The sequence below is a fragment of the Schistocerca cancellata genome, chromosome 4 (assembly GCF_023864275.1).
Source record: "Schistocerca cancellata isolate TAMUIC-IGC-003103 chromosome 4, iqSchCanc2.1, whole genome shotgun sequence".
In the NCBI taxonomy this organism is placed as follows: domain Eukaryota; kingdom Metazoa; phylum Arthropoda; class Insecta; order Orthoptera; family Acrididae; genus Schistocerca; species Schistocerca cancellata.
Genome location: NC_064629.1, coordinates 379,949,835 through 380,021,923, shown reverse-complemented (window position 1 = coordinate 380,021,923; position 72,089 = coordinate 379,949,835).

The following is a 72,089-nucleotide window of genomic DNA, read 5'->3' as shown; positions in this document are numbered from 1 at the left end:
CGGAAGACCGAATTCAGTATTTCGGCCTTCTCTCTGTTATTTTCCGTTTCGGTGCCTGTCTAGTCGCTGAGAATATGAATAGGTGATTTACACCCACTAACTTATTTTACATACGACCAAAATCTCTTGGGCTTTTTACTCAGGTCAGTTGATAACGTCTTACTTTCGAAATCATTGAACACTTCTCATTGCTCTCCTTACGCTTATTTTCACTTTGTTCAGCTTTCGTTTGTCAGTTAGATTTTACTTCTCTTGAATCTGAGATGAAGTGCTCCTTGTTTACGTAGCGCTTTTTTGGCACGGATATTAAATCGTGGTGGATCTTTTCCATCCCTTAAAACCTTACACGGAACATACTTGTCTAGGGCATATTGAACGATACTTTTGAATTTTTTCCATTTGTTCTCCACATCTTCGGCCTCATCACTGAATATTTGATGCTGACTGCGGGGATATTCCGAAATTTGTATCCTGTCACCCTTGCTGAGCAAATATATCTTCCTACTTTTCTTAACTTTCCTTGTTGGACCCGTCGACATAGATGCTGTCACAGCCTTATGATCACTGATACCTTCATCTACGTTAACTGTTTCGATACGTTGAGGTCTGTTTGTTGCCAGGAGGTCTAAGACGTTACCCTCAAGAGTTGGTTCTCTAACTATCTGCTCAAGGTAATTTTCGGACAAGACATGCAGAACAATGCCACACGATTCTCTGTCTCTGGCACCAGTTTTGATGGCATAACACTCCCAATCTATACCAGGCAAGTTGAAGTCACCCCTATTACAATGGCATGATCAGGAAAATTACTAATGATATTCTGCAAACTCTGTCTGAAGTGCTCTACATCTACAGATCCCGACCCAGGTGATCCGATTGAAAAGATCCGATGACCATTTTTGACCGTTCGAATGGTTCAAATGTCTCTGAGCACTATGGGACTTAACATCTATGGTCATCAGTCCCCTAGAACTTAGAACTACTTAAACCTAACTAACCTAAGGACATCACACACATCCATATCCGAGGCAGGATTCGAACCTGCGACCGTAGCAGTCGCGCGGCTCCGGACTGAGCGCCTAGAACCGCTAGACCACCGCGGCCGGCTTTTGACCGTTCTTTGATACTCAGTTTCACCCAGATTAATTCACATTCGGAATCCGTGATAACCTCACTAGATTTTATCGAATTTTTTACTGAAATAAACACGCCGCCACCATTGGCGAGTAACCTATTCTTACGATAAACATTCCAGCCTGAACTTAGGATTTCGTTGTCATTGACGTCTGGCTTCAACTAGCTTTTTGTTCCCAATACTATCTGTGCACTATAACCTTCAATAAGCGATACTGATTCAACAATCTGATTACGTGCTGGGTTAGAGTAACCAACACAAAACTTTACATTATGGCACTTCGTTTTGAACACGTGCAAACTTTGTTACTTGAAATTATATTAAACGTTTTTCGTGGTTAATTAACTGGGAGAGAAGGGTCTTGACATGATTCCAGGCAGAGTACAAAAATTTTGAAGGTCAGATTTGCTAAGTGATACTGGGGAAAGCTTCCATATTTCACGACTCGTTATGCCTAATCGCCAATGACGAACGTTGCTGTGATCGAGTTTCTGTCAAGCACGAAAACTTTGCTTAAGTAGAGTGGCTGCAGGTGCTTGGTTTCAATCCAGATCCAGAACAAAAAAGCTCGTCGTGTCGTTTAAAGTTCAAGCACGTGGACAAATAATTACTCAATCATAAGTACAGAGAAATTACCGGTGGTACGACGTTAGTTTTCCATAGGGCGCCTGTCGCTCTTAATCACGTTGCCTTTAACTGGTTAGTTCAGCATCTAGTTTGTGACAAACCACTCGAATCAGGAACGTCGTTTCACAGGTGTGGGAAAACATTTTAAAGAGCAAAAATGCTCTGAATTGTCAGAGTACTTTAGGGAGTCCAGATACGGTCCCAAAGTATTTTATTCATAAAAATATTTAATTTTGACTAAAGATTGCTGGAATGACTAATGTGATTAAGTTAGTTAACTCAAATCCCAAAGAGTATGGTAGTGATTTTGAAATGTCACTTACTGTAATAAAACTGAGTTTAAAAGTGTCGGTTAGACCGTCAGTAACAGAGCTGCTCGAGTTCCTGCTGCTAATAAGGCGAGTACATTGCTTCGATTATTACATATTTTTACGAGCTTCCAACAGGAGCGACTTGTTTTCGGTTATCTGTGTAGTTACTAGTATATTTTTGTAATAATCCTGGACAAGGAAGTTGCTGCTAGGCTGAATACCGTAACACCCACAACCATCAAAAATAAACGCAAAGTACATCTATTTAAAAAAGCTCATAAAATGCTCTTAACGCCTTTTTAAGAAACAGTCTCTACTCCTTCCGATCGGACCACGTAAGGGTAGAAAAGATGTGGAAGGATTTCAAAGAGATAGTATGGACGGCAGTTGAGAGATATATACCACATAAATTAATAAGTGATGGTACTGATCCCCCACGCTACACAAAACGAGTCAGATCACTGTCGCAGAAGCAACGAAAAAAGTATGCCAAATTTAAATGAACGGAAAATCCCCAAGATTGGCAGAGTTTTGCAGAAGTTCGAAATATAGCACGCGCTTCAATGGGAGATGCTTTTAATAATTACCACTGTGAGACTGTCTCAGAATCTGGCAGAAAACCCAAAGAGATTCTGGTCATGTATAAAGCACACCAGTGGCAAAACGCAATCAATACCTTCACTGCGCGATAATAACGGCGAAGTCACTGATGACAGTGCCATTAAAGCAGAGTCATTAAACACGGTTTTCCGAAACTCCTTCACCAGAGAAGACGAAGTAAATATTCCTGAATTCCAATCAAGAACAACTGCCAAGATGAGAAACATTGAAGTAGATATCCTCGGTGTAGCAAAGCAGCTTAAATCACTTAATAAAGGCAAGGCCTCCGGTCCGGATTGTATACCAGTCAGGTTCCACTCAGAGCAGGCTGATACAACAGCTCCATATTTAGCAATTATATACAACCGCACCCTCACAGAAAGATCCGTACCTACAGACTGGTCAATTGCTCTAGTCACAGCAATACAGGGAAGTAGAAGTAATCCGCTGAATTACAGGCCCATATCATTAACGTCGATTTGCAGTAGGGTTTTGAAACATATACTGTATTTGACATTATGAAGTACCTCGAAGAGAACGATTTTATTGACATATAGTGGTCATGGATTCAGAAAATATAGTTTTTGCGAAACTAGCTCGTTATACTCATGCAGTAATGAGTGCTATCGACAGTGGACGTCAAATTTATTCTATATTTTTTGATTTCCAGAAGGCTTTCGACACCGTTCCTTACAAGAGTCTTCTATCCAAACTGTGTGCATATGGAATATCACCTCAGTTGTGCTACTGGATTCGCCATTTCCTGTCAGAAAGGTCACGGAAAGTCATCGAGTAAAACAGAAGTAATATCCGGCGTTCCCCAAGGAAGTGTTATAGGCCTCTATTGTTCAAATGGTTCAAATGGCTCTGAGCACTATGGGACTTAACATCTGAGGTCATCAGTCCCCTAGAACTTAGAACTACTTAAACCTAACTAACCTAAGGACATCACATACATCAATGCCCGAGGCAGGATTCGAACCTGCGACCGTAGCGGTCGCGCGGTTCCAGACTGTAGAGCCTAGAACCGCTCGGCCACACCGGCCGGCCCTCTATTGTTCCTGATCTATATTAACGACATAGGAGACAATATGAGCAGCCCTCTTAAATTATTTGTACACGATGCTGTCATTTACCGTCTTGATTTAGATAAGATATCTGTATGATGCCAAAAGTGGCAATTGAACCTGAATGAAGAAAAGTGTGAAGTTATTCATATGAGTACTAAAAGAAATCCGCAAAATTTTTATTACGCGATAAGTCACACAAATCTGAAGGCTGTAAATTCAACTAAACACCTAGGGATTACAGATACAAATAACCTAAATTGGAACGATCACATAGATACTGTTGTGGGTAGAGCAAACCAAAGACTGCGATTCATTGACAAAACACTTAGAAAGTGCAACAGATCTACTAAAGAGACTGCTTACACTACACCTGTCCGCCCTATTCTGTAATATTGCTGTGCGGTGTGGAATCTACATCAGGCGGAATTGACTCATGACATCGAAAAAGTTAAAAAAAGGGCGGCTCGTTTTGTATTATCTCGAAATAGGGGAGATAGTGCCACACACATGGTACGTGAATTGGAGTGGCAATCATTAAAACAAAGGCGTTTTTCGTTGTGACGGGATCTTCTCATGAAATTTCAATCACCAGTTTTCTCCTCCGATTCCGAAAACATTCTGTTGGTACCCACCTACATAGGGAGAAATGATCATCACGATAAAATAAGAGAAATCAGGGCTCGCACAGAAAAATTTAAATGCTCGTTTTTTCCGCGCGCCGTTCGAGAGTGGAACGGTAGAGAGACAGCTTGAAGGTGGTTCATTGAACCCTCTACCAGGCATATAACTGTGAATAACAGAGTAATCACGTAGATGTAGATGAATTACTGTCTCATCTCTAACGACGTGTTTCCTAGTATTTGCAAACACCGTAGTTTCAATTTGCATCTGGACTGATTACCTTAAAGAGCAGTGCTCTCTAGTGTCCTATTGTGGTATCCATTTTGTGTAGTAAAACGACTATACTGCAAAGAGATTAGATGACCTGCAGCACAACTACGCTATATGGACTGCATGAATATCAGGCGAAATGCAATTCAGGTCGTTCGGATACTTTGGAGTATAACACATTGGATGCACAAAAATTTTTCTTAGTTTTAAAGCGTGGGCTTTCGTAATTTTGAACCAAGGCTCTCTCTTGTATGGCTTCCAAAGACAGTCTCTGAAGACCTCTCGTTGCTACCAAAGCGCCGAGTCATTCTCTCCGTAGGGGGTCATTTGGATGCGGTACGGAGGGGAATGTACTCAGCGCACAGCCTCCCAAGCCATTAGCAGCTTTCTGGTCTTTGGAGCCGCTACTAGCTCCTGTTAATGCTAGGCGGTAGGTCCAGAAAGTGCTGAACCCACGTAGGGATCAACTCACAATAGGTAAACGACTGTAAGGATGTTTTCACCAAGACGAAGCAGCAGCACACACCTCCTTGACAGTCTTGTCACGAGTGCATGAGGTCTTCAGCAAGGAGAGGGAAATCAGCAGAGGCAGGGCAATCTCCTAGGTACCTCGATTGCCTGTGATTTTCACCTCATGCGTCAGAAGAGCTACAGCAGAACAATGAAAACGCTATTGCTGGCATCTCTCAGGCAGAGCTATTACACGTGTCTCACAGACTGATAAATCGAGCACAGCGTTGTATCGAAGTTCATGGTGAGCATTCCCAGCATCTTCCGTAATGTTAATGAACGAAGGTTAACGACACGTCAGTAAATATTTTTGGGCTACTTTTATTTTGACCGCATTGTACGAAGTTTGACGGCTGCTGATGGAGCTACAGTGGTTCGCTGAAGTCTTCTCTCTTCACTTCTGAACTTGGACTAAGCGATATGACACAGTGGTTAAAGCAATAGACTCGCTTTCCACAGCTGAAGTCACCATCTGGCCATCTCGGTTAAGATATATCGTGGTTTCACCAGATCGATTGAGGCAAAAGCCATAATGATTCTGTTGAAAATGACACGATCGATTTCCTCCCTCATCCTGATGTAAGTTTCTTTACTTTGTGGAATGTAGCAGCTGACGATTAACGGAAAAAATTTAACCATATACAGGGTTATTACAAATGATTGAAGCGATTTCACAGCTCTACAATAACTTTATTATTTGAGATATTTTCACAATGCTTTGCACACACATAGAAAAACTCAAAAAGTTTTTTGAGGCATTCACAAATGTTCGATATGTGCCCCTTTAGTGATTCGGCAGACATCAAGCTGATAATCAAGTTCCTGCCACAGTCGGCGCAGCATGTCCCCATTAATGAGTTCGAAAGCATCGTTGATGCGACTTCGCAGTTCTGGCACGTTTCTTGGTAGAGGTGGTTTAAACACTGAATCTTTCACATAACCCCACAGAAAGAAATCGCATGGGGTTAAGTCGGGAGAGCGTGGAGGCCATGACATGAATTGCTGATCATGATCTCCACCACGACCGATCCATCGGTTTTCCAATCTCCTGTTTAAGAAATGCCGAACATCATGATGTAAGTGCAGTGGAGCACCATCCTGTTGAAAGATGAAGTCGGCACTGTCGGTCTCCAGTTGTGGCATGAGCCAATTTTCCGCGGGCTACGCGTGAAACTTGCCCGCACGCGTTCAACCGTTCTTCGCTCACTGCAGGCCGACCCGTTGATTTCCCCTTGCAGAGGCATCCAGAAGCTTTAAACTGCGCATACCATCGCCGAATGGAGTTAGCAGTTGGTGGATCTTTGTTGAACTTCGTCCTGAAGTGTCTTTGCACTGTTATGACTGACTGATGTGAGTGCATTTCAAGCACGACATACGCTTTATCGGCTCCTGTCGCCATTTTGTCTCACTGCGCTCTCGAGCGCTCTGACGGCAGAAACCTGAAGTGCGGCTTCAGCCGAACAAAACTTTATGAGTTTTTCTACGTATCTGTAGTGTGTCGTGACCATATGTCAACGAATGGAGCTACAGTGAATTTATGAAATCGCTTCAATCATTTGTAATAGCCCTGTATGTTGTAAGGAAGAAAAAAAATGTTACGAAATTGATTCGTATTTTGCGGATCGACGTAAGCCGTTTGTGAGAGATGAAAATTTGTACCCGACGTGGACTCGAACCCCGATTGACCGCTAATCGTGAGCTGTTGTCTTAACAGCTTCGGCCATCCGAGGACGCCTAAGGCACCGACCTAAACTTCTATCTATCATGGAGTCCACAACCCTTACGCTCGCACATTTTGTGATTCCCGCACAGGGAGAGACAAATTTTTTATCGTTATTTTAGACTGTCGAGGCATGGATACGTCAGTGGTGGTTACACTGTCTGAAGGACACTGTAATATGAATACAGAGACACTGTATAAACACATACTAGTACATTGTATCTATCAATGAAGGAAGATAAGGTTGTAACGTCCCGTCAATGACTATGTCGTAAGAGACGGAGACAAGTTCGGACAGGGCAACGATAGGGAAGATAATCCTGGCATTCGCCTTGAGCCTATGGTTTTCAACCTTTTTGAATTTCTGGCTCCCCTGACGCACTATGTTGTTTGTGCGATTCCCCTGTAGGATGCCTTGAAAAAGTGAAATAACTAATTTAAAAAGCTAATAAAATATTCATCATATCAGTGCGACACTTGAGCTTGCTTTTTGCTACACAACTTGTCAAATTTGGTACCAAATGTGGTACAGGTAGGCTCATTTTCTTCTCCACACAAAGTCTTGATCTGTACTTGGGTTTAATGAGAGCCACTGCCGAGAACCCACTCTCACAAAGATAGGCGGTCGCAAAAGGATTTAATACCTTCAGTGATTTCTTGCTCAAGCTCGGAAACTCTTTCTTACTGAATACCAAAATGTTGCCAATGCCGTTGAAGAAAACTTCACTCTTAGTGAAGAATCTGATAAAAGTTCTCTTCTGCAGTACTGAACTCAGAAGGAGAATCACTACTGAAGGAATTTTGAGCCCTCTGAAACCTACCATATTTTTTAGGAAAGTATTTTCCAGAACTAACATGAAGTTCAGAAAAATGCCCTTAATTATGGAAAAAAATAGCTGCAGTAAGGCTCATCTCATTGTCCTTCAAAAAATGCTGCAATCGTGTAGGGTAGTCCATTTCTCCTCCGTCGTGAATTTTTCTCTTCCAAAGAAGAAGCTTCTTTTTGAAGGCCGAAACTTTGTCAATAAGCTGAATGAAATGAGCTTCACTACTTTGCAGAGACTTATTCAGTGGGTTTAACTTCTCAGATATATCAAAGTAAGTATGCGACCTTTAATAGAAACTCAGTGTTTAGAAAGCACGTAGCACTGATATAGTAAGAACAGATTTGTCGCTTAAGTTCAAAAATGAGCGATAATAAGTTCCCCCACCCCCCACGAAAGCCAACAAATGATGCTGTAAAATAAGCGAGCTGTATGTTCAGCCCACAAATCGTGACACATTTGGCTAAAAAATCTAACTTCTTGAGAAGGAGTTTTAATAAAGTTCGTCACATTTAGGAAGTTTTCAGTACTTGATTCAGATCAACACTCAAGTGCTGCGAAACAATTGCTTCCCTATGGGTAATGCAGTGGTTCCATATGATATCAGGAGCTTTGTGCTTGTAGACCACTTTAACGTCCGACATCTATCACGCACCCTTAGTACATAAAGCAACACAGTGACTCCAGTTAATTTGGTTTTCTGTCAGGACATTGTCCACTATTTCGAACAAATCTTTGTCTGACGCACCTGCAGTTATTTCCTTACAAAAAAGAAGATTATCCATCATTTCGTTACTTTTTCATCAACAAATCGCAAACGAAATGAGTAGCTCTATTGCTATCGATGGTCTCAAGCTGCAAGCCAAAATCCCTCTCTCTAATTTTTCTATAATTAGTTCATCAGGATCGTCTCCAAAGTCTTGAATTCGACGACTAATTGTAGTATCAGACAAAGCAATAGGCAAAAGCTGTTTTCCCATGGACTCCCCAAACATAATAGTCACCATGTCAACAATCCACAGTAGAGGGTCCGCCGCTCGTGGTCTCGCGGTAGCGTTCTCGCTTCCCGAGCACGGGGTCCCGGGTTCGATTCCCGGCGGGGTCAGGGTTTTTCACCTGCCTCGAGATGACTGGGTGTTTGTGTTGTCCTCATCATTTCATCATCATCCAGGAAAGTGGCGAAATTGGACTGAGCAAAGATTGGGTAATTGTACGGGCGCTGATAACCACGCAGTTGAGCGCCCCACAAACCAAACATCATCAATCCACAGTAGAATTACTTCTTCTGTAGTCGTACTAGCTTTCTTACATTTTGCTACTCCGTTAAGCTACATTGTAGGTCACCAATAGTGATTTAGTAAAGATTTTCGCCTGATTAGATAATGATGATTATTGTCCTTTTATTTGATTCAAGTCTGACCACGTCATTCTATGAGCACTTTCTAAATGACGCTTTAATTTTCTAGGTAGCGTACATTCAACAGAAAGTACTTTCAAACACAAAACATAATATGGATGATTTTCATTGTTCACAGCAGTGCATGAAAATCAAAGTCAAAGTAGCTATCATCGTATACGCTGTGTTTGCGTTTCCTAGCTGCCGCACGGGGTAGCCGAGCGGTCTTGGGCGCCTTGTCGCGGTCCTTGCGGCTGTCCCCGTCGGAGGTTCGAGTCCTCCCTCGGTCATGGGCGTGTGTGTTGTCCATAGTGTAAGTTAGTTTAAGTTAGATTAAGTAGTGTGTAGGCCATTGACCGATGACCTCTGCAGTTTGATCTAATAAGACCTTTACACATATTTCCAATTTCTTTCCTAACTTCATTACCATTTTCCTTGTTGTCCTCAGCAAGTTCTTTCTTTTTCCATCCACTTGACAAATTAAAAAAAAAACTTTTCCATAGTTGACTGTCTTTATCAACTAAATGAAAATGTCACAATAGAGGGTGAACATTAATGAAACAGACAAACTGCAATGACGGATTCCTGACTGCAAAAGGAGATCCTATGAACATGTGTTCGGAAATGGACAGTGTGCGTGCAATGGCAACAAATCGTCCCGGAGCACAGTACAGAGATGCATCGCAACCACGTCACAACAGATGTTCAAAGTGGCCTCCATGGGATGCAATGCATGCGGTTGTCATGCAGGGCACATATAATCTATAATCTACTTTGGCCTACTTGGCTGGAGCTTGTGCTAGGGTTCGTCTCAATATCCTGTAGAACACAGCCGTCCAAGTCAGGTGTACACATAGTAGGCTGCCTCCCTGCACGTTCGTCAACCTGTAAGGACCCATGATCACACAAACGCCCAAAAAGGACTTGAAATGTTGTGTGATGTGATTGGTGTCTGCGAGGATACTTGTTTTGGTATAGCAGTGTTGCCTCTCGACTGTTTCCATCTGCTTGGCTGTACACAAACACCATCTCAGCTTATTCCTGATATGAATACCAGACCATTCTGCTGCTTACAGTATGCTGCCTCAGTCACATAGCCTGCAATACACAAGGAACACACAGTACGTGGCCAGCGGTACTTTCATTCGTCAGCGCCATCTACTGTGGCAATGACACATTTCAGGAAGTAGTGGGACAAAGTTTGTGTCACTCCACATTGCAGGTTACCTACAAGTATGCATTCAGGGGCAAACCTATTGTTCTCTTTTGATTGACAGGTCATTAACCTATTGTTCTACTAAGAGGATTATGACTACCTGGGGATAATCTGCCCTTTTGATTGACAGTTCCTTAACCTATTGTTCCCCCATCCATCCTCTCCTCCTCCCCCTCCACCTCCTCCTCCCCCATCTCTCTGGGAACTACCCTCGCCGATACAAGGGCACTTTTGACATCGGTTTGATTGACTAATTAATTAAATCAATCAATTAATTAAATCTATGCTCTTTGCTGTGGAAACGCTCCAGCTCTCCCCCTCCCCTCCCCCTCCCGGAAACTGACAGGGAAAAGACTCAGTTCATCGGCCATTTGGATGGAAATCGTTGCAGTGTATGGAATATTGTTTAAACAATTTAGACAATATGTGAAATATTGTTTATTTAAACAGTTTATGGGATGGAAGGTGATATATGGAATATTTAAACAATTGCGATGCTTTTTCAATCTGATCGCGCAAGGAATAACGTACTTACACTGTTCAAAATCTTTCGACTGCGAAGCATGCATCGTCCACCATCCTGCACCAAGTGCCAGCTCTCACAGCTGTACACAGGTTCTCTCAAAGCGATGCGTTCGTTAATGGGCGCTCCAATCGCTAGTGTCCAAGAGTGCCCAAACGCGTCCCATAACTGACAGACTGGATATTACGCTAATCCCCGAACAACAGCATCAGGAGGCGGCAAGCCTTTGGTACTTGACACTCGAGAAATTCCTCTCTCTCTCTCTCTTCCTGTAGCGCCCCTCTGCCGAGCCTACACGCACCGTCGGTTGTGGTTGCACTGAAAAAATGGCTCAGAGCACTATGGGACTTAACATCTCAGGTCATCAGTCCCCTAGAACTTAGAACTACTTAAACCTAACTAACCTAAGGACATCACACACATCCATGCCCGAGGCAGGATTCGAACCTGCGACCGTAGCGGTCGCGCGGTTCCAGACTGAAGCGCCTAGAACCGCTCGGCCACCGGAGGCCGGCTGGTTGCACTGAACCGCAACAAAGCGGCGTTTACCCAGTAAACCCGTGCGGAATATCGACACATGCGAGATGCCTTCCTTCCAAGGAAAATGCTTGACTGAGAATAGGTTCTGCCATGGGCTCTAAGCTGCCGTCTGTGCTAGAGAGAAAGGAACTCACGACAGGAAATTCAATTATATAGCATTGGATACAATGTTTATTTACAAAATTCAGTTTGCAAGGGCTGGATCTCACTTCTATTTGGTGGGAAAAGCTCACATCCAGCAATTACATAATTACACTGCTGCAGATTGGAGGTGTCGTCTTACCGGAAAATTTTCATGTGTGCACTAATCTTGACATGCAGGGACCGACTGCGGTAGTTACAGAGCCAACACCAGAGGACGTCCGCCCATACCCATTGCTGCATCCCTCCCCAACCACCCAACAAACAATTGGTAGGAAAAAGACTCAATCTGTGCTGGAGAGGAAGGATTTCAAATCAAAGTCAATATATATTGATACATATTCTTCATTCAATCAGTCTGCAGGAGACAGACGGGGTTCTCCTCCCCCCCCCCCCCCCCTTCCTGGGTAGACATCATGATGGAATGAACTGTGTTATGGCAGCCACCGTTTGGGGTCTGTTTCGTGTGTGTCTATCGTCAGGGCACCGCCACGAAGGTCAAAACAGCCCAATGTCCTAATTATAGATCACGTTACTAAATACCACTGACCTCAGACTGGATATCGGCCTCCTGTGATATTCCAGCCCCCAAACAAAGCATCAAGTGACCTCATTCTGCTGATCAGCAAATTCCAGACTCGCTGCCTGTCTCTGTCGCTTTCAAGAGGCAACTCCCTGCTTGTCTGTGTGAATCAACGTCTCCAAACATGAAGATGGAGGTTTTCATCTCTTATCAGAATACTGTATTCCTGTTGGCTAATGCAGGAGGAAAAGGGAAACCTGACGCAATTTCGATATCAAAAATAGAGTGAAATAATCCATTTGCGCTACCGTGTCACATTAACTGTTTAACAATTTACAGGATCCAAATAGATCGCTTAAAACACTCACTTCCGCCTTACGATGACCCTTTTTCATAATAAAACATATTTTTAACGCTTAAGTATCACATACAAACGTTATGCAAATAAAATAATGAAATTTCCGTCACAAATAGATTGTAGCACTAAATATATTCGAGGTCTTGTACGCACCTAAGTTTGAGAGCATAAACACCCTCCTCCACCACAACGCTTCCACTAAATATATTAGGTGAAAAAAAATTCTTAGAATCACACAAACTCGCGATCATGAAGTGCGCCACAGGCGGACTGCAGGGTAGCCCCATCCACTCCAGCTGGGAGAGAGAGAGAGACCCACATCCACGCCGGCCACGCTCTCCCATACCACCGAGCGGGGTGGCGCAGTGGTTAGACACTGGACTCGCATTCGGGAGGACGACGGTTCAATCCCGCGTCCGGCCATCCTGATTTAGGTTTTCCGTGATTTCCCTAAAATCACTCCAGGCAAATGCTGAGATGGGTCCTCTGAAAGGGCACGGCCGACTTCCTTCCCAATCCTTCCCTAATCCGATGAGACCGATGACCACGCTGTCTGGTCTCCTTCCCCAAATCAACCAACCAATCTCCCATACCGAATACATGCGTGCACTCGATACAACTATCGGAAACAATAAATTGATCAATCGGGAATTTCACGTCGCGATTGGGTTTTAAATGTACTATAGAATTCGTAAATTTGTTCTCTCTGCTACTTACGGAAGAAGAAGAACGAGGAGGGTTCCACTGCGTGATAGGATAGAGATGACAGCAAACACCACTGCAAGACAGAGTCCACTGTGATGTATTGAGGAGCAGTAAATACGACACACTCACTCGCGATCCAGTATGTAGTAGTAGTTGTTGTTGTCGTGGCTAGATGTCAGAGATCAGTATCAGTCAGGTATTTGACATCGCGACTAGGTTTTTAAAGCGCTATAGAATTCCAAATTGGTGTTCTCCACTACATTCAGAAGGACGAAATCTCTGCTGCATGATAGGATAGAGACAACAGAAAATACCATTGCAAAACAGAGTCCACTGCGATGTATTGAGAAGCGCTAAACACGACACACTTAAGCCACGACCCAGTCCATAGCAGTAGCTGCCGTGGGCAGATGTCGAAGATCGCTGGAATACTCGCACATCCCGTGCACACACCTCCCCGACGTCCACATGTGGCGTGCTCGTCCACCAGTACACCGCCAGCTCCGACGTTCAGTGACCTGAGGAAACTGTAGCCGCAGCCGCAGTCGTGGGAGCGCGTGTATGCCAGTGTGCACCACCTGCGGCCATGGAGGGTATCCGGGGATGATTGGAGTCCTAGAAATTCGGATGTTATCTATACGTCCAGCGCAAACAAGCACCGTTTTGAATCTTGGTTCAAATGGCTCTGAGCACTTTGGGACTTAACTTCTGAGGTCATCAGTCCCCTAGAACTTAGAACTACTTAAACCTAACTAACCTAAGGTCGTCACACACATCCATGCCCGAGGCAGGATTCGAACCTGCGACCGTAGCGGTCGCGCGTTTTGAATCTTCTCTCATGCAATACACAATGATCCGCCTCTGTTGCGCACACCCAGCGCACTGGTCATTCCGCCAGCATTGCCGCAGTGGGCAAGATGAGACAGGTCGGCACAGTCTTTGTATCCGGTCCAGGCTGAGCTAATCGATTACTTCTGGTTCCCGACTCCTCGAGACAGCCAGCCGTGGTGCACTGCGAAACAAGCAGCTGCAGCTTTGACGTATACAGTAGTTCTAAACAATTCCACCCTGACATAGACCCACCAGTTTAAAAAATCTACTTTATCCAATGCGAGGCAGCAATGTTGTTGACCGTACACCTCGAATTTCTCACGCAAAATATAGATTTCTCCCTTTTATACGAGTTACTTTCGAAGATAGAAGAAATCGGACCGTACACGCCTTTTCACATCGCTAACGTATCGTTACTTGTTGTGAAAATCATGTACAGGGTATTTTCCATCTAACTTTTCACTTATCAGGTAGAAAAATATCTTTTCTCATTTGTCATGTCCTGCATCACAGGACTAGAATATTAAACTTAGTTTTGGCTCATGATGGAGTGCTAAGATTTACCACTGTCACAGATCAGCTCCCCACTTTAAGACTCTCTCTTAAGGTAACAGCACAGAGAAGTTGCAAATATAAAGCCGGCCGCGGTGGCCGTGCTGTTCTAGGCGCTTCAGTCTGGAACCGCGAGACTGCTACGGTCGCAGGTTCGAATCATCCCTCGGGCGTGGATGTGTGTGATGTCCTTAGGTTAGTTAGGTTTAAGTAGTTCTAAGTTCTAGGATACTGGTGACCTCAGATGTTAAATCCCATAGTGCTCAGAGCCATTTGAACCATTTTTTTGCAAATATAAGGTTCAAAATGGTTGAAATGGCTCTGAGCGCTATGGGACTTAACATCTGAGGTCATCAGTCCCCTAGAACTTAGAACTACTTAAACCTAACTAACCTGAGGAAATCACAGACATCCACGCCCGAGGCAGGATTCGAACCTGCGACCGTAGCAGTCTCGCGGTTCCAGACTGTAGCGCCTAGAACCGCTTGGCCACTCCGGCCGGCTAAGGTTTATACTACGTATCACTTTATAAATTCTGTAATACATCTGAGTTTATTACGATGGTCGTCTCTCACTGTGTAGGCGAGAGATTCAAATATCTTGAGGGACAGCGCCCTAACGGAAAAAACGCCAAGTCAAGAACCATATCCATGGTGCCCTAGCCATCACCTCCTCCCACCAGGTGGCATGCCACTGATATCAAATTTATAGGCTAATTAATTAAATTGATCATGAGAGTCACTTTGCATGATGAGAAATTTTTCTTTTTCAGTAGTCGAACTACACTCATCAGGTAATTCAAATGGGAATCCCTGGAGGGAAGACGATGTTCTTTTTGACGAACACTACTGAGAACCGAGATTTGAAGCTGACCACAGAAGGATTCTACCGCTGGCAACATACATTTTGCATAAGGGCCGTGCTATTAAAAACATGATCTTGGCGTTTTTTCGTTGTGGGGATATCTTTTAACGATATTTGAATCTCTCACCTTCACAGGGAGAGACGAGCATCGTAATAAAACCAGATGTATTACAGAATTTATGAAGTGATAAACCTTTTATTTACAACTTCTCTGTACTATTACCTTAAGAGAGAGTCCGAAAGTGAGGAGGCGTCCTGTGACAGTGGTAGATCTTAGCACTCCATCAGGAGCCAAAAATGAATTTAATATTCTAGTCCTGTGATTCAGGACATGACAGTTAAGAAAAGATATTTTTCTACCTGATGAGAGAATACTTAGATGGAATATAGCCTATGCTATAGTCTTGTACATGATTTTCACTACAAGTAACGATACCTTAGCGATGCGAAAACGCGTGTACGGTCTGATTTCTTCTATCTTCGAAAATAACTCGTTTAAAAGGGAGAAATCTACATTTCGCTTGAGAAATTCGAAGTGTATGGTCAACAACATCGCTGCCTCGGATTGGGTAAAGTAGTAACGGCTTAGCTCAGCCTGGACTGAGTACAAAGAATGCGCCGACCTGTCTCATCTTGCCCATGGCAGCAAGGCTGGCCAAATGACCAGTGTGCTGGGTGAGTGCAACAGAGGCGGACGTGTGTGTGTTGCGTAAGGGAAGATTCAAAATGATGCATGTTTGCACTGGACGTATGGATAACATCCGAATTAATACCACTCCAATCATCCCTACGTGCACTCCATGGCCGAGGGTGGTGCATCCTGGCTTACATGCGCGTCTGTGACTGCGACTGCTGCCGTGGCTGCAGTTTCTTCCAGTCCCTGAGCATCGGCGTTGGTGCTGTATGAGTGGATGAGCGCGCTGTGTATGGACATCTGGGAGGTGAGTGCGTGAGATGTGCGAGTGTTTCAGCGATCCCCAACATCTGCCCACGGCAGCTACCACTGTGGACAGGGTCGTGGCTTAAGAGTGTCGTGTTTAGTGCTTTTCAGTACATCTCAGTGGACCCTATCTTGCAGTGTTATTTGCTGGTGTGTCTATCCTGTCACGCAGTAGAACCTTCATCCTTCTTCACAATGTAGTGGAGAGGACCAGTTTAGGAATTCTGTAGTGCTTGAGAAACCCATTCGTGACATCAGATTTCCAAATGATGGTGATCTTTGACATCTAGACATGAGAGATTAATACACTCCTGGAAATTGAAATAAGAACACCGTGAATTCATTGTCCCAGGAAGGGGAAACTTTATTGACACATTCCTGGGGTCAGATACATCACATGATCACACTGACAGAACCACAGGCACATAGACACAGGCAACAGAGCATGCACAATGTCGGCACTAGTACAGTGTATATCCACCTTTCGCAGCAATGCAGGCTGCTATTCTCCCATGGAGACGATCGTAGAGATGCTGGATGTAGTCCTGTGGAACGGCTTGCCATGCCATTTCCACCTGGCGCCTCAGTTGGACCAGCGTTCGTGCTGGACGTGCAGACCGCGTGAGACGACGCTTCATCCAGTCCCAAACATGCTCAATGGGAGACAGATCCGGAGATCTTGCTGGCCAGGGTAGTTGACTTACACCTTCTAGAGCACGTTGGGTGGCACGGGATACATGCGGACGTGCATTGTCCTGTTGGAACAGCAAGTTCCCTTGCCGGTCTAGGAATGGTAGAACGATGGGTTCGATGACGGTTTGGATGTACCGTGCACTATTCAGTGTCCCCTCGACGATCACCAGTGGTGTACGGCCAGTGTAGGAGATCGCTCCCCACACCATGATGCCGGGTGTTGGCCCTGTGTGCCTCGGTCGTATGCAGTCCTGATTGTGGCGCTCACCTGCACGGCGCCAAACACGCATACGACCATCATTGGCACCAAGGCAGAAGCGACTCTCATCGCTGAAGACGACACGTCTCCATTCGTCCCTCCATTCACGCCTGTCGCGACACCACTGGAGGCGGGCTGCACGATGTTGGGGCGTGAGCGGAAGACGGCCTAACGGTGTGCGGGACCGTAGCCCAGCTTCATGGAGACGGTTGCGAATGGTCCTCGCCGATACCCCAGGAGCAACAGTGTCCCTAATTTGCTGGGAAGTGGCGGTGCGGTCCCCTACGGCACTGCGTAGGATCCTACGGTCTTGGCGTGCATCCGTGTGTCGCTGCGGTCCGGTCCCAGGTCGACGGGCACGTGCACCTTCCGCCGACCACTGGCGACAACATCGATGTACTGTGGAGACCTCACGCCCCACGTGTTGAGCAATTCGGCGGTACGTCCACCCGGCCTCCCGCATGCACACTATACGCCCTCGCTCAAAGTCCGTCAACTGCACATACGGTTCACGTCCACGCTGTCGCGGCATGCTACCAGTGTTAAAGACTGCGATGGAGCTCCGTATGCCACGGCAAACTGGCTGACACTGACGGCGGCGGTGCACAAATGCTGCGCAGCTAGCGCCATTCGACGGCCAACACCGCGGTTCCTGGTGTGTCTGCTGTGCCGTGCGTGTGATCATTGCTTGTACAGCCCTCTCGCAGTGTCCGGAGCAAGTATGGTGGGTCTGACACACCGGTGTCAATGTGTTCTTTTTTCCATTTCCAGGAGTGTACTATGGACACGACCATCATTTAAGTGTGTTATGTCTACTGCTTCTCAATACATGGCAGTGGACTCTGTCTTGCAGTGGTATTTGCTGTTGTCTCTATTTTATCATGCAGCAGACGCTTCCTCCCTCCTTCTGAATGTAGCAGAGAGAACCAATTTAGGAAGTCTATAGTATTTTTAAAAACTCAACCGCGACGTCGAATCCCCGATTGATCAATTTATTGTTTCCTATAGGTGTGCTGCGTACACACAGGCGAGCATGGCCAGTGTGGGTGTGGTTCTCTTTCTTGCAGCCGGTGCCGACGGGGCTACCCTGCAGTCCGCGGGCGGCGCACTACGTGATCGCGAGCTCGTGTGATAATCACGATTTTTTTTTCACCAGATATGTTCAGTGGAAACGTTCGGGTGGAGGAGGGTGTTTATTCTCACGTAGGTGCTTACAAGGACTCAGATATATTTATATATTTAGTGCTACGATCTATTTGCGATGGGAATTTCATTACCTGATTTGTGTAATGTTTGCATGTGATAGTCTTATGTTTAAAATATGTTTTATTATAAAGAAGGAACATCGTAAGGTGGATATGAGTGTTTTAAGTGATCTATTTGAATCCTGTAAATTGTTAAACAGTTAATGTAACAGGTAGCGCAAATGGATTATTCCACTCTATTTTTGGTATCGAAATTGCGTCAGCTTTTCCTTTGTCTCCAGAATTAGTCAATAAGAATACAGTATTTTGAGGAGAGATGAAATTCTCCATCCTCATGTTGGAGACGGTGGTTTACACAGAAAAGCGATAGACACAGGAAGCGAATCTGAAATTTACCGATCATCAGAATCCTGCCACTAGATATTTTGTTTGAGGGTCGCGAGATCAAAGGAGGCTAGTATCCGGCACGTGCTCAGTGGTATTTAGTAATGTGATCCGTAATTAGGTCATTGGGCTGTTCGACCTTCAAAAAATGGTTCAAATGGCTCTGAGCACTATGGGACTTAACAGCTGTGGTCATCAGTCCACTAGAACTTAGAACTACTTAAACCTAACTAACCTACGGACATCACACACATCCATGCCCGAGGCAGGATTCGAACCTGCGACCGTAGCGTTTGACCTTCGTGGCGGCGCCCTGACTATAGACGCACACATGCGGGAGACCCCAAATTGTGGCTACTATACCGCACTTCATTCCATTCCCTGATGATAACAGTTATTAATTATGTCATGGGGAGCAAGGGTGGGGGGGGGGGTGCAGTCATGATGTCTACCGAAGTGGGAAAACCCCGTCTCCCGCACACTGAGTAAATACAGAATATCTATTAATTTATTATTGACTTTGATTGAATTTCGTGACCTGAGAGTCTTCCTCTGCAGCACAAGGTGAGTCTTTTTCCTACCAATGTTTTATGCGATAGGTGGGGTGGGATGGGGGTGAGGGGTAGGGGAGGGAGGAAATCCTCTGGTGATGGCCCTGTGCTCTAGCTTAGTCGATCTCTGCATGTTAAGGTGAGCAAACACATGAAAATTTTCCAATAAGACGACACCTCCATCCTGAGCAGTGTAATTATGTAATTAGGACATGTAGTTGCTGGATGTGAGCTTTTCCTACCAAGTAAAAGTGAGATCCAGAATTGAATTTTACAAATAAACATTATATCCAATGCTATAATAATTGAATTTCCTGTCATGAGATCCTTTCTCCCCAGCACAGACGGCAGCTTAGGGCCCACGGCAGAATCCATTCTCAGTCAGTCATTTGTCTTAGAAGGAAGACTTCTCTCGCCTGTCGGTTTTCCACAGGGGCTTACCAAGTAAACGCTGCGTTGTTTGCAATTCAGTCTGACCACGACTGATGGTGCGTGCAGGCCAGACAGTGGGATGCTACGGAAGAGAGAGACATCTTGTGTTTCGACAGGAATTTCTCGGGTGTCAAGTATCAAGGGGATGCCCCTGCCTGATGCTTTTGTTCGAGGATTAGAGTGACATCCAATCTGTCAGTCGTGGGGTCCGAGTGGGCACTCCTGGACACTTGCGAGACCCCAAGCGACCTGCTCATATGGCTGTGATAGTCGGCACTTGGTACAGGATAGTCGTCTGTGCGTGCTTTGCGATCGAAAGATTTTGAATTGTGTAATCACTTGTGATGGGTGTTTCGAGATGGTATTCCTTGTGCGATCAGAATGAAAAAGCATTGCAATTGTTTAAATAATTGCTATCACCTTCTATCCTGCAAATTGTTTAAATAAACACTATTCCACACATTGTCTAAATTGTTTAAACAATATTCCATACACTGCAATCTATTTCCCACCAAATTCTATAAAATAAATATATAAACTACATTGCCTAATTTGTTTAAACAATATTCCATACACTACAATCGATTTCGCTACAAATGACCAATCAACTGAGTCTTTTTCCCGTCAATTCCCGAGCTGGGGAGGGGATTGGGAGCACTGGGGGTTTCCCAGAGGGTGGGTTTAATTAACTTTTTTCGCTTTGTGATAGATGGCACTGTAATAGTCACAAACATACGGCTCACAATTTTAGACGAACAGTTGGTAACATGTAGGTTTTTTAAATTAAAATACAGAACGTAGGTACGTATGAACATTTTACTTCGGTTGATCCAATGTGATACATGTACCTTAGTGAACTTATCATTTCTGAGAACGCATGCTGTTACAGCGTGATTACCTGTAAATACCACATTAATGCAATAAATGCTCAAAATGATGTCCGTTAACCTCAACGTATTTGGCAATACGTGTAACGACATTCCTCCCAACAGCGAGTAGTTCGCCGTCCGTAATGTTCGCACATGTATTGACAATGCGCTGACGCATGTTGTCAGGCGTTGTCGGTGGATCACGATAGCAAATATCCTTTAACTTTCCCCACAGAAAGAAATCCGGGGACGTCAGATCCGGTGAACGTTCGGGCCATCCACCTGTCATGAAATATGCTATTCAGTACCGCATCAACCGCACGCGAGCTATGTGCCGGACATCCACCATGTTGGAAGTACATCGCCATTCTGTCATGCAGTGAAACATCTTGTAGTAACATCGGTAGAACATTACGTAGGAAATGAGCATACATTGAACCATTTAGATTGTCGTCGATAAAATGGGGGCCAATTATCCTTCCTCCCATAATGCTGCACCATACATTAACCCGTCAAGGTCGCTGATGTTTCACTTGTCGCAGCCATCGTGGATTTTCCGTTGCCCAATAGTGCATATTATGCCGGTTTACGCTACCGCTGTTGGTGAATGACGCTTCGTCGCTAAATAGAACGCGTGCAAAAAATCTGTTATCGTCCCGTAATTTCTCTTGTGCCCAATGGCAGAACTGTACACGACGTTCAAAGTCGTCGCCATGCAATTCCTGGTGCATAGAAATATGGTACCGGTGCAATCGATGTCGATGTAGCATTCTCAACACCGACGTTTTTGAGATTCCCGATTCTCGCGCAGTTTGTCTGCTACTGATGTGCGGATTAGCCAGTAAAACACCTACTTGAGCATCATCATTTGTTGCAGGTCGTGGTTGACGTTTCACATGTGGCTGAACACTTCCTGTTTCCTTAAATAACGTAACTATCCGGCGAACGGTCGGGACACTTGGATGATGCAAGATACCGAGCAGCATACAAAGCACACACGACCGCTGGGCATTTTGATCACAATGGGAAACGGTCCATTTTAACACGGGTAATGTATCACGAAGCAAATACCGTCCACACTGGCGGAATGTTACGTGATACCACGTACTTATACGTTTGTGACTATTACAGCGCCATCTATCACAAAGCGAAAAAAGTGGTGCAACTAAAACATTCATATTTCTTTACGAACTACACAAATATGTAATAAAAATGGGGTTCCTGTTTAAAAAAACACAGTTGATATCCGTTTGACCTATGGCAGCGCCATCTAGCGGGCCAGCCATAGCGCCATCTGGTTTCCCCTTCAAGCTAGACGAGTTTCTGAGTTTCGTTCTTTGTAGTTTTTTCGTTTGATGCTTATTTCTTGAGATATTTGACCCGGTCACTATCAATGGACCACCCTGTATATTTACTGGCTTGTATCACGAACACGTAGCGGCAGTTCAGGTGCTCCTAGAGAAACAAATGTGAAAGGAGTCCTTCAATTGGAGGTCGTAGTAACTAGACATCATTAAAACCACTTCCTGCTGTCAAATGTTGTACCGACTGCGAGCAGTACCCCTTAGTCAATACTCAAGAATTAATCGAACAAGAGCGTTGTGAGCGATCTCTTTCGTAGGTAACTTACCCTTCCTTCAAATTATTCCAGTGAATGAGAGTCTGGCATCTGATTTCTTCAGAGTCAGATTTATATAATCAGTCCATCTTCAATCGCTGCCGAGAAATACATCTACGTACTTGAAGGTGTGACTGATTCCAGCGATTAATTGCCATGGCATAGTACGATGATATCGGATTTTTTCGTCCATCTACCCGCATTCCATTTACTAATGTAAAGAATCATCATTCTGCCAATCTTTGCATCAGTGGTTGGTCATCTTCAAGCCTATCTCGTTTTGTAACAAGTTTCTAACAATGTCAGCTCCATGTACATAACTTCGTCGTCTGCGAACAGCTTCATACGATTAAGACGTTATCTGTCATGTCAGTTATGCACCATGTATCATAATTAATAGTGAAAACTGACACGATTGAAAGTATGCGATAATATAAGCAAAAACGTTCCAGTAAACATGAGACTGTAAACGAGTCGTTTGTGAAATAACAGCGAATGTTTTGTTACGAGCTGCCGCTGACTTGGGTATGAAATATTGCCGCAGTTACTACAGCTGTACACATATCACCCCGATACGTCGTGCAGGTGTGTTGCTATCATCACAGTTCGTGAACCAATCGGTAGGTCATCCGCAACGTTGTTTGTAAACATAGACACAGTTACCATGAGCGCTACCTATGGATAGAACGCTTGACTCTAATTCACTGCAGCATTTCAGTTCAAAGTAAAGCAGCGGTACTGGCGCATTAGAGACATCTGTGTAACAGAAGAGTGAGCAGCCACCATGCCACGGAGGACAATCACGACCAATGATCGGGTCCGCATCATCACATTACGCTGAGAAGGCTTGTCAATCAGAGGAATTGTTCGATATGTGGAGTCAAAGTGGTGTGCGTATATGGAATCGATTCCAATTGACAGGTAGTTTTGAGGACTTACAATGCACAGGCCGCCCTCTTTTGACAGGTGCACAGGATGATCGATATTTTCGACTCGTGAGTCAAAGGAACCGTGGGCTGAGTGCTCCAGAAATGAAGTCGGCATTCGAAGAGGGTACGGACGTCACGTATCGCATCAGTGTGTTAGGAGAGGATTGTATGATGTGAATCTCCGTTCCTGAGGAACATGGCGAGCACCACGTCGTACGCAACGATACCATGGACTTCGTTACAGATGTGCAAGGAATCATGCGAAATAGGTGCCCCAGGATTGCCGTCAGGTGTTGTTTACGGACGAAACTCTAATCAGTTTGTACCCTTATAATCGCAGGCAGCGTATTTGGAGACAATCAAATAATATCCAACACTTCCAAAACTGTGTCTCACATTTGCAACAAGGTGGTGTGGAGTGATGTTCTGGGGCAGTGTCACTGCTCTATGTGCCGCGCGGGATTAGCCGAACGGTGTGGGACGCTGCAGTCATGGACTGTGTGACTGCTCCCGGCGGAGGTTCGAATCCTCCCTCGGGCATGGGTGTGTGTGTTTGTCCTTAGGTTAATTTAGATTAAGTAGTGTGTAAGCTTACGGACTGATGGCCTTAGCAGTTAAGTCCCATAAGATTTCACACACATACTGCTCTAAGCACAGGGACGAGATTATGGACTCTATAATAAAACTGTATTGCCAACATTTTGATGGATGAAAACTCGTGTACTCGTCGTGCTGTTCTCGTGAATACGTTCCTTCAGCACTCTGGGATTACCAGAATGGAGTGGCCTGCCTGTTCCCCTAACGTGAACTCAATCGAACATGTTTGAGATCGATTGAAACGAACTGTTTTTGGATGTCGACAACGACCACGTGCTCTGGAGAATTACGCAGAATCGCCATTGAAGAGTGGGCTAGTTTGGGACAGGGCTCTGGCTTGATGATCTCACGGTATGCCGCGATGGATTCAAGACTGCATCCGAGCAAGGGGACGTTCCACAACGCATTGACGTTGCTCAGGAGTACTGTGAAAAACCCTGAATGGGAAAAAGACGATTTTGTCGATAAACAAACCTTTCCAACATATTCCGGAAACCAGATACATCTGACTGCATAATTCGCAGCAGTTCTTGCCACCCAGGATCCCATAAAGAGGCATATTTCCGCTCAGTGACTGACAGGTTAATCAAATACCCCTCAAATGAGGCGAATATTAATGCTAAATTGCATACTCTGGAGAAGGTAGCATTTAACAGTATTATAACCCAAAACTAGTTATGGAATTATACTCAAGCACGACAGAAACGACGTACTAAGGACAGAAATCAGATCACATTAGAAAAGAGCGAGCAAACAGAAAAAGATAAGTTTATAACCTTACCATGCCGGTGTCATATTTCCGGCAAAATAAGTCGTTTATTTCAAGAAAATAGGTTGTAAATTAGCTTCAGGAGAGAGAATAATGTAAGACCACGTCTTATACACAGTTATAGATAAGAGCGAAAAAGATAATATGCCATGAGGAGGAGGAGGAAATTAGTGTTTAACGTCCCGTCGACAACGAGGTCATGAGAGACGGAGCACAAGCTCGGATTAGGGAAGGAAGGGGAAGGAAATCGACCGTGCCCTTCCAAAGGAACCATCCCAGCTTTTGCCTCAAGCGATTTAAGGATGTTATGCGAAACCTAAACCAGGATGGCCGGGTGAGGGTTTGAACCGTCGTACCATCCACAATTACCCCCCCCCCCCCCCGGACTTAAGTCCTTGTGACTTTGATTTGATTCCGAAGATGAAGGAACCGCTTCGTGGCATACGCTGCAGAACTGTTCCAGAGATTCGACAGGCAGTAGACCTCTCCATTCGCACCATCAACAGAACGGGCTCTGCTAACGGTATACTACGCCTTCCACATCGCTGGCAACGGGTTCTACACAACGCTGGTGACTACTTTGAAGGACAGTAACAGGTGCAAACATGTAACTCTTTTGTATCGCTTGTGATTAAATAGTGGCCACTATTCAAGTTCCAACCCTCGTATATTCTTTATTTCCTGTAAGGAAACAAGGAAGACGAGCCCGATTACTAGGAAGTCATGATGCGGGTACTCTACGAACAGCAATTACACCCATATCACCCACAACGAGTCCAGGCAATGGTTGTGACTGGTTTTGCACAAGGGTCGCATTGTGTCATCGGTTGCTCCAACAATGGATTGATCTACCAGATTTCCTGCAAATCGTGCTGTTTACTGATGAGGCCTCATATGACCATGATGGTATTTCGAACAGCAAGGATAGCCATGAGTGGGATGACGAAAACCCTCACGCTGTAGTAGGATCACACCATCAAAAGTACGTTTTGTTGTGAATATCTGGGCCGGCACTGTAGGCGACAATTTCATTGGGACATATCTTCTACCTGGCGGTCCGAATGGCCACCTGTACCTGAGTTTCGTGCAAAGAGATCTACCTGAGTTGTTGGAGAATGTACCCTTGGCTATTCAAGAGAGGGTATGGATGCAACATGACAGTGTACCGCCTCACTTCAGTGTGGAAGTCCGCAATCATCTCAATGGTGTATTATTTGGCCGTTGGAAGGCCATGTCCTGCGAGGTCACTTGACCTGAATCTCCTTAATTATTTCCAATGGAGATATCTAATGTCGCTTGTGTAGGAGACCCCAGTGGATACAGAGATGGGATTAGTTGCCAGAATTGTAGCTGCCTGTGATGTGATTCGAAACGCGCCAAGGATATTTGTCAGCGTGCGTCAGAATCTTGTTCACCGATGTCACGCTTGCTTTGAGGTCGATAGCCATCAGTTTCAACACATTTTGCAAGATAGAGTACAAATGGTAAGTTCACTGAACCAATGATGGTGTTTGCAGTTAATTATAACTAATGTAAATAAAAAAAGTACACAGTAATGTGATTTTATTCCTATAACCTCTTTAAGCTGGCTTCTCCGACCCCAGATTCCCTTCCTCAATTGTTCAGTGGAGCATCTTCTATGTCCTGTTAAATTTTTGCAGGCTCTTACGGAAGCATCCTATATGTGAACAATGGTTGTGGGATCTAGTCCTCACATTCTACCTGTTAGTACTTTTAGTCCATTGTGTGTGTTCTTTCGAGAGATTGGCAGGTGTGGAATCCAAGTTAGTATTTGGCGATGTGTTAGTCCTAGCTATTTTCTTGTTTCGGGTAGGTGAGTGAGATAGTTGGATACTGCTAGATAAAGATAGCTCGGGTTGGTTTTCCCACCATTTTTTCAGGATTGATGAAGAACGACCACAGACACCTTTTCAATGCAAATGGAAAGGAGGAGGAAGGTCGGCACTTTTTGTGTTGGCGTCACAGGACATGAGCTAGTCGTAGGAGTTGGTCGCCTGCGAAGAAGCTGGAATGTTAGCCAAATGGTGTGGTTCAACAAATGCAAACATTCTACAGGACGGTATCAACATACTGGAGTCTCATTGGGAAAAAATGTGTTCGTCGTCAGTGTGACTACGTTGATAAATAACAATGTAGACTTGAAGAATAGAGATGTAGAATGTTAATAATGTTTGTTTTATTTATAAAGCTTTAAGATTTTCGAAATAAAGAGTTGAAGACAATAATTTTCAGAACACCCTCGTATATGAAATTACCTGACATCCTCTAACTATATGTTCGGCTATCAGTCACGACAGTCAGATAGTTAGAAGTATCTGTCCAGAGCGATTTGAGATATAGTGACCTCATAAATCTGACTGTGGGAAGTTAGATCCCGAACTCTGATTTTTTGAAAGAATCCCAAGCAAGTATAATTCATACGCGAACGTGACCAATTACAAAACCGTCCAGCAACCAGCCGTTGAGTTGATTATAGTCTGGGATACATAGGAAGTTGGATTAACAGAGAGGAGAAACAATATTCTAAGAAAAACTACACGTTTCGCCACTGATTTGTTTTATTCGTCATGAAAGTGTGACACAAAGTTTCGACAATTTTCATTGCGAGACACTATATGCCTCTCCATACAATATCCAAATGACACCATAGGCAGAGGATGGCACGACAATAGGTCTTACTTCGACGCAGAGGAGCGGCCCTCACCTCCAGGTACTGCTACCGTGATCGGTGACAACAGTCGTCAGTGTTAATGTGAGAGAAATCGAGAGACGAAATGAGGAGCATGAGAAGGTGAACAAAGAATAGAAATGCAAACGCACTTTCCGTTGATCACACCGAGTACGATTTCATCCCTGGAACTGCTCAGTAGGTTCTCCCTCCCGGAACCGCTGAAGACAACTGTTACTCCCTACGATGAGTCTCTGTTGATTACGTCGAGGTTTCCAGTGACGCAGTTGTATCAGGACTCCTATAAACACGTGGTTCTACCTTTCACTCATGTGAACTCATAACCCAGCAGTCTTCCGGACTTGAAAATGCTGAGCGAAGGAGTTCAAGCAGGGGCTACCTACTCTGGCAAAGAAAAAGTAGCAACAGTAAATATGGTCACGTAACACACAAATAAATGGTGTTGAGATTTCGTCGGAGTTTATTCTAGGCTTTTCTGGTGTTCAAACTCTGTTTTATGATAGCTCAGGCTTTTATTTGCTACATAGCCCGTTTCGCACCATTTTGACAATACGTTCTGCGTTGCAGACTTCGCTGGAGGTTTTACCAAAACGCTTCAAAGCTTAAAATCATACGCAAACAGTTCTTTGTACGAAATGTGCTTCACATGAAACTCGACTATGAACATGCACTTCTTTTATTTTGGACACCATTTTGTGTTGCCTTCAACTGGCCATTAAACACGTCTGCTCCTCTCAATCACTCAAACGTTATGACACGACAAATTACATGGGACAATGAATGTGGGAGATGAGAATGCACAGAAATGTGGCAGCAACCGACTGGTGCATCTAAATCACTATTTACAGTATTTTCTGTGAAGGACAGCTCTCTTGTTCAGAAACAAGGGTCAGTTCCACATCAATATTATAATCTTCCGGGCCAGTTTTATTTTTCCTACCCAGTAATACCCTATCATCTATATTCCAGAAGGTATTACGAGCAGAGTTCACCTGTGGTGGAAGTTCCACGAACCGTGACACGTCTATTGAACCTAATCAGCGAATCCGTCCGCTGATAATTTGTCAATGATAGCAGTTCATAATTTCCCACTGTGCTGTCTGCCTTCTGTAATTTTTTATCCACTTGTGCGCATTACAATTAGCAATATTGTTATTTCTGTAGAAATTGTGTAGCCTTCTCTAGATTGACGCAGCTTGCAGGTCATCTGTGCACGTCTATAACAATACCAGAGAGGTAAGTGTATTCTAACGCAATGTGCAGTATGAACAATGAAGAATTTATGATCACTTTTATGTTACTTTCGGATCTCTCGAGGAATGTTTTAATCACTCACTTCATCCTCTTTTACTGCAGTCTTTTATCCCATAAATTTCCATAACTTCAAGTTCACCCAAATGTACAGTACAGTTATACCCCTTGATCCACCGTACAAGGCATGGGAGAGGGCACTTAGTACCAATATTAGTAATTTTCTATCCTATTTCATTTACATACTGGGTGAGGAAGTAATACTGTCCACAAGGTGTTCCAAATCATTAGGGACAAAGGTAAACAATACGCTAAACTAAGTGCATTGAGACACCTAAATTATAGTCTTAAATGAAAATTTAGTTTCTTATTGATGTCAGAAACTTAAGTGTTATAGTCAAAACTCATACTGATAGCAACTGTTCAGTGTGACAACCGCCCTGTTTTTGGAATTTTGCGAGTACGGTTCTCTTATAGTTGCTCCAAGCGTAATTTGTGGAGAATCTCTATCACACTCTCATGCAGAATAATCAAACCAGAGATGAATTTCAGTTCTCCTCTGGTTATTTTCTGTACCTTTCGTTAATCCAGGTTGGTAACAGTCCCAAATCGGCGAATGGTGGTCGAATTAGGATTCTGAAAGCGATCCATTTGATGGATGAGATAATTGTACGTCCTCACAATTCTTCCAACAACTCTGAGTGTGGCAGGGCAAGTTATATGCCACTTCACAAAGAAGTTCCGAAATACTGAAGGTAATGACTGATTCCAGACAATCACATAATCAGACGATATCGGGTAATTTCGCCTACATATGGGCATTATATTACACGTATTCACGTACAGATCATTGTACCACCTTCTGATCACCTTGAGTCTGTCTGCAGTTCTAAACACCTTTTTAACGATGTCATCTGACTCTGCAAAATTTCATCGTCTGCGAACAGCCCGACTGGACTACCAACGTTGTACACTGAAGCGCCAAAGGAACTGGTATAGGGGTGCATATTCAAATACGGAGATACGTAAACAGGCAGAATATGGCACTGCAGTCGGCAACGCCTATACAGGGTGTTACAAAAAGGTACGGCCAAACTTATAGGAAACATTCCTCAGACACAAATAAAGAAAACATGTTATGTGGACATGTGTCCGGAAACGCTTAGTTTCCATGTTAGAGCTCATTTTAGTTTCGTCAGTATGTACTGTACTTCCTCGATTCACCGCCAGTTGGCCCAATTGAAGGAAGGTAATGTTGACTTCGGTGCTTGTGTTGACATGCGACTCATTGCTCTACAGTACTAGCATCAAGCACATCAGAACGTAGCATCAACAGGTTAGTGTTCATCACGAACGTGGTTTTGCAGTCAGTGCAATGTTTACAAATGCGGAGTTGGCAGATGCCCATTTGATGTATGGATTAGCACGGGGCAATAGCCGTGACGCGGTACATTTGTATCGAGACAGATTTCCAGAACGAAGGTGTCCCGAAAGGAAGACGTTCGAAGCAATTGATCGGCGTCTTAGGGAGCACGGAACATTCCAGCCTATGACTCGCGACTAGGGAAGACCTAGAACGACGAGGACACCTGCAATGGACGAGGCAATTCTTCGTGCAGTTGACGATAACCCTAATGTCAGCGTCAGAGAAGTTGCTGCTGTTCAAGGTAACGTTAACCACGTCACTGTATGGAGAGTGCTACGGGAGAACCAGTTGTTGCCGTACCATGTACAGAGTGTGCAGGCATTATCAGCAGCTGATTGGCCTCCACGGGTACACTTCTGCGAATGGCTCAACCAACAATGTGTCAATCCTCATTTCATTGCAAATGTTCTCTTTACGGATGAGGTTTCATTCCAACGTGATCAAATTGTAAATTTTCACAACCAAAATGTATGGGCTGACGAGAATCCGTACGCAATTGTGCAATCACGTCATCAACACAGATTTTCTGTGAACGTTTGGGCAAGCATTGTTGGTGATGTCTGATTGGGCCCCATGTTCTTCCACCTACGCTCAATGGAGCACGTTATCATGATTTCATACGGGATACTCTACCTGTGCTGCTAGAACATGTGCCTTTACAAGTACGACACAACATGTGGTTCATGCACGATAGAGCTCCTGCACATTTCAGTCGAAATGTTCGTACTCTTCTCAACAACAGATTCGGTGACCGATGGATTGGTAGGGGCGGACCAATTCCATGGCCTCCACGCTCTCCTGAACTCAACCCTCTTGACTTTCATTTATGGGGACATTTGAAAGCTCTTGTCTACGCAACCCCGGTACCTAATGTAGAGACTCTTCGTGCTCGTATTGTGGACGGCTGTGATACAATACGCCATTCTCCAGGGCTGCATCAGCGCATCAGGGATTCCATGCGACGGAGGGTGGATGCATGTATCCTCGCTAACGGAGGACATTTTGAACATTTCCTGTAACAAAGTGTTTGAAGTCACTCTGGTACGTTCTGTTGCTGTGTGTTTCCATTCCATGATTAATGTGATTTGAAGAGAAGTAATAAAATGAGCTCTAACATGGAAAGTAAGCGTTTCCGGACACATGTCCACATAACATATTTTCTTTCTTTGTGTGCGAGGAATGTTTCCTGAAAGTGTGGCCGTACCTTTTAGTAACACCCTGTATAAGACAGCAAGTGTCCGGTGCAGTTGTTAGATCGGTTATTGCTGCTACAATCGCAGGTTATCAAGATTTAAGTGAGTTTGAACGTGGTGTTATAGTCGGCGCACGAACGACGGGACACAGCATCTCCGAGGTAGCGATAAAGTGGGAATTTTCCGGTTCGACCATGTTCATATAAACAATAATCGTCTCTGAACTGTTCCTCTACTGTACGCAATACACAATGCTCTAACATGATTTCCGGATTTAACGCTGTTTAAGCGCAGTAAGGGACCACACTCTAACGTACCGTAACACCACCTTATCCGGAATTCGCTACGCATGATGGCAGGTATGGTTCTCTAGGCATTCGCCAAACCCAAACCTTCCCATAGGATTGTCACAGAGTACAGCGCGATTCATTACTCCAAATCATTCGTTACCAGTCGTCCACTGCCCAGTTGCGTCTCTCTTTACTCCATCTCGAGCGGCACTTAGCACTGTCTATAGAAATGAGTAACTTATGAAGAGCTGCTCGACCATTGTACCCCACTGTTTTTAACTTTCCACGCGCAATCATTGTGCTACCTCAACTGCTAGTATCACTTTGGAACTCACGAGTGATTCTTTCAGCTACTGTCATGCGATTTCTTCCACAGCGCTCGACGGCCTTGCCCGTCGGTGTACGTATAATGTCTGCCTGGTCTTGGTTTCGTTGTGGTTATTTCTTCGCGTTTCCATTTCACAATCACATGACCAACAGTCGACTTGGACAGCCTTAGAAGGGTTAAAATGCCCCTCATAAATCTACTTCTCAGGTAGCATCCTGTGGCTATTTCAGTACTGAGCTAGCTCTCCTGCGCTCTCTGGTCTGATGTAACTGCTTCTCTACTGACAACACAATACTCCCAGCCTCCTTTTATATTGGCGGGTCCGCCTCTCGTCTCATTTAATGGCCAATTTCGCATTACGTAGGGTTTTCTGGATACTTGTGATCTTTTAGTGTATACCTGAGCTGCCCGAGATACAGAAAGATATCACGCTGGCTACTTACCAAGATGGTTAAAATACAACAAGAGCTTTCTTTCAATGCGTTGACGCTGTTGGCTACAGTGAGTACAGACACTCATAAATTTCTCGTCAAATTCCTGTTAAAATCGGAGAAATTTTAGTCGATTAACTTTTTAATGTACGTAAGTCTATGTGTGTGTTTGTTTGTTTGTTTTATTTAGAAACTTATTTGTTAATCTATGAGGCTGAGACTTGTTAGCCACTGTAATTGTTGAAGTGTCTGAAGTTCAATCGTTAATGTCACTGATGTTCTAACTAAACTTCAGTTACACATTAATATGTGATGAAGATAGATTGATGTTTTCAGCTGAAAGGCTGTATTAGTTTGCCCACCAGAGGGCAACAGAAGAAAAGAAGATACTGGCCACGCATTTGGAAAGACCGCGGCTGAAATTTCCATCTGGCCATCCACAATAAGGTTTACCGCAGTTCCCCTTAATTGCTTGGGCCAAATACCGTACTCGTTACTTTCAAATGGTCGGGACCGATTATCTTCCCCATCCTTCTTTTTCCGATCTTGTTCTCTGTTTCTGATGACCTGTACAGTGGAATCTGTAACAGACGAAAGCGTGACTAGCCCGTTACATCCCACAGCACTGTACGACTCGCGCTGTGTTGCGTGATGTCTCGTATCAGGCAGTCAATACGGTTGTGGTTTCCGCATTCAGGACATACCTCTGATGCTACAAAAGCTGGTCATCTTGGAGGCGTTGCAGAGCCTTGCGCTGTAGAAGGAAATACCACTTCTGAGAAATAAAAGGCACAACGCGTTCCGAGAAAATAGCTACGCAGATACTCTCGGTTGCAGATAACTAACTTGGAAAGCGTTACGTTGATGGAGCATCTCTCCGGATTTCCAGCGACTTTAGTGAGACGCGACTTGCTCCATGGGTAAGACTGTAATTCCTAGAATCCTGTTCGACGGCAGGGAAACGCAGCGTTGTCTGAGCTTTGGTCTGTAACAGCTGCCGAAAGTCACGCGATTGTGTGGAGTGGAAGAGCCGGCCGAGCGGTCATTTCTTCAAATATAAATAGTTTGAGCGAGGTCAGAAGTTATTCTTATAGTAACAACTTGGTCACGGACAACATTAAACACCATTAAGATGCAAACTATTTTCCTCAGACTACCTTGAATTGTAAGTCAGCGCTTGTGCAGATTTGTTTATGCTCTGCCATATAGTTCTCCTGTCAAATCAAGGTGAAACAGACTGTTATCAGTAGTAGCTGCCAAGTAAACTGAAGCACATCACAGTCACTAATCCGTCTTTGGTATGTAATGCCATAACATATACGCGATTCCAAAGAGATCATAGGATTTGTTTCCACATGCTTTTGCTAACCGCAAATTCTTCTCAGTTTCCTTGCCAAAAACTTGTGCTTTATAAAGTTAGTGATCAACAAAACCTGAGACCAACTGCTAACTGATATATGCAGTGTTCTTTTTCGTGTGTTCCGTTTCCATGTAAGATAAATGTGCGCGAAGAAAATAATATCGTAAAAAAATGTGACGAATTGTCCAAACAAAACGAATTATTGATCTACAATCCATAAAAATTAGTATCTAGTATGTGTAATAAAAACATGGCTCCACTGATGATAATGCAGATGCATTGAAATATGTTTGGGTAAGAGAATTTAGAACAAGTTGGCAAAAACAGACGGTACACTGTCCCATAAAATTAGTCAACAACGACTAAAAAAAACAGCTTTCGTTAAACAGACATTTATTCGTATGTTTTTTTTATTGCCGTGTAATGGTGTACTCGGCTTTAATTATTGTAGAGAACGTTGATGCAGTTATTACTGTTCGTCAGTTATTTTTTATAAATATGCCTTTTACTAAACACAAAATTTTTTTCGTTTACCAAGACGTGTTGACGCCCATGTGACACCTTCTCTGGCCCACAATTTAACTCTTAATGGAATTTATTTACATTGTAAATATAATGTACTTCTTTCTTTGGTAAATTGTGAACTGTCCAGTCACATTTATGTGACACTGCCTATATTCGAAGTCAACGTGTAATAACGATTCACGGACGGCAGGCGTCAGCGCTAGCAGAGGAAGGATACATGAAGAAGTGTGCCGGCCGGTGTGGCCAAGCGGTTCTAGGCGCTTCAGTCTGGAACCGCGCGACCGCTACGGTCGCAGGTTCGAATCCTGCCTCGGGCATGGGTGTGTGTGATGTCCTTAGGTTAGTTAGGTTTTAGTAGTTCTAAGTCCTAGGGGACTGACGACCTCAGATGTTAAGTCCCATAGTGCTCAGAGCCATTTGAACCATTTGAGCCAAAGAAGAGTGTCGGGGGGGGGGGGGGGGGAATGCGGAAAATAGTGCAGTCGTTGTGGTAGCGTGGAAACGGAACGATTTATCTGACGTCCAGAAGGGCATGACCATTGGCTTTCGGGCCAAGAGTGGAAGTATTTCAGAAACGGCTAAGTTTGTAAAATGTTCGCGTGCAGCCGTGTTTGCAGTATACCGTGCATAGAAATGTGACGCTATCCAAAACCGACGCGGAGAAACTGTGATGCACCACGGCCCATAGATGACAGGTGTGAATGACGGGTGCGAGGTTGTGTACGGGTGAATAGACGTGCAGCTGTTGAGCAGCTGACCGCCCAGATGAACCAAGGGACTACCGACAGAGTCTCCTCAACGACCATTCAGCGAAGTTGATCTGTATGAGCCTCTGCAGCCGGCCCTTGGTTCATGCACACATGCCGACTACTGTCCATCGGCCACCAAAGCTGGATTTGCGCGCCATTACCAGCTGGACGACCACTGAGTGGCGACAGGTGGCCTTTTCAAATGAATCAAGTTTTGTGTTCCACCGGACAGATGGTCGTTGACGTGTATGGCCCTGCAACAGGCGTTGTAAGGGTTCAAGCCAGAGGAGGGAGCGTTGTGGTCTGGAGAATGTTTTCGTTGCGTTCTTTGGGTGATCTCGTCATTCTGGAAGGCACATGTAAGTACGCATCTGTCATTGGGAACCGTGTCCATCCCTGAATGCAGTCTGTTTTCTCCTTGGCTCGATGGCATCTACCTGCAGGACAATGCAACGTGTCACACAGCTCGTGGTGTGAGTGAATGGTTCGAAGAGCACCAGAATGAGTTTACCGTATTCCCCTGACCACTAAACTCCCCAGATTGAAACACAATCGAGAATTTGTGGGACAACCTCGATCGAACTGTTCGCCCTATGGCTCCTCACCCCAGAAACCTAGCGCAGCTGACGACGGCACTGGCTCCACATCCCTGTTGTACCTTCCAGAACCTCACTGACTCTCTTCCTGCACGTGCGTGTTGCAGAAGGTAGTTATTCACGCTTTTGACGGGTGGTAACATTACTGTGACTGGACCAAATAGATTTTTAGCATGTTATCTTTCTGTCACATTGCCCTTCCAAAGTAAGTTGCAATTGATATTCATCCACTACACAGTTACCCTAATAAACGGAACATTAATCAACACACTTTAAAAGCATTGACTTGCTACTGTCAGAAAAACAGATGTCCTATAGAAGTACAAACTAAACCCCGCCTAGACCGGCCACGAAGGCCCAATGGAACCGACCGGCCGTCGTGTCATCCTCAGCCTACAGGCGTCACTGGATGAGGACTCGGAGGGGCATGTGATCAGCATACCGCTCTCCCGGCCGTAAGTCACTTTACGAGACCGAAGCCGCTACTTCTCTATCAAGTAACTCCTCAGATTGCCTCACAAGAGCTGAGTGCTGCCCATTTGCCAACAGCGCTCGGCAGACCGGATGTTCACTCATTCAAGTGCTACCCAGCCCGACATCGCTTAACTTCAGTGATCTGACGGGAACTGGTGTTACCACTGCGGCAAGGCCGTTGACCCTATAGAAGTACAGCGGATGTAATTTGTCCTAATGCAACAAAGTAGATTGTTACCATGCAAAACACATATTTTCACCACATGCTGGGATCATAATCTTGCTCCTAGAATATCATTTCTACCAGTAGTGCATTCTCTCTTCCACTTACTAAAATAATATGACTTTTGAATAATGCGTAAATATGGGTACAGATACGCTCTGCAGAGACGCGACATTATTCATAGATAGTCTGATAATCCATTTACTTTGTAATACAGTGAACGACGTAGTGTAAAAATGTAGGTTTATTCACTTGTATATTGCTTTATTTCGCAGAAATCCTGCCGTTATTTATAGACAGTCTGACGATTCATTTATTTTGTTTGTTTAATTTTTAGTGTCTGTTCCTTCAGACATGCATGTCTGCAAATTGTAAATTGTAAAAGTGCATGTCTGAAGAAACAGACATTGTAAAAGTAGGGCAAGTATTACAAGTCTCGACGGGCATGAAAGACGATAATAGCATTGGTCTTCCTCGTTGTCTCATTCTCCCTGTTGCGGGAATCATGCAACGTGTGAGCATTAGGGCACGCAGACAGTGTGGTATACGGAGGTTTGGATCTGTCTAGGGAGTGGGCGCAGATAGCCGAAGTGGTCGCCGGCACGGTAGCTCAGCGTGTTCGGTCAGAGAGCCGGTTGGCCTCTGTAATAAAAAACTGAGTGGAACGATCAACCACCGTACTTGAACAGGACAAAAAAAAAAAAAAAAAAGTGGTTAAGGTGACCGCACACGATAAGCGGCATACCCGTATTCGAGTTCCAGTCTGGCACAAATTTTCATGTGTCACAAATCGATAGTATATCTCTGCCTAATACAGTTGATGTCAAAGAATTCGCAATCAGGGTATACATTTCGTAACATTTATTTTGTAATTCAGAAAACGCCGTAGTATACAAATATAGGTTTGCTCACCGGTCTGTAGCTATACTTCACGGGTACCCTGGTGTTACACATGGGTCGTATGATAATCCGTTTATTTTGTAATACAGCGAACAACCTAGTGCTCAAATATAGATTTTTTCACCGGTCTACAGCAGCATTTCACACATACTCCTAGGTGCGTTGATAGTCTATTTATTTAAATTATTCAGCGGCCGAACTATGTCCCTCGTCTAAACATACTCGGTAGCATTAGCGTCGCCTGAGTACTTATTCTGCCAGCGTGTTCGTGATATTAGCGCTGCTTATTTCCCGAATGAGGACCCGTCATAGATTTTCGATCAGAAAATAACTGGTGGAAAGATTCATCTAAACTCTTCCGTCCCTACACTCGTCAAATCAAATACAGGGTGTTTTAAAATGATCTTTACAACTTTCATTGCCGGCCGGTGTGGCCGAGCGGTTCTAGGCGCTAAAGTCTGGAACCGCGCGACCGCTACGGTCGCAGGTTCGAATCCTGCCTTGGGCATGGATGTGTGTGATTTCCTTAGGTTAGATAGGTTTAAGTAGTTCTAGGTCCTAGGGGACTGATGACCTCAGATGTTAAGTCCCATAGTGCTCGGAGCCATTTTGGACAACTTTCATTACTTGTATTTAAAAATGAGAATAGGTAGAAATGTGCGGTTTGTGGAATAATTTTGACACACACTTTAAGTTTTAGTAGCTATTTAACAGAGTTCAATGTGTGCGCCATCTGTAGCATGCAGTACATCTAAGCGATATTTCAGTTCCTCCTACGTACTTTGATGCGAGCTCGCATTTCCTGCAGGTTTCGCTCCGGGGTCTGGAAGACCCCATCTTTCACAAAGCCTAATTGAAAACAAATGTAATGTGGTCATGTCTCGAGACCTTGGGGGCCAGGAAATAGGTCCCTTCTGCTAATCCAGTGTCCTGGAAGTGTTTCGTCCAATGCCTTCCTAACCATCGAGGCCCAGTGAGGAAGTGAGGAGGGGCACCACCCTGCAGCTGCATGACGTCAAGACCTGTGGAAAAGTAGACTGTTCAAACGCGGATAAGCAGTCGAGGCTACTGACGCCTCTGCAAGGAAAAATGGTCTTTCTACACGATCATGAAGCAGACAACACCATCCGTTTACGTTTGGACTGCCGCGCACAGTCTCCGTGCAAAAATAGGGCTTCATACAGCACAAGATCCTCACATTGCGTTGGTTTACCTTCCCAGACACATGAAAGGAAGCTTCGTCGGTGAACGTCACCTGTTTAAGATAATCTGGGTCATCACGCACGCGCCTCAGAATCTCAAATGCAAACGCTTTGAGCTTTGGTCTGTCATTAGGTTGAAGAGCATGCAGCTGCTGCACCTTGTACGCATGAAGCTTCAGTCTCTCGTGTAACATCCTGTGCAGTGTGATTGGTAGCAGCTGCAACTGTCGGGACGCTAGACGGATTGATTTGGTTGGGCTGTGGATATATACCTGTTTCACTCTGCGTCACTCGTGCTCGGACAGGCAGAACTCGTCCTCTTCGTGATACTTCCTGATTCCTTGACCATCGTTTACAAGTGTTTGGTGGTCGGGAATGGTGGTGGTATGCTTCTGTAATTTGTCTGGAAGTTCCACTGGACCTGGGTGTCAGACGTAGCCTCTATCAACCGTTCCAAACACCATTCCGCCTTCTGCAAAACAGAACAAAAAATGCTTCAGGCGTGCGTGTACATGACGCCGCAAACCACACCTTTCTGCCTATCCACATTTCTCAAATATCAGTAAACTCCGGGTTCTTTAAAGAATCGAACTCCCATGTATAATACAACTTCAAAAGTCTGATTACTTCAGCCGGTCGGAGTGGCCGTGAGGTTCTAGACGCTACAGTCTGGAACCGCGTGACCGCTACGGTCGCAGGTTCGAATCCTGCCTCGGGCATGGATGTGTGTGATGTCCTTAGGTTAGTAAGGTTTAAGTAGTTCTAAGTTTTAGGGGACTGATGACCACAGCAGTTAAGTCCCATAGTGCTCAGAGCCTTTTGAACCATTTGATTACTTCACAAATCAGTTAATGTGTTAGATATTTGACGAGAAGCATGTAAGCGAGAAACACTTTGAAAAAGGTTTAAAATTATGCTTAAAGTTTGTTGGAAGTCGCTGAGTGTTCTCATTATGAAACACTGGATGATTTCCGCTCCATTATACGCAGAATCTAGTTTTTGACGCATCTAGATGTCTATGACGTCATGCCTCCTGAGCTATGTGCCGTACAATGATATAATTTTGCAGGTACATTCAGTGGTATGTTGGGATACTGTCTGCATTCTGTGTCACGAATAGAGTCGGTCGTAAAGAAGTTTAAACGAAACGTCGTATCTGAAGCTGAAATTTAACTACATGTGTAAGTGGCGTGAATATAAGTAGCGTGAATAAAAGGACGGTAGGTGCAAGAAGCATGAAGCGCCCTTCGAATGTATCCTGATAGCTAAAAGAGCCACGCACACTTTGAATAAGAAAATGCTACTTGACACTGAAATCAATATAAAAGATAGGGTCGCCACCGACTCTAGCCACACGACAAGAAGAGGTAGCACTGAGTCGGAAAATTACTTAATTTATTAATAAGAAAAACTCACAAGAGAACATTCATTGTACAGTCATTGATAATGAATGGGATGTAGTTATTACGTAATATGATCCAGGCATTCTTCCCGTGAATCAAATATTGAGTAAAGTAAAGAGGTCGTGAACACCATGCGTAAGTGCAGCCTGCAGCAAGATTCGTGAAAACACGATCTATTCCAGAGCATTTGTTTCAGATAAAAAAAGGAACACTAATCACTACACCTGTGCACATGGAAACGCTATAGGTGGGCCAACAAGGAAAACTATAAGGTAAATGGCGAAGGTAACGGCGACGTAACATCGGTACACAAGATAAGATTGAAGGCAAAATTATTTATTCCTTAAAACATTGATGTAGTGCATCTATAGACTGCTGTTGCATGCTAACTATGTGTCACATGAGACAAAGAAAATTCACAAATACACAAAAATTACCAAGATCCGGAAAAGATTAGAAGCATACATACACAGATGTAGGCACATAAACATTCACACTGAACCGAGGGCACTTCAACATATGCAACTCCCTTGTGCTGCGTTCCTCTCACGGATCAAAGTCAAGACTGCATTGGGAATCAAACTGAAAGTCTACAAAAGCCTTGCATTCCCTGCTGCAACCCAGCAAGTAAATCTTTATAAGACGAAATTCGAGACCGAAAGCTAAAAGCTCCCCTCTCTATGTGAAAACGCGCCACGCGGTCAGTCCAACTCACCCTTCTTCGACTGGAGCACAGCTGTGTCCGCTTCCCGTACCGACGGCAGACTGCCTCCCGCTTCTCCAGCCTCTTCCACGCTCCGCGTGGACCGGAAAACCCCAGGATGCCATTTCCGCCACCAACCTAACGCAGGTGGATTTCTCCCAAGTAGCGGAAACCTCTTTGCCGACTTGACCACTACGAGAGTTGGCAATGAAAGGTGGCTACAGGACCCTTTCATCACCCCAAACGTCCCGGAGAAGACTGTGCCGCGAATTTTCTCGCCATGCTAGGAGATTCGCCAACAGTCTTCGAAACAAACATACCCTAACGAGTAACAATTGCAACAGTAAACAGCAGCACAAAGGAGTTGATTAATCTCTTATATCCAAGTGAGCTTTATCTGACCTTAGTCAATAATTGTGACCTCATGCGGTCCGCAAAGCAAACAGAACAAATTAAATTAAGCGTGATATACTACGCTAACATCATGTCATCTGACCTATTACGACCACAACCATGAGATATTATTTTAAAATTGCTTTAACCAACTATCAAAAGTTAACATAGAGACATAGGTGAACAGGTACATAATATATATAAATATATAAACAAATACAATGATGCAAAATCATTATCACGAACCAAAGCAGTATCATCTGGTGCTGACATATATAAAAACATGCAAGTGAAAGTGCAAAATACAATATTCACAACAAATACCGTGATACAAAATCATTAATGAACCCAGTGGTATGACAGCTGGTAAATAATCACCTATGGAAAATAAGACATGAGTACAAAAACACATCCAGAAATCAACTCGTTGACACGCTGTCATTTTTCAGTTTCGCCACATGGTTGTTTCACTGGGTATTCTCTTTAGGTGCTGGGGTGGGCGTCTCTTCTAAAGGCGACTTGGAGGATAAGCTACTAGGGGACCACAACACTGAACTGGGGAGTTCGCAGCGGCGTTGATTGTAACGTCCGTTGTAACCCAGGTTGTTCATCCTAGACAGCACCCCGCGACGTTGCCTCGTGCCCGTTTCCACCCTCTGCGTCCATACTGTGGGATGGTTCTGCGTTGCAGATTTGCAGGACATCGTCGCCTGTGGGCCCTGCCTCATCATCGAGAAGGCGGCTTGGCGGTCGTCGTCCGTGTGTTGTGGAGGAATGTGTTTTACCGACACACGCCCCCGTCTCCTGTCGTGTCAATGGGGAGACGCGCTCTTCTGCGTCGCATCGAGGTCGACGTAAACTCGTGCGGGTGTCGGGCTCGAGACCCGCTTATCACCTCTTTGCACCGTCTCAGCTGATGCGTCAGTGGTGGGACCCGCGTCCCTCCGGGCAGTGGGCGTTACCGCAGCAGCCGTCTGGACTAGCGGCGCTCAGGGATCGGCGGCCTCGCCTGGTGTGCGTCATACTTTCCCTTTCGCTTGTCAGATGACTAGCGCATGGGGTGGAACGCCGGCCATCAGCTGGCGCTGCCGTGGTGACACGCCTGCGGACTCCGGTGTGAGCCTGCGCCTGGGGGAAGACCAGCGTCCCCTCCCCTCTGACGGGGAAACAGCTGTGACCGCTCGCCGCATCACTGCTTCGCCGTTGATACCAGGGTTCGGCAACGCCTGCCGGTGGACCAAGCCCTGTGCTTTCTGATGCGGAGGCTCCCTAGGCGGCCTTGCACCCACTTAAGAACTGCGCTCACAGGGATCGTTACAAAATATCATGTGTACAGATTACCACAAAATCTTCGGAGTTTCTCACTCCTGATCAATACATGGAATAGTGCCCAAAATTAACTTGACAAAAGGGCCTTCTTAACATTACTAATAAAAAAACAATGAAGAAAATTAAATAACCAATATTCAAACAAACAAAAAATCCTTTTTATAAAATATAGTTCCAGCATTACATCTGCTGTCAATCATTCAGGGTAGATCTTGTACAAGGTTTGGTCAGGATTTGGATAGGATTTGGCGCCGCTGCTAGCTACAGACACAAAACTCTACCTGCTCCTAACTACGCTCTCACACACAATCTACACATCTCGTACTAGTCACCATCACCATATAGCCCGACTACAATTCCCACATATAAACAAAATATTCCTTCCAACACCAATACCCATATCGTTGTTCATTGACTGCTCCTCCAAGGTTTGCAGAACATGTTTGCTGATCTGTGAAAAATTTCCGAGACTTCTTTTCTATGGACATTGCGTAATAAAAGTTATGATTAATGAGACACAGAAGGTTCATTCAAGTCACATCTGGAATGGTAACTGTTTCAACATCTATTCATCAGACTAATGCAAAAGGTCAGTGGGCATAAAAATGAAAATAAAAGTCATCCTATCCTATTAGCAACACATAAACACTTCGTCCTATAAGTACATAAAAAAATACTGTCAAAAGAAATCCATTGTCCAGGGCCATGAGTACCCAACTTACTGCTATCATAAGATACTCATAATGATTACACACTTACTCACCACATGTCCCCAGGGGTCCTCACCTACCATCATGTTATTTTAGCTTGGAGGTAGTCGCATTGATTCTCTATTAAATATCAAGCTGCTTGAGTTTATAAGCTGTTTCCATATACATCTTCTGGGGTTTCACATCCTGGTGCCCTCAACCGTACCTAGTAGTATGTGGCGGCAAGTTACACTTTCCAAATGTCTTATAAGATGGCAACTCTGAAAATCAAACACTATTAATCTCCTTTCATACACAAATCCTTCACCTACAAGTCACCAAGTCGCTTCATCAACATCGCAGTACATTTGAAAAGTCTCACTGAATCTTGCTCACCTAAGGGGAATAAGAACACTAAAACTGTAATTTATCATCAAGAATTACCTTACGACCATTGACTCGCCACGCCAACACACCCGATACCATTTTAGTCATCAAAGAACGAAAGCCATCTTACTGTAATAGGAAACGCTTCATATGAGCCTCATAATCATTCACATTCAGATGTTTTGAAACTGCACAACACTACTCCTTTCTGCTGACAAGAAGAAATAACTACACACATATTGGGGGACCCTTTACAATACACAGAAAATATACACTTTAATTTTAATCACACCAGTGTGAATCAAAACATTGGAAAATATGCACTGTAATTTTACTCACAAAAGAATGAGTGTGAAAAAGCATATGGGCAACACGTCATTCCGACCTCCGAGGGGCAAGATCTTCTGCTTCTTATTCAATGTAAGGTTTTACGTTGGAGATGTGGTGCAGGCCCTTCGACTTTCGAGAGCGGAGTGTTTCTACTTCAAGCGCATTCGGATGTGGAATCCGCTTGATTCTGTACGGCCCGTTGAATAAGAAGAAGAACTTCTTTGACAACCCAGCCCGTTTATTAGAGAGCTTGTGCGAGCGTACAAGTACTTTCTGGCCCACGTGAAAAGTTATATTCCGCACCTTCTTTTTGTAGGTTCTTATCCGAGCCTCGGCGGCACTCTTTATATTTTTCAGGGCAAGCTCCACAATTGCAGATCTTCGTAACCTGGGTTCTACTGGCCAGGGAACCACCTCTTTTATTTTACTCGGAGGCTCCTTGTTTTTCAGGACCAGAATCGGTGGCAACGTCGTCGAGGAATTTGGCAACTCATTTAGTATGTTCTGGAAACCGGCTAGTTTCGTGTCCCACGTCCGGTGGTCACGGTGGCAGTATAACCTACACAATTTTCCAATCTCCTTCATCCACCTTTCACAAGGATTTGCTGAAGGGCAGAAAAGGGAGATAAAGATCGGTTTCACTCGCTTTCTCCGAAGCATATGCTCCCAGTGACGTGACCTGAATTGTGGCCCGTTGTCCGAAATCACACGCTTCACAGTGCCAACCTCCCGTAAGAAGTGATTTGCGAACGCGGCAGCTACTGCCTTCCCGGTGGCCCTACGCAGCGGGGTGAGGCAGACGAATTTTGACGTCAGCTCTACTGCCACAAAAATGTACGCAAATCCGTTCCTAGAACGCACTAGCGGACCGAATAGATCTACTGCTGCGAGATCCCTGAGTTTATTGGGAACGATCGGGTGTATTGGTGCGGCAAACGACACAGTGGGCGGCTTGGCTTGCTGACAGGGCTTGCATACCCTAATTACTTTACGTATACGCCGAAGCATATTATTAAAGTAACAGGTTTCCCGCAGCTTCTCCAAGCATTTCCTCGCACCAAAGTGACCGTAGCTCAAATGCACGTACCACACGAGCTTGTTCACCAGTTCCTCCGGAATCGCTAACAGCCACCTGGAATCATCCAGAGCTCGCCTCTTAAATAGGATGCCATTCCGGATAATATAATACTGCCTGATGGCCGCGTGAGATTTATCATGCCATTTCTCTTTGATGTCACGCAAGACTTCGTCCTTGTCTTGTTCCGCCCCGATATTGCCTAGTGACGTAGTGACATAATTCTCGAATGCCACATTTTGAAGGTATAACACACTGAAATTGTTTTCATCGATAGCGTTATCCTCAGCATGGGTGAGCCCGATAGGCATCCGAGATAGAGCATCAGCAATGATGTTCTTGTGCCCCGGAATGTACTCTATCGTGAAGTGGTATTCCTGGAGGAACACCGTCCACCGTCCGAGTCTACCGTGATTGATTTTGGCGCTCATTAGGAATTGTAGTGCTCGGTGGTCACTGTACACCCTGGTCGTGCGCCCGAACAAATAGTAACGGAACTTCTTGAATGCCCAGACAATCGCCAGGGCTTCAAGCTCCGTGACAGAGTAGTTCCGTTCACTCCGCGAGAGCACACGGCTGGCGAACGAGATAGTTTTCCAGGTGGACGGGTCCTTTCCACCATCCGTCTGGAACAACACCGCTCCCAGCCCCGTCAGTGAACTATCTGTCATCAGGCAAAACTCCTGATTCAAATCAGGATGGGCGAGCAATGGAGCGTTAACGAGTGCATTCTTTAATTCGTCAAATTCGCTCTGTGCTTGTTCGTCCCACATCCAAACGGTGTTCTTACCCGTCAGTGCACATAAACGAGGGGTGGACAAAACATTGAGATTTATAAATCTCTTGTAGAAATTGCAAAGTCCCAAATAACCCCTGAGCTGACGCTTTGACGTGGGCGTTGCGCACTCCGCAATTGCTGAAATTTTTTCGGGATCCGGATGAATTCCATCCGCCGACACAATATGACCCAGAAACTTTATGCTTTCACGCCCGAACTGGGATTTGTCCAGATTCACGGTCACCCCCGCTGTCTCGAATACTTCGAGCAATCGATTTAGAACCCGGTTGTGTTCCTCCCATGACTTCTCTGCAATTAGAATGTCGTCCACATACACAGTTACGCGCGCTCTTAGGTCGTCAGGTAGTATGCTATTCAGGCCTCTTATGAAGGCGGCTGAAGAAACATTCAACCCGAAAGGGAGACGTTTAAACTGGTAGCAGCTCCCATAGCAGAGGAAGGCAGTGTATTGCCTGCAAGACGAATCGAGCATAATTTGCCAATAGCTGTTTCGGAGGTCAACGGATGACAAAACTTTCACGCCATGAAACCTTTGCAGCAGTTCCTCCAATCCTTGTGGCCTATCTGTCTCAGACATGATTACCGTATTTATTTGCCGCGAGTCCAACACCAAACGCACGGACTTGTCCCGCTTTGGCACAACGAGTAATGGCGAGTTGTATGAACTCCTAGCTCGCTCTATTATGCCCTGCTCCAGCATCCTACTTATTTCGGCTTCCACACTGCTCTTGTGCACCAGTGGGATGGGGTAGGGCTTAACAAAGAAAGGAAGATGCTCGCGCACCGTAAAGCGGTACAGAAATCCATCAATTGCCCCCGGTGAATCGGAAAATACTCGGGAATGGCTTCTCAGAACGCGACACAGTTCCATACGATTCGCTTCCGAGGCTCCCGCACCAGCAATACACCTTTTCATCGCGCTCGCGAAAACATCGTTCCTACCATACTCATTAGGTTGTGAATCTAGGTCACTAATCAGATTGACCAAAACCTCCTGCCCAGGTCGCGACTCAGTCCTAACGTGAAATTTCAGACAGCTCACCTCAGACTCCTTGCGCAAAACACATTCCTCGAAAATTAGACTGACAGGGTTGCTCCCGGCAATGATAGTCATAACACCGCCAGCCACGTCGATTACGGCGCGGTGGGCATTCATGAAGTCAGTCCCCAATATCATCGCCACGCTCATCAGCGGCATCACAAAAAAATTGAATTCAAACTCATGTCCTTGACAGACGAAGTTTACTCGAGTCTGAACTTTAATTTTAACACTTTTTCCATATATCGCGCCCCTGACTGTAGTTCCTCTCACCTGGAAAGTTGGCCAACTCCCCGTTTCCTCAGACTTCCGAAACGCCGCCTCACTAATCAGCGAAAAGGGGCTGCCTGTATCGAGTACACATCTAAGACTGACTCCCCGAACGTAAACAGACACGACTGGGTTTACCGCGGGCACACCAATACTGTGGTCCTCCCTCAACAAATCTTCCCTAATATCGTCTTCCTCTATCAAATGCACATCAATATCACTGGTCCTCATTAAGTTGTCGCCAACCGAGTCAGCCGCTAGTCATTGATCCCTTTGATTAGGGTCATGTGGCGGATTGTGACGCGGGTTTGCGGGACGAATTTCAACACCCAATGGCGGACCACCCGTACTGTTTACAGCACCCCTGTTGTTGCTTGTTTGATAATTATTCTGTGGTCGGTCACGACTACCGTTCCTAGGTCCGCTATAATTACTCCAATATCTCTGCTCATTACCATATCTTCTAAATTCCCGGGGGTGTCTTTGATTTACTCTCGGCGAATGATGACGATTGGCATCGTTCGTTCTGCCCGCGTTCCGTGAGGAATCGCGACGCTGCCAACGCTCGCGCGCCCTGTAACTCTGAGGCGACCCGTTACGTCTGGAGTGCCACCTGTCTCTACGGCTGCGGCTTCGCTCGCGCGGCCGCTGCTCGTAGGCGCTCTGACCGTAATTCTGCGTGGTGCCATTCGCATCGCACTCAAGCTCTAAAAAGAAATTGCGAAACCCCTCTACGTCATCCTTACATCGTCCTGCAAGGATAACGTGCCGCAACTGCATTGGAAACTTTCCCAGGCAAATACGAATAATTTCTGCAGGTCCATAAGGATCGTCAAGATGTTCATTCGCCTGCAGCATGTGCTCGAACATCTGCACAGGGCTGGAGAATTTTGACCTGTTTAACTCTGGTAGCATAATGAGTCCGTGTTTTACACGACTTTGCGCTGCCACTGACCAATATATCGACAGGAAGTGTTGACGAAACTCCCCAACAGTGTAGCAATTGCGTGCAATTGACCTCATCCGCGCCGCTGGCTCACCTTCGAGGTAGCCGCACATATACTCTATTTTGTGCGCACTGGGCCACGTAGGAGGGAGGGAGAACTCGAACTGCTGTAACCAGGCCCGCGGGTGAATCCCCGTAGCCGAGTTACGGAAGACTTCAAACTTCCTCACGGTCAGAAAATGTTTAAAGTCAAATTCGTGAGTTTCCCTTGCCGAACGTTCCTGAGGGGATCCGCGCCGTTCCCACCTGGTACGAGATCCGTGATCATGACGATGATCAAATTCGCCATCGTTCCCGGAATCATCGTCGGAATAATGGCCCTTTCGTTCATTTCTTTCAACTTCATGGGCCTTTAACCCTTTTAGGTGAAGTTCTAAACGGGCAATGCGCTCACATATTCCCTCGGTAACCCCTCCTTGTTGTATGTTTATTTCACACTGTCCACGCCGACATTTCGTTATCGACCGAATTTCGTCTGCATCCGCTGATGACGAGGTAATCGTTTCCCTATTATTGTCAGACTTACGCGCCACTGCGTCTGAGATCCTGGCTATTTCTTCTCGCATCTCTCGGTGGGCCGTGTCTTGCTTTGTTTGCGTAAGCCCTTGCTCTCGCTCGAGAGCTATTATCGCCTGGCTGAGGGTTTCTACCTGCGCGCTAAGGTGGACCGGGCACTTAGCCGCAGAGTCCTCTATTCGGGACACAAGAGCCGCGTGGTCACTCTGGCATTGTTCTGCTAACGCGCGGAGATCCCTGGCGGAATGTCGTCCTACTCGGGACTCAAGAGCCGCTTGTTCACTCTGGCATTGTTCTGCTAGTACACGTATATTCCCAGCGAACCTTTCTTCTTGCTCCATCACCCGCTTGCTAATGACTTGGTGCCCCTCTTCTAAGGCGGAGATGCGTTGGTCAATGATCGCCAGTTTCTCCCCAACACCCTGTACTATTTCACTAGTCAATCTTTTATTCGCTTCCTCGATATGCCTCCTATTTTCTTCTGCTTGTTTTTTATTCACCTCCTCGATATGTCTCCTATTACTGTCTAGTAATTGTCGTAGCATAGCCTGTAATGAATTTGCATCTATCGAATGATTCGAAATCACTACGGCGGGCTCAGGATGGACAACACTTGTACTTGCGTTTTCCGCGTTTCGTTCCTGGTCGGACTCGACGTTTTGACCTCGTCCTTGTTCAGGGTTATTGTCTGGCAGGTTATTCCGATCGCGGCTCCCTGAACAGCTACGCGTCTCCATCATAAGGATTACTCCGTGCTCCAAAATACAACAAGAATAATTCCAAAGTCTCCTAATGGACTCACAGTCCCCACAAAGCACCCAAGATTTACTATATGACACCGATACACGCCACAGGACAAGAGTCAACCCACACTTGTAACACAATTGAATACTAAATCACAATATCTATACAGTAATACATATACAAGATAAAACATGTAAGAAAATGCACACCTATATCATAAATTCACGTAAATTCTGTATCACAGAAAGACAACATACCAATTAGCACATCCAACCGAAAATAACTAATCCTCACTGCGCATCAGAAGATTCCCTGGTTTACCGAAATCCGTGAGCAGGGTAAGCCATGTGTAAGTGGCGTGAATATAAGTAGCGTGAATAAAAGGACGGTAGGTGCAAGAAGCATGAAGCGCCCTTCGAATGTATCCTGATAGCTAAAAGAGCCACGCACACTTTGAATAAGAAAATGCTACTTGACACTGAAATCAATATAAAAGATAGGGTCGCCACCGACTCTAGCCACACGACAAGAAGAGGTAGCACTGAGTCGGAAAATTACTTAATTTATTAATAAGAAAAACTCACAAGAGAACATTCATTGTACAGTCATTGATAATGAATGGGATGTAGTTATTACGTAATATGATCCAGGCATTCTTCCCGTGAATCAAATATTGAGTAAAGTAAAGAGGTCGTGAACACCATGCGTAAGTGCAGCCTGCAGCAAGATTCGTGAAAACACGATCTATTCCAGAGCATTTGTTTCAGATAAAAAAAGGGACACTAATCACTACACCTGTGCACATGGAAACGCTATAGGTGGGCCAACAAGGAAAACTATAAGGTAAATGGCGAAGGTAACGGCGACGTAACATCGGTACACAAGATAAGATTGAAGGCAAAATTATTTATTCCTTAAAACATTGATGTAGTGCATCTATAGACTGCTGTTGCATGCTAACTATGTGTCACATGAGACAAAGAAAATTCACAAATACACAAAAATTACCAAGATCCGGAAAAGATTAGAAGCATACATACACAGATGTAGGCACATAAACATTCACACTGAACCGAGGGCACTTCAACATATGCAACTCCCTTGTGCTGCGTTCCTCTCACGGATCAAAGTCAAGACTGCATTGGGAATCAAACTGAAAGTCTACAAAAGCCTTGCATTCCCTGCTGCAACCCAGCAAGTAAATCTTTATAAGACGAAATTCGAGACCGAAAGCTAAAAGCTCCCCTCTCTATGTGAAAACGCGCCACGCGGTCAGTCCAACTCACCCTTCTTCGACTGGAGCACAGCTGTGTCCGCTTCCCGTACCGACGGCAGACTGCCTCCCGCTTCTCCAGCCTCTTCCACGCTCCGCGTGGACCGGAAAACCCCAGGATGCCATTTCCGCCACCAACCTAACGCAGGTGGATTTCTCCCAAGTAGCGGAAACCTCTTTGCCGACTTGACCACTACGAGAGTTGGCAATGAAAGGTGGCTACAGGACCCTTTCACATGAACAGCGAAAATGTTGTAAACGATAAACTTTTTTCCTTTCGTAATTCTGTGGAAGCTGTCAGCAAGACAAAGATTCGTAAGGGTTCGAAATTATGTGTAAAATTTGTAGGAAATTGTGCTCTCATTCTCAAATACTGGATGAATAAAGTCCGGGTATTTGCGTTGCATTAGTTACGCTGCCTCAAGACAAACACAGTTTCTAATTATAACCCTTCTCTTATTGTGTGAAACTTTCAACATAAGAGTACACCTCTTATGAATAAATATGTTTAAACTGCGTCAATAACTACGGGAAATACTGAGAATCAAATTTTTGTTCCCCTGCTAGGTGTTAGGCAAGTTGCAACTGGAACTAGGTTCCGGCTCCTGGATAGTCGCTTAGTAACGTACATATGCGATCAAAGTTGTACAGATAATTTTGGAACACCTTATACAAGTTGAATTGAATGTTGTTCATCACGTAATTATAAGGATTTTTATGGTCCATGTATCGTTTATAGAAGGACTGTAATTCAGATGCAGCACAAGAGAGAGCAAACAATGAAAAAAAGAAAGAAAGTCCCTAATTTGTGTTTGTGATTCCGTTAAAGACGAGCTCATGAGGTACAGAGAATAAAGATGTGCATCGGTTGTTAGAAGCACATCGTGTTTCACTTACTACGCAAGCGTTGTTCAGTAGCGATTACCCTTGTAGGCAACAGGTTATGATCCGGCCCCTGGCAGGTGGTGTATTGGTTTTAGCTGAACTGGAGACCTCAGAACGAAGTCTGAGAAAATATTTGCACGATTTAGCACTTCTGACTGGTGTGTCACTAACTGAAATTCAAATTGTACAATAGAATACCTGAGGAGTTGTTACATACATTAAGACAGAAAAAAAGTTCAAAAACATTGAGACAAGTAGATTTTGTAGTGATCAGCACAGAGAACAGAGAACAAGCGATGAAAAAAAGAAAGAAAATCCCTATTTTGTGTTTGTCATTCCGTTAAAGACGAGCTTATGAGGTACAGAGAATAAAGATGTGCCTCTGACGTTAGAAGCACATCTATTATTTAATAATTGATTATAGAGTTTTTGTTGAACGAGAACTTTTTAATTTGAATGGTACTATGGTTGTTATGACTTTAATTTTGGATTGAATGTCTCTTTTTTTTACGTCTTTTGTTATATATATTTCTTCTTTGGTAATTTACTATAGAGAGGATTTTTATGTCAGGTGAATTTCCACTGAGAAACGGAATTATTTACGAGTAATCCGGTTTCCTTACTGTTACGCAGTTAATAGTCTGTGGTAATTTTAATGTAGATTTTCTAAAGGATGCAGACAGGAAAAATGATCTGAAAACTTCATTTTGTTCATATAATGTGAATCCAGTAATTAACGTGCAACCGGGTGGATAAAGACAGTAGGAACCTAATTGATAATGTATTCTTTGATGTAGCTCGGAGTAAGAAAATGACTGTTTACCCAGTAACAAATGCTCTCTCTGATCATAACGCACAATTAGTTAGACTAAGTAACATAGCGCCTTACAGTATGGACACTCCTCAGTGGAAATCAGTTAGAGCAATTAATGACCCCATGACAAATCTTTTTAAGAACAGTTTACAGGAGATGACATCACATGTAGTTTATAATGAACCAAATGCTAACATAAAATTTAATCTATTCCGTGATCAATTCATATCAGTATTTGAAAACAGCTCTCTGCATAAGCTAATCAGAAAGAACACTTAACAGCCATATAAAAACGATGGATCACTACACGGATTAAAGTATCTTGTGGAAAGATCCTATCTACCATATCAGCACAAGAGTGACATCAGTCGCCAAACTATGCCTGAAATATCGATATTATCTGGACACTACTTACACATGGATAACCAATTCTTAAAATAAAAAAAATACAGTGAAGATATCAACACTGTGAAACATCTGCAATGCATAGTGCAAAAACCACGCTAAAAATATATGTAAAACAAAACTATGAGCTGAAAAGTAAACATTTGAATTATTAAATTCACGTCATCAACTATGACTATCATAGAGCTAAGTGTTCACAATCTTTGATGTAAGATAAATCACTAGAAATCACTTCTAAACTACTGACTGCACATCAAGATCTTCCTAACAAAGCCCAATCCTGGTAGGATCGCCAATTTATACAAGATGCCATGCTGGTATGGTAATGTGGGAATTACCTGTGATTAATTTCTGCACCTGAAGGACACCTGACTCAGAACAACCCTTAATCTGCACTACTGCAATGTGTGCGCAAGGGAATGTCTGAACGCATATTAATAATGTGTGGTCCTAGTGGTGAACCCCAAGTTGGCAACTTGTGATAAAACAATGATTGCTATCAAACATCCCACTGAAACAAACCAAAAAATTATCAAAAGAACAAGTTATATTTTCAATTGAAATGAGAAAGGTTATTCATTGAAATGACTGATTTATTGGAGTATGCTGGAGTATGCTGTTCCATCATAATAACAAAAAACATGTCGGATAAAACACCTATAAACCACAATTACGTGAATGGTAATGGATGGTTGGCAATAGTGACGTGAATGATGGGAATTCTCTACGCAACGCCTTCCTCTGTGGCTACGAACGTTAATGCTATCTGCCTGATTCTCTCTTAAGTGATAATAATTGTGAACCACGAATCTGTAAGACTGTGCTAAATACGTTAATTCAACAAGTACTGCCGCAAATCGAAGCAACACTCTGGGGAGGGTCTAAAGCCCATTGAAAATTCTCTATGTTCCAGAGCTGCAAAGATGGTCGCCACAGACAGCTGCCTGTTTTGAGTGAACCCCGTGCTCGGCACTGCTAAATCCGGGTGTCTGTACGCAGACTCGAACGTTGGACTCCACCTCCATCGCCACTCTTGGTCGAACCCTCCGATCTTCACATCATGCCGTCCCCAGACGAACTCTACTAAAAAATTTCACAAAATCCACTGCATTGGGGAGGACGACGGTTCAATTCCGCGTCCGTCCATCCTGATTTAGGTTTTCCGTGATTTCCCTAAATCGCTCCAGGCAAATGCCGGGATGGTTCCTTTGAAAGGGCACGGCCGACTTCCTTCCCCGTCCTTCCCTAATCCGATGAGACCGATGACCTCGCTGTTTGGTCTCTTCCCCCAAACAACCCAACCCCAACCCCCCCGAAATCCACTTCTTTCAAAAACACTCCACACAGAGCACCTCGAAAAATTCAAACTACCAATTACACGCAGCAGGATTTTTCAAAGTTATTTCCCCAATAGAGTGGCTTACTACCAAAAATTACTGACACCACTAACACGTCTTCTGACGTCACCGTCTGATTCCCAATCATGACGCTTATTTTCAGCGTGGCTGGGAAATTGCTTGACATGGGAGCCTAAACATCGTAAAAAAATATATTGGCTGCGCTGGTGACACACTGTTGGGCAACCAGAAGCGCAGGATCATCTCAGATTCTGAGGAGAAACTTTTTACAATGCTAGGAGATGCACTTCTCTTAAAAGAAAATAACCTCGGCCAGCTGGCCCGCAGATATCTGCAGATTCCGAAAAACTTTTTCTCCCGGCAGGGAGCAATTCCGAGCGCGCCATCCTATCGTTTGATAGGTCCTGAAAGTTAAAATAAAGGACTCCGGCTAGCATTGGGAACAATACACCGCACCGCGTCAACAGCAGAACACTAGGGTAGTTTTGTGACTCCTTGTCGTCCTGGGCCTCGCGCAACCCTCTCCCCTGACTTGCAAGTGGCCAGCAGCCCCAGAGTTCTCCCTACATTTTACCAGCAGGCGGTTGCTTCCGCCTGCCCAGAATTCCGGTCAATTAAGGCGGTCCCTGCGGTAACTGTCCGGGCAGCGCTTCTCTCCCCACACAGCAGGAACACAACAGATAAGAAAATTTGTTCGTCAACAGAAGGACAGACCCATCACCACTAATTACCCGCAGTGCAACTAGATACCGACGCAAGCAGTACGCAATCAGTGTCAGCCCACTTTGTTAAACATCTTAACCATAATTAAAATAAAGGGGGTAAGCCCTCAGGGTTTGCCATCGTTCAGTATTACCGACGACAGTGCGACTAGAGCGAAGTTACTAAACGCAGTTTTCCGAAATACCACCACCAAAAAAATAAGGCGAAATAAATATTCCAGAATTCGAATCAAGACCAGTAACCAGCATGAGTAACTTAGAAGTAGATATCATTGGAGTACGGAAGCAGCTTAAATCACTTAATAAAGGCAAGTCTTCAGATCTAGACTGTATACCAGTTAGGTTTCTTTCAGAGTATGCTGCTACAATAGCTCCATACTTAGCAAAGTTACAAAGGTCGCACAAAGATTCAAGAAAGGAAATAAGAGTAATAAGTTGAATTAATAACGCGTATCACTGACGTCGATTTACTGTGGGATTTTGGAATATATATTGTGTTCAAACATTATGAATTATCTCCAAGGTAAGACACATAGACAGCACCAATTCAGAAAACATCGCTCTTGCGAAACACATATAGCTCTTTAATCACACAAAGTAATGAGTGCTATCTACAGAGGCTCTCAAATTGAGTCTACGTTTCTAGGTTTCCTAAAGGCTTTTGACACCAATCCTCAGAGATTTCTAAAAAAATTGCGTGCCTTTGGACCATCGTCTCAGTTGTGTAACTGGATTCGTAATTTCCTGTCAGAAAGGTAACAGTACGTTGTAATGATCAAATAAAACAGAAGTGATTGTTGGCGTTCCACGAGGAAGTGTTATAGGCCCTCTGCGGTTCTTTATCTAAATAAACTATTTAGAAGACGATCTAAGTAGCACTCTTAGATTGTTTGCAGATTATGCTGCCATTTAGTGTCTAGTAAAGTGATCAGAAGATCAAACCAATTGCAAAATTACTTAGATACGGTATCTGTATGATGCGGAAAGTGGCAATTAACTCTAAATAAGGAAAAGCGTGAGGTCATCCACATGAGTACTAAAAGAAATTCGTTAAATTTCGGCTACACGATAATCACATAAATCTAAAGGCTGCAGTTCAACTAAATATTAGGAATTACAATTATGAACAACATAAACTGGAACGAACACATAGATAATGTTGTGAGGAAGCCAAAACGAAGACCGCGTTTTTTTTTTTTTTTTTTTTTTGACAAATCACGTAGAAGACGCAACAGATCTAGTAAAGAGACGCTTGTCCGTCCTCCGATAGAGTATTCTTGTGTGGTATGGGATCCTTATTAGGTGGGACGAACGGAAACATCGAAAAGCCCAAAGAACGGTAGCTCGTTTTGTATCATAGGAAAATAGGGGAGAGAGTGTGACGGATAAGATAAGCGGCTGGGGTGGCAACCATTAAAACAAAGACTTTTTCGTTCTGGCAAGGTCTTTTCAAGAAATATGAGTCACCAACTTTCTCCTCTGAATGCGAAAATATTTCGTTGACGCTACCCTATATAGGGAGAAAACATTATCCAAATAAAATAAGAGAAACCAGAGTTCATGCGGAAAAATTTAAGCGTTCATTTTTCCCACGCGCTGTCATAGAGTGTTACGATAGAGAAATAACCTGAAAGTAGTTTGATGAACCCTCTGCCAGGCACTTAAGTGTGATTTGTAAGGTATCATGTAGATGTACCATTTCTATGTCATCTACAGAATCCAAATCTTAGTCCTATACAGAATGCTAGGGGAGGTGAACGGCATTCCGCTGGCTGCCACCAAAGACATCCAAAGTTCTGAACAATTCTTCCTCTGGAATGATATTAGCTGCCCTCGAAACGCCATATAGAGAGCATGCCAATTTACTATCAATCATGAGTGAAAACTGGGCGGAAAGATGCTTCCTGTTAAGTTTTATTTTTGGTCGGAACATCAAATCAAATTTTGTGTCGACAGTATCCCCTCAACTGAGATATTAGGGGCTACAAAGCTGTAGATGTCGGCACTCGCTGTGCATTAAGAATGTCTCTCCTTACATCTGCAACTCCGCTGACTTCGTACACCGCCTCACTCACCTGAGGCTCCAGGATACGGATATTATGGTCAAATGCGACACAATCTTCCTCTTTAAAAGAGTCCCATTTCCTTGGGACTAATAGCGGTAAAGTTCTGCGATTGTTTCACTGAACTTTCTAGGTACGTTCTGTCACCTACTTCTTTACTGTTCGAAAGAAAATACACACATAAAGAAAAAATTGAATCAGCCCGGTTCCCAGAACTTCTGAAGATAGACGTTGACTGTGGATATTGTGTGACAGACACAGTCCACCGATTAGTTCCAGTCATGCCACCAGGAAGGAGGTACACGGTTCGTGTTATCTGTACTTCAACCATGCCTAGGCGGTCAGTACCGCGGTTCGATCGCGTCTGCATTGTTACTTTGTGCCAGGAAGGGCTCTTAACAAGGGGAGTGTCGAGGCGTCTTTGAGAGTGAACCAAAGCGATATTGTTCAGACATGGAGGAGATACAGAGCGACACGAACTGTCGATGCAATGCCTCGTTCTGGCCGCCCAAGGGCTACTACTCCAATGGATGACCGCTATCTACGGATTATGGCTCGGAGGAACCCTGACAGCAACGCCACCATGTTTGATAATACTTTTCGTGCAGCTACAGGACGTCGTTTTACGACTCAAACTGTGCGCAACAGGCTGCATGATGCGCAACTTCACTCCCGACGACCATGGCGAGGTCCATCTTTGCAACTACAACACCATGCAGCGCGGTACAACTGGGCCCAACAACATGCCGAATGGGCCGCTCACGATTGGCATCAATTTTCTCTTCACCGATGAGTGTCGCATATGCCTTCAACCAGACAACCGTCGGAGACGTGTTTGCAGGCAACCCGGTCAGGCTGAACGCCTTAGACACACTGTCCAGCGAGTGCAGCAAGGTGGAAGTTTCCTGCTGTTTTGGAGTAGCATTATGTAGGGCCGAAGTACGCCGCTGGTGGTTATGGAAGGCGCCGTGACGGCTGTACGATACGTGAATACCATCCTCCGACCGATAGTGCAACCATATCGGCAGCATATTGGCGAGGCATTCGTCTTCATGGACGAAAATTCGCGCCCCCATCGTGCACACCTTGTGAATGACTTGCTTCAGGATAACGACATCGCTCGACTAGAGTGGCCAGCATGTTCTCCAGACATGAACCCTATCGAACGTGCCTCGGATAGATTGAAAAGGGCTGTTTATGGACGACGTGAGCCAGCAACCACTCTGAGGGATCTACGCCGAATCGCCGTTGTTGAGTGGGACAATATGGACCAACAGTGCCTTGATGAACTTGTGGACGACGAATACAGGCATGCATCAGTGCAAGAGGACGTGCTACTTAGTATTACAGGTACCGGTGTCTACAGCAATCAGGACCATCCCTCTGAGGGTCCCGCTGTATGGTGGTACAACATGCAATGTGTGGTTTTCATGAGCAATAAAAAGGACGGGAATGATGTTTATGTTGATCTCTATTCCAGTTTTCTGTACAGGTTCCGGAACTCTCGGAACCGAGGTGATGCAAAACTTTTTTTGATGTGTGTATTATGGACCAACCGATGGCGTGGCGCTAGGTAGCCCGTTATCACCTGTCGTAAGCGTCGCTATACATGGAACATTTTGAAGCAAAGGTACTAGAATCGGTGAAGTTGAAACCAACGTGTTTCTGTCGGTACGTAGACGAAAGTTAGTAGTGTGTCGTATGGAGCGGAAAGACTTCAAGAGTTCCTGAAACATTTAAAGTGCATCAACCGTAATATAAAATACACAATGGAACCTGAAAAAGGGGATAAACTACCTTCCTTTGAGGGGTTACTTAAGAGAAGAACGGACGGGTCCGTGGAAGATGTACCTACGCACATTGGCCTCTATCTTCACTCCTCGTGCCATTAAAAGATGATATAGGTCTCCGACAGTCGATTGTGTATCACATTCCATGCGAATGCGGCGCGTGTTATGCGTGGCATGTGCAGGCGTACGTCTTTGCCAGCACACCGGTCGGCACTAGGAACCAGTAGGAGGCGCTGAACGAAGTGCGCCTGTAACAAGAGAAGACCAATACCAGCACTCAGGCTACGCGCCGTTAACACCCCCGGGCAGCGTGCATATGGGTCACCGCCGCCGCCGAGCAAACTGCCTCAATCCCTCAATCTCTGTACCACAGTGCGTCGCATCGGAACTCAGTTCACATTGCACCTAAATACGTCGCACTGTGCTCTAGTCTTCCACAATGACAGTCGTCGCCTCGCACCTTACCTAGCTGTGAGGGAACGTTAGCCATTGCAAATAATTGCGGTATGTACACGGTCAAGACTCAAGAATTAGTACATGTTAATCGATTGCTATTCACCACACAACTTCAGACTGGACATCATTGAAGTTAAGTAGTCAATTGGTTCCTGTAATAAAGTGTATTTTAACCACGTGTGCATTTTGTGTTGTGGTGAGAGGAAACCGGCCACCCACCTATACACCACCCTCTCCTCATCCGGCCAGGAACCACAAAACATTACAAGAGGGCACAGCCACTACATGGCAGACTGTCATAATAGTTGATGAGAGATGCAAAGAACATCAGCGACATATCAGAGTTAAACAACCAAACAAATCAGCTGTGCCGGCCGCTGTGGCCGTGCGGTTCTAGGCGCTTCAGTCAGGAACCGCGCTGCTGCTACGTTCGCAGGTTCGAATCCTACCTCGGGCATGGATGTGTGTGATGTCTTTAGATTAGTTCGGTTTAAGTAGTTCTAAGCCTAAGGGACTGATGACCTCCGATGTTAAGTCCCATATTGCTTAGAACCATTTGAACCAAATCAGCTGTCGCCGAGCACAACCCCGAATATAATCATGAAACACGATGAGACCAGTACCGAGGTGCAAACGCCAAGTTTCTGGGACAGTATAATTAGGGAATCTATCGAAATTAAGATGTTAGAAAAACTAATAAACAGGTGTGGCGGTTTCAGTTTAAATAATGTCTGGTTTTCAGCATTCAGTTTACTAAAATTTCGCCAGTCATAACATCCACCGGAGTTGGAAAACACGAAGAGAATTTGTGTTTCACTGAACGTCACTGCGAGCTCTGAAAAAGCAAAGACTATCAGAGGGCGCAGTGGGTGTCGAGAATCGCACTCGGCTGTGAGTAGCGGCGTGAGACCAAGAGTCTGGTTGGAATCCAGGCAGCGAGAACACTTAACAGCAGAAGTCACAGCACCTGAATAAGACAGATGGGTCGATCATCTAAATGTTGTTGTTGTTGTGGTCTTCAGTCCCGAGACTGGTTTGGTGCAGCTCTCCATGCTACTCTATCCTGTGCAAGCTCCTTCATCACCCAGTACCTACTGCAACCTACATCCTTCTGAATCTGCTTAGTATATTCATCTCTTGGTCTCCCCCTACGATTTTTACCCTCCACGCTGCCCTCCAATACTAAATTGGTGATCCCTTGATGCCTCAGAACATGTCCTACCAACCCATCCCTCCTTCTGGTCAAGTTGTGCCACAAACTTCTCTTCTCCCCAAACCTATTCAATACTTCCTCATTAGTTATGTGATCTACCCATCTAATCTTCAGCATTCTTCTGTAGCACCACATTTCGAAAGCTTCTATTCTCTTCTTGTCCAAACTATTTACCGTCCATGTTTCACTTCCATACATGGCTACACTCCATACAAATACTTTCAAAAATGACTTCCTGACACTTAAATCTATACTCGATGTTAACAAATTTCTCTTCTTCAGAAACGCTTTCCTTGCCATTGCCAGTCTACATTTTATATCCTCTCTACTTCGACCATCATCAGTTATTTTGCTCCCCAAATAGCAAAACTCCTTTACTACTTTAAGTGTCTCATTTCCGAATCTAATACCCTCAACATCACCCGACTTAATTCGACTACATTCCATTATCCTCGTTTTGCTTTTGTTGATGTTCATCTTATATCCTCCCTTCAACACACCATCCATTCCGTTCAACTGCTCTTCCAAGTCCTTTGCTGTCTCTGACAGAATTACAATGTCATCGGCGAACCTCAAAGTTTTTATTTCTTCTCCATGGATTTTAATACCTACTCTGAATTTTTCTTTTGTTTCCTTTACTGCTTGCTCAATATACAGATTGAATAACATCGGGGAGAGGCTACAACCCTGTCTTACTCCCTTCCCAAGCACTGCTTCCCTTTCATGTCCCTCGACTCTTATAACTGCCATCTGGTTTCTGTACAAGTTGTAAATAGCCTTTCGCTCCCTGTATTTTACCCCTGCCACCTTTAGAATTTGAAAGAGAGTATTCCAGTCAACATTGTCAAAAGCTTTCTCTAAGTCTACAAATGCTAGAAATGTAGGTTTACCTTTCCTTAATCTTTCTTCTAAGATAAGTCGTAAGGTCAGTATTGCCTCACGTGTTCCAGTATTTCTACGGAATCCAAACTGATCTTCCCCGAGGTCGGCTTCTACTAGTTTTTCCATTCGTCTGTAAAGAATTCGTGTTAGTATTTTGCAACTGTGGCTTATTAAACTGATTGTTCGATAATTTTCACATCTGTCAACACCTGCTTTCTTTGGGATTGGAATTATTATATTCTTCTTGAAGTCTGAGGGTATTTCGCCTGTTTCATACATCTTCCTCACCAGATGGTAGAGTTTTGTCAGGACTGGCTCACCCAAGGCCGTCAGTAGTTCCAATGGAATGTTGTCTACTCGGGGGCCTTGTTTCGACTCAGGTCTTTCAGTGCTCTGTCAAACTCTTCACGCAGTATCGTATCTCCCATTTCATCTTCATCTACATCCTCTTCCATTTCCATAATATTGTCCTCAGGTACATCGCCCTTGTATAGACCTTCTATATACTCCTTCCACCTTTCTGCTTTCCCTTCTTTGCTTAGAACTGGGTTTCCATCTGAGCTCTTGATGTTCATACAAGTGGTCCTCTTTTCTCCAAAGGTCTCTTTAATTTTCCTGTAGGCAGTATCTATCTTACCCCTCTTGAGATAAGCCTCTAGATCCTTACATTTGTCCTCTAGCCATCCCTGCTTAGCCATTTTGCACTTCCTGTCGATCTCATTTTTGAGACGTTTGTATTCCTTTTTGCCTGCTTCATTTACTGCATTTTTATATTTTCTCCTTTCATCAAATAAATTCAATATTTCTTCTGTTACCCAAGGATTTCTACTAGCCCTCGTCTTTTTACCTACTTGATCCTCTGCTGCCTTCACTACTTCATCCCTCAAAGCTACCCATTCTTCTTCTACTGTATTTCTTTTCCCCATTTCTGTCCTGTCAATTGTTCCCTTATGCTCTCCCTGAAACTCTCTACAACCTCTGGTTCTTTCAGTTTATCCAGGTCCCATCTCCTTAAATTCCCACCTTTTTGCAGTTTCTTCAGTTTTAATCTGCAGGTCATAACCAATAGATTGTGGTCAGAGTCCACATCTGCCCCTGGAAATGTCTTACAATTTAAAACTTGGTTCCTAAATCTCTGTCTTACCATTATATAATCTATCTGATACCTTTTAGTATCTCCAGGGTTCTTCCATGTATACAACCTTCTATCATGATTCTTAAACCAAGTGTTAGCTATGATTAAGTTGTGCTCTGTGCAAAATTCTACCAGGCGGCTTCCTCTTTCATTTCTTAGCCCCAATCCATATTCACCTACTACGTTTCCTTCTCTCCGTTTTCCTACACTCGAATTCCAGTCACCCATGACTATTAAATTTTCGTCTCCCTTCACTATCTGAATAATTTCTTTTATTTCATCATACATTTCTTCAATTTCTTCGTCATCTGCAGAGCTAGTTGGCATATAAAGTTGTACTACTGTAGTAGGTGTGGGCTTCGTATCTATCTTGGCCACAATAATGCGTTCACTATGCTGTTTGTAGTAGCTTACCCGCATTCCTATTTTCCTATTCATTATTAAACCTACTCCTGCATTACCCCTATTTGATTTTGTGTTTATAACCCTGTAGTCACCTGACCAGAAGTCTTGTTCCTCCTGCCACCGAACTTCACTAATTCCCACTATATCTAACTTTAACCTATCCATTTCCCTTTTTAAATTTTCTAACCTACCTGCCCGATTAAGGGATCTGACATTCCACGCTCCGATCCGTAGAACGCCAGTTTTCTTTCTCCTGATAACGACATCCTCTTGAGTAGTCCCCGCCCGGAGATCCGAATGGGAGACTATTTTACCTCCGGAATATTTTACCCAAGAGGATGCCATCATCATTTAATCATACAGTAAAGCTGCATGCCCTCGGGAAAAATTACGGCCGTAGTTTCCCCTTGCTTTCAGCCGTTCGCAGTACCAGCACAGCAAGGCCGTTTTGGTTATTGTTACAAGGCCAGCTTAGTCAATCATCCAGACTGTTGCCCTTGCAACTACCGTAAAGGCTGCTGCCCCTCTTCAGGAACCACACGTTTGTCTGGCCTCTCAACAGATACCCCTCCGTTGTGGTTGTACCTACGGTATGGCTATCTGTATCGCTGAGGCACGCAAGCCTCCCCACCAACGGCAAGGTCCATGGTTCATGGGGGGGATCATCTAAATATTGTGCATAAAATGGAAACAACAACTCGGCAGAACACTCGGATGCACACCATTAATCAGTCGCACCAAGAAAACCTGAGAGACCACAGTATTGTTATTACGATTATTAGTCCGCAGCTCGTGGTCGTGCGGTAGCGTTCTCGCTTCCCACGCCCGGGTTCCCGGGTTCGATTCCCGACGGGGCCAGTGATTTTCTCTGCCTCGTGATGACTGGGTGTTGTGTGATGTCCTTAGGTTAGTTAGGTTTAAGTAGTTCTAAGTTCTAGGGGATTGATGACCATAGATGTTAAGTCCCATAGTGCTCAGAGCCATTACGAATGTTATTGTTGTAATTGTGTTGAACTGAAAAAATCAAACATTCCATAATATTAGGTTGGTGCATAAGTTAATAGTGTTTTTGTTCGGTGGTGGCCATATGTGCATCTCTGCTTGCTCGCCATCAACACCGAATGGTTCAAATGGCTCTGAGCACTATGGGACTTAACATCTGAGGTCATCAGTCCCCTAGGACTAACCTAACTAACCTGAGGAAATCACACACATCCATGCCCGAGGCAGGATTCGAACCTGCGACCGTTTCAGTCCCGCGGTTCCAGACTGAAGCGCCTAGAACCGCTCGACCACTGCGGCCGGCAAACAACACCGACCAATCTTATCCTGTATCGTTACTGATGACTAGAAATTGTGTCTTTACGCTATCATAAGGAAGAGAAAGGAATTGTTGAGCCCAAACAAAGCAGCAACTCCCCGTACAAAGACCTCCGTGCAACCACAAAAGATAATGTTATTCATCTGGTGGAGCAGCGACGGTGTGGTGTACTACGAATTGCTTCCTCGAGGTGTAACTGTCGCTGCTGACATTTATTGTCAACTACTGAGACTTCCTGCAGAAATAATACGAGAACAACGACCAGGAAGACAGCGTGAAGTCATACTGCTTCGCGGTAACGCCCGCCAGCATTGTGCTAGACTGACAAAAAACGCTGTACGGGACTTGGGTTGGGAAGTCATACCACACCCACCTTATTCACCTGATCTTGCGCCTTCAGATTTTTACCTTCTCCTCTCTCAGTCGAAGAACCCTCAAGGAGCTTCCTTTGCGGATGAAAATACGCTCCGAACATGGCACGCCGAGTTCTTCGCATCAAAACCACTTGATTTTTACAATCGCGGAATCGGAATGTTACCCCAGTGTTGGCAGACTGTTATAAATAGTGATGGAGAATATATTATTGATGAGTAAAGTCTCTGTTATTTGTATCTGTCATGTTTATTTAACTTATGGAAAAACGCTACTAATTTATGCACCAACATAATATACTACCAGTGCTTTGTGGTATAAGATGTGTTTATACGATTTACTTTAGGCAACTAGGGAACGGATAATGTATGTTGATAGATCCAATGACTGGAATGTAATACGTTTTGTTGCTGTGTTTGAGACTTGACAGTTCCTTTGTAAGTACATTTGACTGCGCAAAAGCATCGAAAAGGCACGAATCTTTGCAAGTGTCCCGCCTGGTGGCCAGCTGTTGCGGAATGCCGAGTGACTCATTGCGTCCCCCTCGGCAGCCATTAACTACCAGCAGGGGAGATAGCGAGGCGAGAGATCAGCTAATCAGCAGTCCTGCACGCCCACCGAGCCAGCAGTTGGCAGTTCGCAGCTTCTGCAACCAAGCACCGCAACGGAGCTGCAGAAAGACCAGACACCATTCCCCCATCCCTTTTAGCACAAAAAGAAGGTGTCGGAAATTCGAAGGTCTGGCCAAAAATGGTACCCCATGGGGAAACAGCAGCAAGGTGTGGGAAGGATCACATTGTGCACTCAGGATGTATGCCTGCAGGCATCATTCAATATCCTACCTCTTGTTACAGGACACATCGAGTTTCCCAATCAGTGAAGTATCCGCTATTTTAATACCTAATACGACAGCGATAAAATATGAAAATAAGCCCTTTTCAGGGCCTAAATTTACAGTGAAGTCTTTTAACACTGAAGGCGTATCATCCTGCAAAGGAGAGTTGTTGAGTCGACTTTGATGTAGCATGCATTCAAGAAACCAACCAAGATATCAAACAAATAAGACCCAGTACTAGGGTATGCAACTAGTAGCTGAAATACCACGCAGCAAGCATGGAAGTGTCATACTCACATAGCCTGATACCTTGACCTTTGCTTCGGAAAATGAGATAGAAATTGTAAGAATCTAAATTTCCAACTCAGTTTAAGACACTAAATTATTCTCGTTCAATGGACCGATCAACTCCAGAAGCCAGAAAGTAAACTTTGTGGTAGGAGATTTCATGTGTCACAATATTGGAGATGTGAGGTCAGTGATGACAATGGTGAATTACTAGAACAATTGGCAAATGTTAGTGAATTGTCTCTTATTCACATTTGCCACTTTCATTTAACAATGGCTGTTGGCGTAGATGATTCAATCTAGATATGATTTTCGTCAGTAATAGCATGACACAACTCATTCTCGACGTAGGTCATTCCAGTGCAGCTTCACTCTGCTATTTGACCATAGTATGTATCCTGTGGCTGCTGTTATAACTTCAAGAAAGAGGATTGGCCAAAATTATTTGTTACTTTGGACACTGATACTGAACATCAAGCCAGTTCCTGAAGTATATGACCACATCATTGATGCTGTTAAGAAGAATTCCTAAAAATATATTCATCGTTGATGCAGCAGTATAGGAAGAAATGTTATAATGGACCCTAATTTGTTTTTTTCTTATTTTATCCTTACTGCCACCATTTCTTTTCTATTTACTTCAAAACTGCTAAGCATATATTGTGACATAGATTTTAGTTATTTATCATATAACTTTGAGATATTATGCATGACACAAAGAAAGGAATTTTGTTTTATAGAACCGCAGATGATCTGAGAGAAAACTGTGCCTGCAATATGAGCCCCGTGAGATAAATTCAAAGAATTAAACAACAAATTACCAGAAATACACCTTTTCTAAACTGATTATTGGGATAAGTTTGTACGATGCAGATATTTTCTTGAAGACGGTCTCCGCACTTTGCTGTCTCTTATAGGCCATTTCCTTGCTCGAAAATGCCTTGAAATCTTTCTCTACGAGGCTTATGTTGTTAAAATTTGTGATCTTATCTGTTGGTGGCTCGTATTGCCAGCACCAAAGGGGCTCATAATACCAGTGGCACTATTTTTGTAAACAAATTATTTATTTTATTTTGCGTTCGATATGCCAGATGCTTTACAGTACTATACACATGCAGCATGGGAAACTTAATTAGCACGCAAATATAACAAAACATTATTCATCATACATTTAGTTAGACATATTACAGTACTTATAAACCTTTAGTGCATACATGTTGTACTCTGTAAAAAAAAATTGACAATTAAACAGAAACACTTAAATTACAAAGTCAAGAAATGTCACAGTCTGTGAGTCTATGCAGATCCTCTAATGAACCGTCACGAAAACCATGAATTTCACACTCGATTATATGCTGCATCGTCTGTATTTCGCCGCAGTCACAGTGAGGATCGTCCACGTAGCCCCACTTGGCCCTCAGCTCGTTGCACCGTCCAACAGCAGTTGTCATTCTGTTTAGTGCCACCCAGGTTCTTCGAGGGATGTTGAAGCCAGGAACACGATCAGCCGAGTTCTTAATGAGGTGTCCATTGTTAACATTTGCTAGTTGGAATAGGAGTTTCCATTCTGCTATGGTGTCCCGATTGTACGAGGAGTGGTTCCAGAAGGGATTTCTTGACTTTAATCGTGTCGGGCCATGCACATCAGCGTATATTGGGAGTGTGGTGTCTGCAGCAGTTTTTTCATTTCTCTTTGAATTGCGCGTTGTCTGCGGAGTGAGGGAGGTTCAATGTTTGCCAGCACAGAGAGCCATGGTGTTGGGGTAGGTCTCACTGTTCCAGTTATTGTTCGCAAGATGTCATTTAGGCGAGCATCTACTTTATTGACGTGCGAACTGTTGGTCCACACAGGCGCACAGTATTCTTCAACACTGTTGACTAGAGCCAAGGAGGAAGTGCGAAGTGTCGTAGCATTACTTCCTCGGGTAGAGCTTGTGAGCTTCTGGATGATATTGACTCTGCCTCTGAGTTTTTGGCTGGCATCCTGCAGATATTCTCTGAATGTTAGGCTACGTTCCAGTTTAACACCCAGGTATTTTGGTGCTCTTTCATGTATTATACTGTGGCGTGATATATTCAAGAGCAGCTTTCTGTCTGCTTGTTTGTTTTTCAGGTGCATCACTATGCTTACTGTTTTTGATGCATTGAGGTTAAGATGCCAGGTCCTGTAGTAGTTATGACGCTGTACTAAGTCAGAATTTAGGCCTGATTCCAATTGTTCGAATGACTTGTCATGAAAAGCAATAGCCAGATCATCGGCATATGCGAACTTCCGTGATTTGAGTTCCGGCATAACAGAGAAGTACAAATTAAACAGTAAAGGAGCTAGCACAGAGCCTTGTGGCAGTCCAGTATTGAGGATTCAGGCTTTGTTTGTTTTTCCGTGAAGATGTACTCTGTACTTCCTTGTGGATAGCATATTATAAAAGAGCTTTAATAACTTCATACATTTCACTACATTTCACTGCTGTAGCGAGCTTATACAGTAATCCTTTAAGCCATACTGTGTCGTATGCAGCTGAGAGATCTATAAATACTACACTGGTCTTTTCCTTGTTCTGAAAACCACGTTCAATATGCGTGGTTAGTCCCAGGACTTGATCGCATCAGCTCCTCTTCGACCTGAAACCAGCTTGCTCCACGGTTATTGCTGCATCTATTAGGGGGGTCATTCTCTTTAGGAGAATTTTCTCGAGAAATCTGTACATCACAATATTAATACTGGAACATAACTCTTAATACGTGTGTAATACGAGAAAGATATCATAATTGTTATTTACACCGGCATACCTGTTCTAATGTTGGCAGAAATCGCTATCTCTAAAATTTTTTTGTCAGCAGTGAAAACAATATAATCTCATTGCTCATTGGCAACACTAGCCACTGCGTCATGGCGCACTACAGGTGTAACTACGAACTAGAGAGTGCTTGTAATTGAGCCGTTTCATTGAATAACAACTTAAACTCCAGTAAGTCGTTTTTCCCTTTCCTCTAGCTATTGAATCTGTACTAACAAGTCTTTCAGTTGACAAAATTTCATTACTCAGCGACTGTCGAAACATCTTCTAGAATCATCTGACAAACCGCTGTACAAGTAGACAAACAACTTCCACGTCGCTCGAACGTGTGTTTGGTGTGCCGCGTGCTGAGATGGTTCAAATGGCTCTGAGCACTATGGGACTTAACAGCTGTGGTCATCAGTCCCCTAGAACTTAGAACTACTTAAACCTAACTAACCTAAGGACATCACACACATCCATGCCCGAGGCAGGATTCGAACCTGCGACCGTAGCAGTCGCGCGGTTCCGGACTGCGCGCCTAGAACCGCGAGACCACCGCGGCCGGCCCGCGTGCTGAGACTTATTTATTAGTGATAGGATGTATTTAACGATGAACATCACATTGGAAGCTAACAGAGACTGTAAAAAATATGTGAAGTGATTCATATTATACACTCAGTACAGAGAGTAAATATGGCATCACCCTATTGGAACGAAACGCAAAATTCAGAGTGAAGTGGAAGAAAGACGTTGTGGAAAAAAAAGATAAATTCTGGACAATGTCCTAATTCACCGAAAAATGGTGTGAAAGTAAATTCTAAGAAATTAGAAATCCGTAAACAATGTTGCCCTAAGGAATGTTGTACAAGAATAAACCCAAAAGATCAAGAAGAGACCCATGAGAGATTTTAGACTAAAGGTGAAAAGAACACTCAAGATCTATTAATTTTAAATTTAATTAAAGACAAACAATATCTAGAGCGGGGGTGGGAAAATGCGCGCACGCGGAGAAAACGGCCTGTTTACTTCGTGTCGTTAGTGTTGTCGAAACTGCAGTCTCTTTCGCGTACATAGTGGGATGAAATTAGTGGGAGGAAAATGGCTGAGCAGGAGTTAAGAGCCTCAAAACAAAAATTGCTCGAGTCATTACTACGTTTCAACTCACAGTGGGCAGAAGATTAATTTTTTTATTGAAGTACAAACAGGCGCTCAGTGTCTGTTTTGTAATGTTATTTTATCGGCGTGGAAAGGATACCGGGTGCCGCACGGGATTAACCGAGCGGTCTGTGGCGCTGCAATCATGGACTGTGCCGCTGGTCCCGGCGGAGGTTCGAGTCCCCCTCGGGCATGGGTGTGTGTGTTTGTCCTCAGGATAATTTAGGTTAAGTAGTGTGTAAGCTTAGGGACTGATGACCTTAGGAGTTAACTCCCATAAGATTTCACACACATTTGAACATTTTTGATACTTGGTGGTTATAATTAAAGTGTAGCTACCCACAGAGTTCCAGTGTAGTTATCGTACGGCAGCGAAATTTGGCAGGTATTCTAAAAATGGTTCAAATGGCTCTAAGCACTATGGGACTTAACATCTGAGTTCATCAGTCCCCTAGACTTAGAACTACTTAAACCTAACTAACCTAAGGGCATCACACACGCCGGCCGCTGTGGCCGAGCGGTTCTAGGCGCTTAAGTCCGGAACTGTGCTGCTGCTACGGTCGCAGGTTCGAATCCTGCCTCGGGCATGGATGTGTGTGATGTCCTTAGGTTAGTTAGGTTTAAGTAGTTCTATGTCTAGGGGACTGATGACCTCAGATGTTAGGTCCCATAGTGCTTAGAGCCATTTGAACCATTTTTTAACATCACACACATCCATGCCCGAGGCAGGATTTGATCCTGCGACCGTAGCTGCAGCGTGGTTCCGGACTAAAGCACCTAGAACCGCTCGGCCACAGCGGCCGGCGGTAGGTATTCTAATGCGATAATGCGGAGCCGATTTACTCTGGAAGGAAATTAGTTCCAATTTTGACAACCAGGTGCAAAACTGGAGCTGTGAATGCAAGAAACACGTTTAGAAATATTTCCATCAACAATGGCTTAGGCACGGGACGTGTGCACATAGGTCAAAGAAACGAGAAAGGCATAACGTTGGCTTTATTAATAAATGGCCGCTTCCACAGTTTCTTTAATATGAACACCAAATCTACCATGTTTCGCTGCCGTCCGACAATTATAGCCCACAATGGACCTCCTTGAGTAACTGCACTTAATTTGGTACACTGTGAAGTGATATTTTCAACTCCTGCAGGAGAAACTCGTGATCTTTCGACGCTGAGGAAAGGAAGGCCCAACTTTTTCAGTTAGAGCGAGAAAGAGAGAAATAAAAAAGCTCATATACGAGGAGGGAGGGAGGAGATTAGTTTTTAACGTCCCATCGACAACGAAGTCATTAGAGACGGAGCAGGAGCTCGTATTAGAGAAGGAAATAGCCATGATCATTCAAAGAAACCATCCCAGCATTTGCGTGAACCGATCTATGGAAATCAGGGAAAACCTAAATCAGGATGGCCGGACGCGAGTTTGAGCCGTCGTCTTCCCGAAAGCGAGTCCAATGTGCTAACCACTGCGCCACCTCGCTCGGTTTAAAGTTCATATAGATATATGTCATTTAGTAAAAATATTACCATTATTTATTAAGCATTACGCGATTTTGCCCTCGATTTTACCTCTTCCTTGTAATGTAGTTACAGGAAGAGAACCAATCCATCCACAATGGTGGTGCATCGAGAGTGAGCTATCACATAGCTCTTAAAACAGCCAAAATAGGGCGTTCCTTCATTGATGGTGAAGAATGTTTTGTTGATACCGCAACAAACTTGCGTCCAGCGACTCTTCTGGTTTTCGAAACAGTTCCACTTTCACGGAGATCAGTTTGTAGACGCATCAAAGAAATGTCGAACGACGTGGAAACGCAACTGAAAGATAAGCCTAAAGATTTGGGTTTTTTCTCTTTGGATCTGTATGAAAGCACGGCTGTACTCATTGAAATGGAAATGAGCGTTTGGCGTCATTGGCCGGGAGGCCCCTTACGGAGCAGGTCTTATTACATTCCACGCCTCATTGGGCGACCTGCGCGCCGGGTGGGGATGAAATCATGATGAAGACAACACAACACCCAGTCGCTGTGCAGACAAAATCACCGACCCAGCCGGGAATCGAACCCAGGCCCCTTAGGACGGCAGTCTGTCACGCTGACCATTCAGATATCGGGGCGGACGCTGTAGTCATTCATTTAGAGCTAATGCACGATACAGCTACGACCGATAACATATTTTCTTGCTTGGGAATCATTAGTGATGAATATGACTATTGTTGGGAAAGATTTCGTTTGATTACAGCAGATGGAGCTCCTGCAATGGTTGGTCAAAAGTCTGGTGATTTTGCTTCGATAAGGTACTAAGTGAAAGAAGTTCGTATCCAGCACGAAATACAAGCGATACGTTGAGATAGCGTTAATCTGCTGGCAAAATATGGTCAAAGAAGTGGCGTCGTGGGCGTTGTTATGAAAACAGTTAATAAACTGAGATCGCACGGTTTGAGACATCGGCAGTTTAAATACATCCCGACAGGGCTGGGATGTGACTATGGCGATGTGCCTTGTATTTGAAAAGTACGCTGACTGTGTCGGGGTTTTGTTTTAGAACGTTTTTTTCCAACTTTCTTGAAGACATAGTACTGTTCATGCACCAAGAAAAAACGCAGGATTCGAGTTTGATGACCTCCAATGGATATCAGATTTTGCACTCCTAACTGAAGTTGCAAGGCATCTGAATGTCTTGAGTACAATTTTGAAGGGTAGGCATAAACTAATTACCTATGTTTTGGGCACTAGCTTTGGATTTTAAAAGAAAATTTGCTGTTGCGGATAAAGCAACTTTCACAAAGGTCATTTGCGCAAAGAGACATCGAGCGAACATTTTAATGTATTTGTTACGGTGCATTAGGCTTTGTTACGAAACTTTGACAGTGTATTAAGTGATTCACTCCATTTGAACTTGATTGTAATGCTTTTGCAACTCCTTTTGCAGTGAACGTTGGAAGCGTGCCTCCTGAAATTCAGTTGGAGCTCTTTGACTTTCAGTGCAGTCGTGTGCTCTGGGAGATGTTTCAC